The sequence below is a fragment of the Cupressus sempervirens genome, chromosome 5 (assembly GCF_028749045.1).
Source record: "Cupressus sempervirens isolate cs-2001-9-10 chromosome 5, ASM2874904v1, whole genome shotgun sequence".
Lineage (NCBI taxonomy): Eukaryota > Viridiplantae > Streptophyta > Pinopsida > Cupressales > Cupressaceae > Cupressus > Cupressus sempervirens.
Window position 1 is genome coordinate 19,982,202 of NC_143122.1, and position 72,089 is coordinate 20,054,290.

At 37.6% G+C, this 72,089-nt stretch overlaps 1 protein-coding gene across 1 annotated transcript; it reads left to right on the forward strand.

Moving 5' to 3' along the window:
- The first annotated feature begins 24,078 nt into the window (after positions 1-24,078).
- On the forward strand, positions 24,079-35,182 carry LOC149554393 (uncharacterized). The gene is made up of 6 exons (XM_089828468.1): positions 24,079-24,467; positions 25,643-25,803; positions 26,214-26,478; positions 26,627-27,276; positions 28,832-28,903; positions 32,409-35,182. Exons 4-6 carry the CDS (start codon positions 27,267-27,269, stop codon positions 34,583-34,585), a joined length of 2,259 nt encoding a protein of 752 aa, XP_089684594.1. The 5' UTR covers positions 24,079-24,467; positions 25,643-25,803; positions 26,214-26,478; positions 26,627-27,266; the 3' UTR covers positions 34,586-35,182.
- The last annotated feature ends 36,907 nt before the right edge of the window (positions 35,183-72,089 follow it).

A 72,089-nucleotide genomic window follows, 5' to 3' on the forward strand; every position in this document is an offset into this window, starting at 1 on the left:
CGTCACTTCATGAAGGATTTCTCATGAGTAGCTCATCCCATCACTTCTCTCCAGTGAAAAGGGAAGAAGTTTGTTTGGTCAAACTAGTGTGAGGCAATGTTTAATGCTTTTAAGGAGTGTTTGACCAGTGCACTAGTCCTTGTAGTGCCTAATCCTATAGGTGATTTCATGGTTTGCACAGATGCTTTGCTAGAAGGTGTGGGTACAATGTTGATGTAGGATGGTCAAGTGATTGCATATGAGTCTAGGAAACTCAAGGACCATGAACTTAACTACCCCACTCATGATTTGGAACTCATAGTCATGGTGCATGCCCTTGTCTATTGGAGGCATTTTCTTTTGGGACATAGGTTTGAGTTGCATAGTGATCATAGGAGCTTGTGATATATCTTTACTTAGCCAAACCTGAATGCATGATAGCGTCACTGGATGGAGTTCTTGTGCAAGTATGAATTTGATGTTCATTACATTAAAAGGAAGGAGAATGTCATCACAGATGCTTTGAGTAGAAGGTGACATGAGGTATTAGTGATGTCATCAGGAGTGGATTTGTGAGGTCGTATCTTGGATGCCTTGCCTAGTGACACTTGGTATCAAGAGGTAAGGGCAGAGATCGATTCTAGACATACACTTGAGGGGAGATTTTCAAGTTATACGCTTGAGTTTGATGGACTACTACAACACATGGGATGTATCTAAGTACCCATGTCAGGTGATCTTTATACCTTGGCTTTGTCAAAAGTGCATCGTGTACCATATTCTACACATCCTGGTGTTAAGAAGATGCATGCTGATCTCAAACAATTGTACTTCTAGGTACGGATGAGATGCGATGTTGCTAACTCTTTTGCTAGATGTCTTGAGTGCCAGAGAGTGAAGGCAAAGCATTAGCATCTAGCAAGACTTTTATAACCACATACCATTCTAGAGTGGAAGTGGGATATGATATCTATAGATTTTATCATAGGGTTGCCTATGTCATCATGGAGACATGATTGTATTATGGTAACAGTAGACAAGTTGTCCTCACCCATGAGAGCATCCTACACAACTTCTTCTATAGTGCATGTTTTCTTGAAGGATATTGTTCATTTGCATGGGATCCCTCATCAGATTATTTCAAATAGAGATCTAATGTTTACTTCTGCACTGTGGATGTATCTCTAGCATGCTTTGGGTGTGCAGCTCAATTTTAGTTCAGCTTATCACCCAAAGACTAATGGTCAGACTGAGAGAGTGAATCAGGTTCTAGAGGATATACTTCACATGTATGTTATGGATAGGTAGGTGAAGTGGGAGTACTATTTGTACCTTGTTGAGTTTTCATACAACAACAGGTATCATAATTCTCTTGGCATGTCATCTTTTCATGCCTTGTACGGTAGACCATGTCGTACCCCTTTGAGTTGGAATCGCTTAGAGGACCAAATTCTCTTGGGTCCAAAGATGTTTCAAGATATAGAGTAGTAGGTTGTTCACATTAGGGAGAATTTGGTTACTGCTCGGGATAGGAAGAAGAAGTATGTAGATGCCCATAGGTTGGACCATCACTTTTCTGTTGGTGACAGGGTATTTTTGTGAGTGTAGCCAAGGAAGAGCCCCATCTATTATGCAAAAGGCTCTAAGTTGGTGTTGTAAGGAAACTCAGGTGTAGAAATAGCTTCCTAAACTAATCCCTTAAGGAAAGTATTGTGCAAATTATTTCAAATCCTTACAATTTCATATTTGATACTATGTAAGCAATAATATTGTAGTCAACCATGAATATAGAAAACAGATAGAGAAATAATAACACATAAACACAAAGATATGTCAGTGGGGAAAAACCTTTTGGTAAAACAACCCCACCCCTCCAAAACCTACACAATGTATTATCTTCAACTCAAAGGTTACAACACACTTGTAGTGCAAGCTCTTTTAGGACATAGAAGACTTATCTGGTAGCTACTAAGAATACACTATTCACACTTTTTTATCTATAGTCCTAAAAGTGCTTATATAATATGCTTTCCATTTTTTAGGGAAACTTCCAAAAATAGCTCTTACATGTCATAGGAATCCATCATAACTTTTTTAGTCATGATTTCCTTATACACAATTAATTCTTCCAAAGATAGCTCTTACGCATCATAGGAATTTGTCATAACCATTTCAATCATGATTTCCTTACACACAATTCAAGATGCCGACACATGCAAGTGGATTGACACATCAACATGCCAACTAGACATATATACTCACACTTAATTACATTATTTGGAAAAAATACATTTACAAAGAAAATAATAAGAATAGCAATTATCCAAGGTTGAGACACCTTATTCCTACTATTCTCCCACTTTTCAAACACCTTGTAAGAGAAACAGGAACATAACAGGAACTAACCGCTATATTTCGAAAGGCCCATAGACTCTGAACACCATCTAAACTTCTTTGTGCCCACTGGTTTCATCAACACATCTGCAACATTCTTTATAGTATCTACCTTCTCTAAATTTACCTTTTCGTCTTCCACCATATCTCTCACAAAGTGAAATTGCACATCAATGTGCTTCATTCTGGCATGGAAAGTTGGATTCTTTGCAAGGCAAATAACACTCTAACTATTGCAACAAATAGTAATCTGTCCTACATCAACACAAATATTAGAGCACAATCTCCTAAGCCAAATGGCTTCCTTACAAGCATGAGTAGTAGCCATATACTTAGCTTCTGTAGTGGACAAAGCAACCACGGGTTGTCACTTACTCATCCAACTAATGGCACCACCAAACATAGTGAACACATAAGCACTAGTGGATCTCCTACTATCAATATCACCTACCCAATCTAAATCCACAAACCCATGAATACAAACTAAATGCAAAGCTCTAGAAGAGTTACCATGATAAAAAATTGAGTAATCTTATGTACTCCTCAAATATCTGAATACTTGCTTAATTGCATCCCAATGTACCCATCCAGCATTAGCCATCAATCAGCTCAGATTTCCCACTACTTGGGCAATGTCTGGTCTAGTACAGACCATAGCATACATAAGACTACCAACTGTACTAGCATGAGGTAGTCTACTCATGTCCTCCACCTCACTAGGAGATTTTGGACAATCGTCTATAGATAACTTTGTTCCCATAGAAACAGGAACACACAATGGTCTACAATCTGCCATGTTGAACCTTTCCAACATAGACTTCACATACTTACTCTAACTCAACCAAAGTTTTGTGTTACATTTATCTCTATTGATTTCCATACCCAAGATGTACCTTGTTGCCCTAAGATCTTTCATCTCAAACGGTGTTGACAACTGAGATTTAAAATCAGAAATCATACCCTTACCCTTCCCAAATAGCAACATATCATCAACATATAATGCAACAAGAAGAAGGTGATCATTTCCAACTCTGAAGTAAACACAATGATCTTATTTCAATCTCACAAATCCAATTGAAAACATAAAGGCATCAAACTTAAGGTAACACATCTAAGGAGATTGTTTCAAACCATACCAAGACTTCTTTAATCTACAAACCAAAGATTCTTTACCTTTAACAATGTAGTGCTTAGGCTGTGACATATAAATCTCTTCCTACAAATCACAATGAAGGAAAATTGTCTTTGCATCCATCTATTCCATCTCTAACTCATATGATGTAGCAAGAGATAACAAAAATCTAATGGATGCCAACTTTACAATAGGAGAGAATATTTCACCATAATCTATTCCCTCTACCTATGAATACCCTTTCACAACCAATCTAGCTTTGTACCTTTTAACACTGCCATCTGCACAAAATTTCTTCTTGAACACACATTTGCTACCAACAGGTTTTCGTCCTTTAGGTAAAGGTACAAGGTCCCAAGTTTTGTTTTTTCCAATGAAGCCATCTCATCATCCATGGTCACAATCTAGGAACTCTCATGGATCTCCTCAAGGGCTAAGGTTGAGGTTGTTCTTCCTCTTCTTCTGAACTATCAAAGCAACTAGAGCTCTCCTTATCATTAGACCCAACATGGTCTTTTTGTTCAGTCTTCTCAAGGGTAGGAGGCAACTGAACAATATCTTCTTTCTTCTCTTTTTCATCTGGTTGTAGCACAATAGGAGAAGATGTTATCTCTCTAAAAATAACATTTCTACTATACAACACCTTACTAGTCATAGGGACCCAAAGCTTGTATCCTTTCATACCAACACTATATCTAATGAAAATACATTTGACAATTTTGTTTTACAACTTAGAACTTTTCTTCTTTGGAACATGTGCATAAGCTTCACAACCAAAAACATGAAGATGTCTAATTGAAGGCTTCTTACCAAACCACACCTCCATGGGTGTCTTACAACATGAACTAATTTAGGAGATCTGTTAACTAGATAGCAAGCAATGGCCACAGCTTTAGCCCAAAAATTGTGTTCAAGACCAGTTCCACTAAGCATACTCCTAGCCTTCTCCACTAGTATCATGTTCATTCTTTCTACAACTCCATTTCCTTGTGGGGTATAAGGAGTTGTCTTATGCCTCTCGATACTATGTTCTTTATAGAATTGTTCAAACTTTGCCGAGCAAAACTCACCACCATTGTCAGTTCTCACACACTTAATCTTCTTACTAGTTTGATTCTCTACAAGGGCTTTAAATTCCTTAAACCAACTAAAGACTTGTGTCTTACTTTTTAGGAAATAAATCCATGTCCTTTTACTATAATCATCTATGAAAGATACAAAAAATATAGACTTGGAGATTGAAGGAACTTTTATAGGACAAAATACATTGGGATGAATAAGATCCAAAACATCAGAAGATTTGTGAGAACTAGAGTAAAATTAAACATGATTTTTTTTACCATAGACACAATTTTTGTAGAAGTCAAACTCGAGATTACAATCATTTAACCCCTCAACAAGGTTCTTGTTTTTCAAGGTTCTAAGACCCTTCTCACCAATGTGGTCAAATCTCATATGCCACAATATTGTCTTTTTTGCAGGAAGCTTTCCTTCCAATGTGTTTTCACCTTTAGGTACACATGCTACACTACCATTGGAACCAATAACAACAGTCCTCTTTACTGCTCATTCAAATGGCGGGGATGAAGTGATAGCTACTCTCTTCTTTGAAATAGAAGAACTATTGCATTGACAAATGCATGCATCAAGCTGAAACAAAGTACCTCTCCTAGTACCCTTAGCAAACACCATAGCTCCTCTCATCATCTTACATCCATCTTTAGAAAAAACAACTTGCACACCTACATCATTCAACATACTTAAAGATAATAGGTTTCATGCCAAACCAAGGATGTACATTACCCTATTGATCCCCTTTACTCATCCATCAGGGAATCTGATAGTGACTCGTCCTTGTCCAACTATCTTTAGGTGAGAAACATCACCCAAGTACACCTTTCCACAATCAAAATTTTCATACTTTGAGAACCATCTTCGATGAGAGGTCATGTGAAAAGAAGCACCCAAGTCTATCAATCACACATCATCAAATGCATGTGCTACCAAGGCTACAATGATAGCATCACCATCTTCTTGAGATTTTTTTGAAGCTGAATCTGAGGCCTTCTTCTTCTTCTTTGGCTCTTTATAGTCTTTACAAAAGTGCCTAGACTTATCATAGTTCTAGCATTTTGCCTTGGACTTTTCAAGAGTCTTTGATTTTCCATGGGATTTGGATCTACCCATTCCAGACTTGTTGTCATTTTGCTTCCCTCTGTCATTGGATCTATCGAGAATAGCAAGAGCTTCCTTAGCTAAATCTAAAGACTTTCTCCACATCTCCTTAGATAATAGCAAAGACACCACATCATCCATTCTAAAAGTGACTAAAGTACTTCCAAGAGCCATCACAAGATGGTCCCATGAATCCAACAAGGAACATAATAGGGTTATACATCAATCCTCCTCCTCTATCTTTACACCAAATGATGTCAACTGTGCAATCAGCAAACTAAAAGCATTTTGATGATCTATAACAGATCCTCCTTCCTCCATTCTTAGAGAATACAACTTATTCCTCATGAACAACTTTCCCACCAGAGATTTGGCCTGATACATAGACCCAAGCCATGTCCACAAACTGTTTGCAGTCTTCTTATCAAGAACATTCAGGAGAACTAAATCAACTAGACAAAGTCTAATGAAACCCTTAGCTTTTTGATCCTTGAGATCCCAATCTACTTGAGATATTTTTGTGGGTCTCACATCAAGTGAAGTAACCTCCCATAGATCATGATCTTCAAGCAAGTCTTCCATCTTGATTTTCCACAACTCAAAATTATTGCCATTAAATTTCTCCACCTCCATTTTTTCATATGTGAACTAGCCATCTCAATCTACAAATAATATTTAGAATGCTCTACACAAAACTCCCACTCAAACTCAAGATTAGCTCAAAAAACCTATCCAACAACTAGGATCAAAAGTTGATCAATCTCTGATACCACTTGTAAGGAAACTCGGGTGCAAAAACAACTTCCTACACTAATCCCTTAAGGAAAGTGTTGTGTAAATTCTTTTAAACCCTTATAATTTTACATTTGATATTATGTAAACAATATTATTTCAATCAACCATGAATACAGAAAATAGATAGAGAAATAATAACACATAAACACAAAGATATGTCGGTGGGGAAAAACCTTTCAGTAAAACAACCCCACCCCTACAAAACCTACACAATGTATTATCTTCAACTCAAAGGTTACAACACACTTGCAGTGTGAGCTCTTTCAGGACACAGAAGACTTATCTAGTAGCTACCAAGAATACACTATTCACACTTTTTTATCTACAGTCCTAAAAGTGCTTATATAATGAGCTTTCCATTTTTTAGGGAAACTGCCAAAAATAGCTCTTACACATCATAGGAATCTATCATAACCATTTTGGTCATGATTTCCTTACACACAATTAAATCTTCCAAAGATAGTTCTTACACGTCATAGGGATTTGTCATAACCGTTTCAATCATGATTTCCTTACACACAATTAAATCTTCCAAAGATAGCTCTTACATGTCATTGGAATCTGTCATAACCATTTTAGTCATGATTTCCTTACACACAATTCAAGATGCTGACACATGCAAGTGGAGTGACACATCAACATGCCAACTAGACATGTACACTCACACTTAATTACATTATTTTCAAAAAATACATTTACAAAAAAAATAATAAGAATAGGAATTATCCAAGGTTAAGACATCTTATTCATAATAGGTACCACGTGATGTCAGACTATTTGAGATCCTCAAGAGGATTGGTCTTGTTTCTTATCAACTAGCATTGCCACCTAGCCTATCGTGCATCCACAATGTCTTTCATATTTTTTTTTTTGAGGCCGTATATTCTAGATGTGACCCATGTTCTTAATTGGGATGCTTTGTAGGTAGCGGATGGGTAGATTACTTTGGAGCCCATTTGTATCCTACAATAGTGGAGGTTGATCTTGTGAGGTTGGGACATCGAGCAAGTAAGGGTCTAATGGGACCCGAGTGATGAGACCTCTATGACTTGGGAGGATGCTACACGACTAAGGGGATTGTACCCCTATCTTTTTGTTGGTTTCTAGGAGTAAGCCTATGCTAGTGGGGGAGGATGTAGTGCTTCTCATGTTTGCGGTTTGTACCTTATCTATTTTGATTTGAGAGATACTTGATACTCTTTTTATATGTACTTTGAGATGACCTGAGGGTCAAATGTTATACTTTAATTTAGTGCCATAGATGTTTAACTATTATGTTGTTCAGTTTATCATATTTGCATGTTGATGCCATTTTGAGATGACAGTAGATCTATGATGATATCTAATTATCTAGTATTTGGACATACTTTATGATTATGTTATGTGATGGATTTTATGCTATGGTGATTTACGTCATTCTTGTCTCTTTATGCTTTATGCAAATGTGAGTGATGTAAATGGATTAATTAGGTATTTAATACATTATTGCTTCGGGTATGATATTATATTCAATTGCACTTGATTGTGTGTTTTAGTGTGTAGGAATTATATCTCTAGCAGTAGCACACGAAGTTAGTGATTTAGCTATTCATATTTTACCAATGTCATCCCTGTATGGTTGACATATCCTTATTTTAATTGTTTAAATTAAAACTTTTCAGTGATTATTAAATTTGAACTCATCTACATTATGTAATTAGACCAGTGAATGTGTCTATGCATTTAGAAGTTCACATTATCACAAAATTTGTTTAGTGATTTCTGTGATTTTGGGTTTTAAGGCTTTAAATCTTCTTGAATTTAATTTCTGGTAGCTTTTCCTTAGGTGAATTCCCATTACGAGGAACAACCTATTTTCGTTTCGGTTGATTTAGAGTCTAGCTAGTCTAAATGGCTATTTACCCTAATTGACTATTTACTCAAAAAGTGAATAAGTATTTAAAAAGGGATTTTATTATTCACTTCTCACTTTTTGAAAATAGAAATTTGAGAGCTTTTTTGAGAATCCTCTTCTAGAGGATCACGTTTCTATTTGTTCTGAGAGCTATGAGTGTGGAATCTTTGCAATGTCAGTCTATTGCATTTGGCTCAGGTAGACCTTGCTTTGCCATGATTTCTATCAGTTTTAGTGGGCATTTTATTTTATTGGGCTATTTTTGATTTCTGCCCCTTTTTCTATCAGTTAGGGCTTTTCTATTTTATTGTTTCTACTTCGTTTTAGCTTCTGTTTCTTGTAGCACTTTGTTCGAGGGCTAAGAACTAGTGTTCCCCTCCATTTTTGTTTGTTGGTTCTACCTGGTTGGTTAGGTGTGAAAATTTTCCAGTTTTTGGGATGAGGGTTTGGGGTTTCGTACCGTTATGTTGGTCATTTTTGCATATGATGTCCAAACCCAAATATTATTAGATTTTTGGGGTTTTTGTACCCAAAGGTCAAATGGGTTTTAATTTTGGAATTTTCTAGTTTTCAGGGTTTTTACCTCATTTTGTGTGCTACCCTATTTTCTAAGGTATTCTTGGCATGAGTTGGGTCGTGGACCTAGATTATCCATTTGGATGTCAATCAGACCTTTATTGTACTTTTATGTTGCTTTGGGATGCATGTTGCATCCATCCTCCTGAGTCTGTTTTCAGTTGAGTAACTTTCTACTTTGTGTTCTCATCTAATCCTTATGTTTGATCTTCGTGATGGTGGTGTACCACACACGAGTATGTTTGCATACATCTATTGGTGACTTGCGAGGCCCGATATGAAGTTATGATCATTGGGGTTGGGTTGGGAATCTGCATGCCTACGAGCACTAATTGTTGGATGAGCATGGGCAGTGTAGGGTACCATGTGGAGGGGGCTTCTATCTTGCAACCTAGTGATCATGGTGCTATAGGTTGGCAGAGGGAGCTTTATATAAGTGATAACTAAATAAAACACTAGGTGGTAATAAAACTTAAGATAAAGAAAAATGTTTTGTGCTTTAGCCTTCCATTGAGGGAGTTAAATCTACATGATCCAAGCTTGGGCTTGTCAATGCCAAGCAACTCTCTATGATGTTAGCCCCTACTTAGTATCCCATTGAGTGTTTGACCAAGACCTATAGTTATGCATTGTTTATGTCTTAGTTTCAGTCGTCATATTGCCTGGTGTGAGTGTTATCCATGGACATTGTGCTTTATGTGTGTTTTTGGTTGGATCATTATCTCCATCAACATGGCAAGAGTGGACCTATGAGTGCTACGTGGTTGGGAGGCATAGCTACCTATGTCATTGCTAGGGACCGATGTATAAATATGGTCTATTATTCTAACTCGATCATGGCTAGATGTTTTCACTTGGTACTTCAAGTTTGAGTGTGCTTTCTTGTGATTTATGCTTTCATTAGGATGCTCGTATTTCATGTTTAGATGATGTTAGTTACTATCACATTTCCTTATTATGGTGATTAGCATATAATAGTTGATGTTACTCATATTTGTAGGATTATCTTATGCATTACTTCTAGCATGCTAGATTTCCTTATGCCTAGGTTGTAGCATGTTTTAGTAGTGACATCCCTTTTATGATAGTACCGACGATCTATTTGGTAGCTTGGGATGTTATGCGTAGGGGATGGCTAGGGCCCATGATGGTCTTATGATTCTATTATGGTTGGAAGGAATCATGTACTTAGCTTGGTTGTATTGTTCATTGCGATGTTACTATTACTGCGATGTTGCTTTAGTACACTATAGTGTTTCCTTTTGTACTTTCCCTTCACTGTTTGTTTAGATGGTTAGATGTAGTTTACATCTTTTAGTAGTGTGCTCGAGTGTTCACACCTTGAATTGTGGATCCAGTAGTCCCCAGTGTGGAGGTTTTGAACCTTGTTCATCTCTTTAGTTGTCCTTAGGAGTTTTTCTTACATTTCCTAGGCGACCATGTGTTAGCATCGAGCAATACAATATTGTGTCGCACGCCCATTTGAATTTTGTTGTGTGTTCCCTGATTATGTCACACACCTCTTGGAGTTATGTCATGTGATAATTTCTAATATCGCACCCCTATTTAAGAAGTGGCACACGATACTTGTAAAGTATTGCATGCCCTTGAGAGAAATGTTGCCCAAAACTTGAAAGTGTCGCAAACCTTCTTGAGAAAGGTCACATGATACTGGAAAGTATCACCTAACGCTAATTTAAAGTATCATCTAGTTTTTGTAAAAACTTGTCCGGGCAAACATCGAGCACTTTTCAATAAGACCTGAACTTTTTGGGAAGTGTTTTGGGTACCCTCTTAGGTGCTCTTCAATCCTTTGGTGTTGCATTTTGATTTCAAAATGTTTCAATTCGGATTCAATTATGCATCTTTCATTGTCAATCATTTTGGTCAATAGTAGCATTTGGAGATCTGTTGGTGTTAGGATGTTTGGTTAGTCTTCCATTGCGATCACTATGATCCTCATATGTTGTATGTCGTATGCATTCATACTTGTTCAAAAAAAAAAATCTTGGATTGTATTTATCCTTGTTTCCAAGGATCTCCAAGCGAGTTATTACAAAATTTTTAGCAATAACCTACAAATGTTTGATTGAATTCTTAAAGTGTTTCAAAATTTATATTAACTAGCTATGTATATGTGTGTGTGTATTTTATTCAAATTTTTGGGCTTGACAGATGTGTCTTTATGATGTATCTATGTTTGTGAAAAGGAATATGAATGTTTGAGTGAGTTACAATAGTTTTATAGAAGATTGGTTGCACGCCAATCTATAGGGAACATAGTACTAGTAATTGAGTTGTATTTATCCAACGAGCTTGAAGCTTGTGCAATAGGCTTGAATTTTAGTTGAAGATATTTTTGTGGTGATATGTTTGATGTAGAAAAATTGTTTAATGATTATGTGGTGGTTGTTGAAGTATAACATGTCATATGTTCACTGTCAAACCGACTAGGTGCTGAATTTTTTTTTGGATGAATAAATGTAATGTGTGTGTGATGTAATTTATTAGTGAGGTACTATGTTTTTTTTTAACATTGGGGAAGCCTCAAGACCAACTCAATTGGTTGTTTTATGACTTGTTTTAAAGGAAAGATGTTTTCCTTGGTTGTAATTATCTTACTTTGTGTAATTGTGCAAGAATGAAAACTTTGGATGCAAATTTTATGAGATTGGAGTAGAGGATGATGTTGATGGTGTGTTAACAACTTCAAAAGGGATGTATTGGCAAGATAAGTTTTATTTTAGAATACCCTTGGATATGTTATCCTAAGAATTTTTATGTGAAGACAATTATGAAGCAATTTGGACAGTGAGTATACTTGATTTCATATCATCTCCTAACAAGGCTAAAGAAACTCCTAATAGGGTTGGAGTTTTCTAGCAGGGATTCAAAGTCTCCTAATAGAGACTACATGTACTGATTGTAGGTGATTGGCTCCTAATAGATCTTATCCTTTTACAAGGAACTTTTATATTTGTACATCATTTTGTGGGGATCATTCCCCTCAATTTTTCTCTTTGATCAAGGGTTTACTTAGTTAACAAATCATGTATCATTGTGCATGGTTGTTATCTTATGGTTGTTGCATTTATTGATCATGTGTTTTAAATTCTATAAAGTTTATTTAAGTTGTTTAAAGTGCACAATCGACCCGCTGCCCCACACCCCCCACCCCTTCCCCTCAATTGTATTGGGGACTTACTTTCTAACAAGTACTTTATCATTCATTTCACTTTTTAGTATAGACCTATTTCCATATCTTAATTGGGTTGATTGCATTTATTTAGAACCTATATCTATCTTACTCTTTTCATTAAATCAATTAGCTCAATTTCATATTTACATTTATACACCTTTAATCAAATCAATATTGCATGGAAGAGGACTTGCTTGTAGGCTTCCTTTATATAATTTGGATTTACCATTAGTATCCCTTATTCCTTTGGGTTTTTCTAATCTAACTTGGATTATATTGAAAGTTATGTTTAAAATCCCTTCTTTCTCTTATGTTGAATGGCTTAGTGTCAAAGTGGTTAGTTAATGAATTTATCTCATCTAATTGACATTGTTAAATTTATTGCTTCCATTTCTCCCCTAACATAGTTGTCTAGGAGAAAGCTTAAAATATTTGTATACAAAGCAATTTATACTAATGCATCAACAATTGATGTCTACATCATGTAAACTTTAACCATTTCCAATAAAGATCTATATTTTCAAATTTTATTTTAGCATCTTTGAATATAGTTGGGGCTAGTATGCAAAGAAACTTTAGTTGAAGTTCTAGACAAATAGGTTGAATTATGCTTTAATTTGTTATCCATTTATACCTAGCCAATGTTAGATAGTACAACTTGGATATGCTTGTACAAGAAGCAAAGAAGTAGATAATTTAAAAGATACATCTTTTTATCTCTAGTGTTAATTGGGGAATAAATATTAGTTTAGATATAATTTTGATCCCAATATTGATAGTGATCAGACACATGGCAGATTTGGGCCCCTACATTTCACAATAGAATTTGATTCAATAATCCTATGGGAAAACCTAGACCTAACTATTATTTTCATGAAATTTGCACTTCCCAATAGGGAATTTAGCTCCCTCCAACAGAAAACATCCCCATAACCTTCATACAACCCACAAATGTGTGTTCCCCACATTGCAATCTCCATTAAACATATTCCATTTGACACTTGTTTCATATTTCGTGTCTCTATATCAAAATAAAAAAGTTGTAGGCAATTCTTTGTTAGCCCACAAACACGGTCATTTCCTTTGGAGATTCCATAAAACTTGCACCCTAAGAAAAAAAACATTTTTCTATACCGAATTCCAACACACGATATTGCCATTGGAGAGCGAAATTATGTGAAAATACAAGAAAATCAACATTGGTTGTCACTCCACTAACCAAGAAAATGTCTCATTGATCACTTTGGGGTCAACTTGAATTGTCCATGAGAGGTCGTCAATGGACGAAAATCAAAGTCAAGTTGTTGATGACCACATATAAAATTATAAAAATTTATTTATGAGAACTCAAATATTATAAATTTTGATTTACCCCCAAATTCCCATTTAAGTGGAATTCGGATTGATTTTCTGATTCCAACTATTTAGATGGAAGTTTCAAATGTTGGCTTTCACGTTAAACGAGGATTAACAAATCCCTATTCCAATTTCATGTTTTGAACACAAACATCAAAAATGTAAATTCCAAGATTGACAATCTTAATTCCAGTTTAATTACAACAAAGAAATGGGCCCTTAGATCGTGACCTAAGATTAGGGTTGCTTCACAAATTTTAACTTATAAGATTTCTTGAGCGACCTTAACCTAGGACTGAGAACATGAGAAAACAAGAGTAAACTCCCAACTATTGAGGAATCAAACTTGAATCTAGTTCAAATTTAAAATAAATTTCAAAGTCTTATATGAAAATATGTTATTTGGCACTAAATTATTCATAGAAACATGTCACTCAAAGACTAGACTATTGCCTTAGAATTAATAAAATAAATAAATAATCAAAACAAATAATAAAAACCATATGAATGCCATTAATTTTGTTATATTAATATTTGATATTCAAACTTTTAATATTAAAGATATAAAAGAAAAATGTTTTTAAATTATTATTACTTAATTGAAGGAAATCGCATTACATATGAAAAATAAGATAACGTCACTCATATGAAAATCAATTTTGTTTAATAAAGGGAACAACTTTCCACATCAAAATATGAAAAGAAAATCAAATTTGTTATAAAACTTTAATAAAAGGGGCAAGTGTAGGTGTGTCCAATCTTGTAACATTACATTAGGATTTTAAAAGAGAGCCTCATATCCCTTATCTTAGTTGGAAAGGAGAATATTTCATACCCAAGCATAATGTGATAACTACACATTGATTCCTCAATGCTTTCCTTACCTAACTTGCAACTATTTTAAGTTTCCAATACACGCGGTTAAGGGCAAAGGTACAAACATGGGTGGCCAAAATATGATTCCTAAATAATTATTACTATTTTTTATATTGGACAAAGGATTACAGTATAAATTATGGTTAGCATGAAAAGGCTTTTAAATGCACTCAATGAAAGGGAGTGGTTGATGTAATCATATGTGGGGTTGCGTAGCCAGAACGCATGTCTATCACAACAATCATAAATGACACCACGCCTACGTGTACTCCACTTTGTCGTTTTCCCTTTTGCCCATTTTTTATCTCCTTTTTTACTCTTTTTATTAACTTAAAATGCGAATAATTATTTTCGGAACAGAATAAGTGCTAGAAATTATTATTCACCCGCCATTTGGCTTCTATAAATATCTTTGGTTTTTCTTGGTTATTTGTTTACAAAGGAAAAAGTGTTTTTTAATTATTGATGCACAAGCAACTTTATTCGATGAATTGACCGGGGCGAAAGACCCGGTTTCTTAACTGCGTGATTAGAGGGTTTAATGTTTGGTACACCGGCTTTCTTTGCTTTTAATCAAACATATATTTTAGTGATATTATTAAAATATAGGATTTTATTTTTAAACTTAAGAACTCTAGATGTTTCAATAATAATTATAATGCATCTTTGAACTCTTACTTCTTCATTAAAAGAGCAGTCTATAGAATCTTAGCCAAAGAATTTGCAAATAATAATGATTGGTATAGAGTGCTCAATGACATACCAACAATGTTTTTAGCCATGGTGTGTATTTTAGAGACTGACAAATCTAGTATTTTGACCTTATGTAAATGGCTTTTCAAGCATACATATATTGGTTATATTGACAAAGTGGCACATCTACATCTACAGACTGTGTCATTATGATGTTCCTATCGATCACCGACAACTCATCCCATTGTATCCTCTAGTTTCATCTCTTGACCCCATTAGATTGATTAGTTGGTTCCCTATTGTTAAAACAAATCTCGCCTTTTTATTCATTTTTTTCCCACATTCGACCAGTTAAGTACAACAACTAGATAGGGTTATATCTGGCCGAGGAGGAAATAGAAGTTTGGGATGGTAATTCTCCCCTAGATGTTAGTATGCTTGAGTTACCAATCCAAAATAGGGAGGAAGGAACTTAGGATAATGATTCTATCTCCCTTCACATTTTCCCTGACTCTTTACTAGTATTCTATAGGAGTTAAATGTTAAGGCAGATTGAAAGGATCAATAAAAGGGAGATGGTTGGAAAGATAGAATGTTATCTATTTCAAAACATATATTCAAAAGAAAGAAACTTTAAAACTCGTCTCTAATTATTATTATTGCTAATAACCACAGGAAGTTATCATAAATCGTATTCCTCTAATAACAAAAATCTTCTTCTATTAGTATTTAATAATGTTTAGCACTAAAGACAAACTAGAATAAGACAATATAATAGATATGGAAAATGCATAATAACTCTACTTCTTAATCATTCTCATTGAAATATTCAGTTTAGTTTCATTTAGTTTACTTTTATTTTAATTTGTTAACAAATGAAATAATAGTATTATCTTAAATTGTGTTATCCTAGATTATAGATTGGTGGGTGAACAAAAATAGAAGGAAAAAATATTTTAAAAATGAAAAATGGAAAATGGAGAGAAAATGATTTTTTCATTTACCAAGGTGCCTGGGTGGAAATAAAATAAAAATAAGAAAAACAGTTGTCATTTCATTTATCAAGGTGTGTAGGTGACATCTTAGAAGTTTGTGGAAAGTTCCTTAAATCATGCATTTAATATTTGTTGTAATCCATAAAGGAAATGCAATTTTTTTAATTGGCCACATCGTGGTGCGTAGTTGTACTTGGTGGGAATTTAATATTTGTTGTAAGGTAGTTGCATTTACCTTTTATCCCACAATGGTTTTGTTTGTAATATCTTGGATTGTAAGTGCCTATATAAGCAAGGCATATGAGCATTTGTAATCAAGCTCTCATGGTGTAATCTCTTGTAAGCAAGCTTTGGAGGTGAAAGATCTTAGTTGGAAAGCTCTTCTTAGTGAAGCTCTTTGAGTTCAAGCTCTTTGGTTGTAAGCTCTTCTTTGTGGAAGATCTCTTGGTGGAAGTTCTTAGTTTGGAAGTTCTTATTTGGGAGTTCTATCATTTTGAATAATCTGTAAGCTTCTTTTGGAAGAAGTCATATCTATGATATCATCTTGTTGATGTTGTAAGGATTTTCAAGTTTAATAAAAGAATGCTTTGTGAAGCATTTTGTCTTCTCTTGGTCTCCATGTAGTTGAGTGTTTTTGTTATGAGTTAGTAAGGTTGGTTTGGCCCTACTTCATGTGGTTTGTGGTAAATTGCTTTACTTTACCATTAGTTGTATTCGTGAGCTATTATTATCGAGTCTTTCTAAGGAATGCATATGTGAACCATGAAATGGAATGTGTGAATTTATGCTTGGAGACATTGATGATACATGTTAGAGGGTCAATGTTTTAGAAGTATTCATTGTAATTATATAAGTGTTATGTATTTATTCATTCCTATGTTATATGTGGAACTTATAGATGCTTTCGATATTTGGTTTTTATCATATGAAGGGTTTCCTAGGGTATATCTTGTATTACACCATGGCTTCTCTATTTGATCTTAGCATAATGGTTATTCTATAAACTTGTATGCATTTTTGTCTCTGATGGATTATGCAGAAAATAGATTAAATGTAATTGGGCATGAAGCATTATTTCTTGATATTTTGATCAAAGCACAACCTTTTATGATAGTAATATAATAGTTAAAATCTTGTTAACTGAAAGGTAGTCTTAATTAGGTGAATACCCTTCATATCAAAAATAAATTTTGTACTAATTTTCTTTTCATAAAATTATTAAATACTATAGAGCTTTTATGTCAACCCTAAAGGTTAAGTTAAGCCCCCCATACCACAAAGTTGTGCAAACCCTTATCTCTTTAGGCAATCAACATGTAAATGCACTGTGAGATTGTCATAGCATGTTTTTCTTGCATTAATGTGAATTACTTCATTTGAGTTGGACTATGCACTCCAATGTCCTTACATGATCCACAAAAGTAAGAACACACATATATAGATAGTACATTGCATGACCATTAAAATGAATCAATTATGTTTTAAAAATACCTTTAGTAGTTTCTCATATTTACTTACTTGATTTGATCAATCACTTTGATATGCTCTAATATTTCTTTCATTGTCTATTTGGTAAAATTGTCTTGTCCAAGCTAGTGACCATCTACTTCCTTTATGTAAACCATTCAAAAGAAAACGTACTAATTTTTAGAAAATAATTTAGGGCTTTCTTGACTTATGGAATCTTTTCAATCTTCAACTAATGTCATGATAACACCTTTGATCATAAATTTAAAATGGTTTCTTACTAATTTAATGTTCCCATCATTAACATCACATGTTGTACCACATTTTTTTCATAAACCAAGTATCCACCTTTTTCCCTTGTAATTTTCTAAAGGGTCATAAGAAGAAAAATGGTTGTTGGTTCACTTTATTTATGCTCCAATTGATATAAAAAGCCATGTCAAAATTCAATTTAAGAAAATAAACCAAATCAATTTACACAATACCGCTTGGAGTCATAAGGAGTACCAATAAGATACAATCTACAACATGAGACACATCTAGTAATAGTGTTAATACCTTAGTACTAGAAATGTAATCAACACAGGGATGGGGTCCCTCAATGTGACCCCACTAGTTCATAGCTGGAGTAAAAAGAATTCACTGACCAAAAATAAAAATAAAAATTTACATGATAATACTAATGCAAGAACGTCTAAGGTGTAAGAGAAATTGTTCATCATCCAAAAATTTCAATAATCATACTAGGTGTCATTTAATAATATGGATCTTCCATTTAAGATTTGTACCAGGGTAGTATATCTACTCTCTCTAAACTTTACCCCGCATTGATTGTTATTGTAATCTCTTGGGTGGTAAGTGCCTAACTAGAATTTTAAAGGAGATTTCGTCTTCAAGAAATTTTAATGATCTCATATTGGAAGAGGTTGTAATGGTCTCATGTAAGAAGTTGTAATGATGTCTTTCTCAAAAAATTATAAGGATCACATCCTTTATCAACTACTCATTTCCAATTAAAAAATGGATAAAACATAATACCTCCATTTGATAGGATTTAAAGTTAAATCTAGAGCCCATATCACTTCTTATAAATAATTCCACGTTAAACTACATATATAGGTAATTACATTTTTGCTTCATATTTGACCTTTTTTTGATGCCATGTGCAAGAAGCGGGAATCATTCCAACATTTGTTCTAGTTTCACCCATTAGCTCATAAAGCTTGGAAAGTTATCTTTTTAATTCTCCATGTTTTCTTTTCTTTTAATCTTACTTAGGAGTCTCCAATCCTTAATATGTTTTAGAATTAAAAGCAACCAAAACTAAGGGGATGACCCTTTAAACAGTCAAATTGGTGAACTATTAGAAGATTACCATAAACCAAAACTACCCCCTACCACTTAAAACACAAAAAACATAGTTCGAAAACTTAACTAAAAGAGTTTCAACAGGCATGACATAAATACTACCTGTATTAGAACTAAAAAAGCTATGGAAATATAAAAACAGGGGCTTAATTTCCTTAAACCCAACAAAGTTCAACAACCAACATAAAGAAAACATGAAAAACCAAAAGGAGAGAGCCCTTAAGGCTTCTTAGCCTCCTCCCTCCCTAGGACGATATTAGCCCAATCTTTTGCAAGGAAGTCAAACAACATTTTGGAGTCTTCCTTTGGTAGACCACCCTCCTGATCTTTAAGTAGGTGAAGCATGGTAGAAGTTGCATGTGTCACCTTGACAATACTTTTTGTTAAAAGGAACATTCTTTCTTCCAGCGCATGAATTCTTTTCTACACATCATTGCTAGTTGTCTTCTTGATCTCCACGGTGACCTCCTGCCTGTCGCAAGGATAGTCGTCTGCCTACACCATAGTAACATCCTGCACAATCAGGGGGTTAGCATTATCCTTGGAAGAAACCCTAACAAGAGAGGAAATTGTTATAGGGGAGGGCAATCTATCCACAGTTTCAGGGAACTTAAGTCTACACACCCCAACCCAATGGTGGCTGAAACATGTGTCATCTCCTTCTTCTCCTTAATCCCATCTCTCGAGCCAGATCGTGAGAATATGAAACCACCTCTTCCTCCTCCTCCATTTTCCCCTTACTGAAATGTGATGCCTTCTCTTTCATCCTTTGTTTAGGATGGTCCATGTCCTCTGAATCTGACTCCTCCTCTTACGAGGCCCTAGCTCTTAGTGTCCTTTTAGCATTGGATTTCATAATCCTTCTCGACTTCCTCCTACCCCCTCTCCCCTCGTCCTTCGACTCCTCCAATTCGTTCTCTTTCCCTTTATCCAGCCTCCCTTTTTTTCTCATGGGGGTGGGCTTCAACTCAATAGGGGACCCGTTAGGTGAAGGCCAAGCAATAGGGACTTTGGGATTTGTGATCCTAATGGGGACCTGTTGAGGCCAGGGGTTGGGCTTGATGCAAAATGGTAAAATTAACACCCTTCCTCATTTTTTTCCTTTACATCAATAACCTATCCTCTTTATCATGCAACACAAAGAATGAAATGGAAATAAAGTCACGGTGGTGAAAATGGTTTAGGAGAGGAAAGTGATAGTAATAATAGATACCATACCTCCCTTCCAAAGTTAGGTGCTTCATCAACATTAGGCAGACCTCATTCCATGGCTCAGGGAGCTTCTCCCTCATAAATCCTCCTCTGTATTGAATAGGTTCCTCCCCATCCAAGAAGAAGCATTGCAAACTCACTTTGTCGACCACCCTTGTCACCTTTTTCCATTTCCTTCCCCTCATAGCCAGACCCGTTGCTAGAGAGACGACTTCCTCAAAGATATGAAACGAAATGCCATTAATCATGACTCTTCGATCCTCTTAGGAATTAACAAATTGCAGGGAACAATTTTCATTGTACCCATTTAACGCCTCCATAAATAGAATGAAACCACCTTCCTTGGGCATGTACCACACTAGTGACTTCCTAACATTCTCCTCTATCATGGAAGGCTCAATTCCCAAAAGGTTGCCACCCATCTTTGCAATTTTCCCTGAAACTCTCTTCTCCTTCCAAACCTAGAAGCACTTACTAAGAATGAATTCACACTTAGGTAGAAAAATAATAGCCCTTTAGCGAACATAAAGGCCGTTATTGTTAATAATAGCAGTGTCCCTTGTAGAAATCAATGTCACATGTCAATTGCCTCTATCCCTTCCCCAATCTTTTTCATCATTCCCAATACTCTCAAACCATTTAAAATTTGAACTTTTTCTCATCCCAGCATACAAGAACACGCATAGAAAAATCATTAAAAAACCTTTCATCTCGAACTTCAAAATTCTTTCTTTTTCGGGCCATGCAAATTTATTATCAAAAGTACCTTTTCCTTCACTTGTTGCCATCTATCCATCTTAACTCTGTCCTATCTACCTACTTGGAAAAAGGTTACACAAATTTAAAATAATTCTCTAGCTAGGATTCATCATGCTTGATCTCTTTGTTCACTAAATCTCTTACCAAATTTGGCAACACATTAAATTTCCTCCAACATCTCAGTCCCTTCACATTTAGCCTAACATGACCATTACATTTTCCACCCTATTTTCCTCCCAAAAAATATGATTCAAATCAAACTTGTTTAAAATAACTAATAAGTGTATGATGTCTTCTATCACACGTTTAATAGCCCATCCTTCATGTTACCTTTAACAGTTTCTATAATGATTTTTGAATCACCTTCAATCTCTACATTTATCCATTCCACACTTATCACCAATTTTAGATCAAATTAAAGAGCCATAACTTCTGCTATATTGTTAGACACTATCCCCAATTGTCTAGAATATGCCAATAGCATCCTACCCTTGCTAGCTCTAACTATACCTCCTCCTGTCGAACCCTCCTTTCAAGCAATGCCATCAAAATTGAGCTTAACCCTATTCTTAGGCAAGGGTTTCCATCATGTCCTTTTCCTTGCCAACAGATTGGAATTATTAGTCTATATTATCCCCTCCTCCAAATTGTAGCCCTTGGCCACTCTAACATATAACTAATTAGGGGGGAACACTAATTTTCTCCACTTGTTGCATCTCATATTCTTGACCATAAGTTTGCAGATATTGTCCACAATAACGTCCTCACTTCTTTCTTCATTCCTAAACACCCTATTATTCTCTCCTTTCGAATATCCCAACAGACATGGGTGGTGGGGATAACCTTCCACGTACTGACAAGGAGCGGGTGGGTAAAAGAGCCTTGCCAACTCACCACAAATTGCTCCAATCCCTTGTTAAACACTTAGGTCACCTCCAACTTCTATAATAGCCTCCCCCAAACATTAGAAGCATAACTACAATGAAGGAACAAATGGGTAATATTCTCCTCCACTTTCTTACACAAATAACATCTATTGGATAATTAAAAACCCCTTTTCATAAGGTTATCAATAGTGAGTATTTTCCCATGAATGGTGGTCCACCAGAATATATTAATCTTTGGAATTAAATGATTAAACCATATATTCCTCTAGTAATTAGGTTCCAAGGTTTTATCAAACATTAATCTGTAGGCGGATTTAACAAAGAACTCCCCTGTTGAAGTGACCTTCCAAATGAACTCATCATTCTGATCCATTCCCAGGATTCTGTACCCTTCAAGCAAATCATTTAGCTCTTCTATCGGCTCCCCTCCATCTAGTGCATTCTATTGCAAGTCAACCTTTTTTCAGTTCCTCCCCAGGCCAATAAAATCAACAACCTTACTATTGGTTTGCCACAATCTAGTTGCCCTAAGATATTGCTATACTATAGTCAAATGTATTTATAAGTTGAAATGAGTAGGTTTTTTTGTGATCTAATATGTTTGCTAAGTGTTAGGTTCTATTTACTTTATTGTATCATTTTCTTCAAGTGAAACTTTTTTCCCACATTTTATATGACTCCCTCTAGGCTAGTATATAAGCTATCTAAACCACATTTCTAGTAATTGGACTTAAACAACTGGTAAGGAATTAATTAGAAGCTTCGTGAAATTATTATTGAAAATATAAATCTAGATCCTAAATAGGCATTTCCCTCCATAATAATTAAATCTTAAAACAACTACTTATAGATACATTTGCAAAATCCACCATGCACCATGCATTAGATGAGAAATTTGATAGACATCAGTTTAATCACTATTATTGAAGTTTGAATGATGGACACTATGATTGCTACCATGCCATGCAAAGTGTATTTCCTTTATTGTTCTTTATTTCCTTGGCTATTATTTGCTTTTCTTTGATGCAATCAAATTGTTCAATTTGACCTTTGAATTTTCGTGGATAATCTTCTTTCAAAAAATATTGAACAAAAGCAAATAACACATGTGAACTCCTTGATGCTTGCCTTTTTCCCCAATAAATGAGTTATATGTATACTTTATCAATGTTGGAAAAAAAACATGATTTGCAAGACCAATCTATAAAACCATATCCATTACTAATTGTGACTCTTATGGGGTATATATGAGAGTGAAGTATTATAAATATATGAATTGTTATATAACATTGTTATTATATTGAAATTAGGAGATATTTTTCCACCACATGTCAAATTGTGATATTGCTTTCACAATTTAAGAGTGTAGTTTCCGAGTCAAACTCATCGACCCAAAAACTACACAATTAAACATGGGTCAATGAGTTTGACTCAAAAACTACAAAGTTAAATCTTGACAGCAATATCACAATTGTTATTTTTTGATAGGTAATATAACAATTGCTATTATATGTTATGTAAGGTATACAATATCTAGTAATTTGTCATTTTTTAAAAGAAGATTCTTAATATTGCGTGTTCAAAGATAATAGACATAGAGTTAACCTCCCAAAAATCATAATAATAAATCCAAATGCCATTCTAAATCCACATTTATGACAATTGACATGGTATCTACTATTATATTATAAAAATATACATTCTTATTGTCCCTTCTTCATTTAAAAACGTTCATAATATAATACATCCTTTCTCCATTTACATTTTCAACTCTATAAATCTTTAACTTAAATACTTTATATAAAACAATAAAAGATAAATAAAATAAAATAAAAGAGCCTCTCGTTCCACAATTACTCCCTTCATAATTTTCATTTTCCAGCCTAAAACCTGGCCCAACCAATGCGAATGTGTTTGTTTGTCCCCTCAAATCTGAACTTTGAATAAAGGTAAAACATGCTTCCATTTAAAAACTCTATAAACTACCCATCCTCATAAATGCAAATGCCACCCAACAGTGATTTTATTTTTCCCTCCAAACTCTTGGGTCAAGATTTGTCAAATTTTCATTGTCAATTTCAAGGTCAATGGTCAAAACCAAAGTGACTTTAGTTCGAATATAAATAAATTTAAAAAAATAAAAAAAAAAAAACAAAAAAAAAAACTCTGCGTACAACCTGAAAGCTTATAAATAACTATTAAATAAGAGTATAAGTACACTAAATATTTGCTTAAACCGCAACTACCAATACCTACCATTGTTTTTCAAGGGCACGAATGAAGAACTAAAATAAATACAATTCAACGACAATACATTAGCGGGACTTTTGTCGACGAAATTTATTTTTATCCGAATAATAATTATTTTTCGTCCTAAAAGTTACGCCTGTTTTTTTCCTGTCCTGTCATAATAACAAACTGTTGGGCAGAGTTCCGGTGCATTCTTTAATGGTACTCAAAGGATTCGAACCGACGACCTGTAGCTTGAATTTTGCTCCCTTATTTTCTGCGAGCGCTCGTTAATATCTTTGAAAGCTGAAAAGAAGCTGCTTTAAGTACCCTTTTGGTCGGCTCAGCAACTTTTCAAGCTTGCAGCGCGACAATTGTTCAGAAAGTCGTTTTTTTCTTTCTTTCAAAACGTCGATTTGTGGTGATTTTTAGAGGTGCTCAGGATTCCTTTCGCTTCAAGGCTGTCAAAGTTTCTGCAGAGGTATGCGAGTTTGAAATTCTTTGATATCGTCTCAAAATTTGGGCTCAGTCTGAATAAAATCCTTTTGCTAATGTTTTCGAAGAGTAATAGATTGTAGATTTGTTGAACTGTAAAGTTTTGTGACGATTTTGAGAGATTATCCGTGAACAGAGGCTATAGATGCCTGCAAATGCTTCATTATAAACCCGTGTCTAAGTTCCTATGTGTGAAGCCATTAAGCTCAATTAATGATTTGATTTCTTCACCAAATCCGGCTTAATACGAACTAATTCCTTCGCTAGTCTTTCTATGATTGAGAATTACTTTATTTCTTTATCAATCTGGAAACAATTGGATACTTTCGATGTACTGTCTGTAAATAGAAGGGATGTAAGTCTTGAATGTGCGAATCTTTATTTTTAGATGCGCGTCTAACAAGTTCATGTATGCGAAATCTTTAAGCCTGGTTAATAATCTTAATTCACCACAGAAAATCGTCATTGGCACGAAGAACTCCATTCGCTAGTCTTTTCGATGGCGAAATCCTAGTTTCCTTGTAAAATGGGAAAGTGTTGACGATTACTAGTAAATAAAGGCATAAGCGAGGCGATTAATCTTTTGCTATAAATGTGCCTTGAGCGAGGCGATCATTAATTTCTCTCTGCATACCTGTTTCGGACATTAGTAGAGGCAGATATTAAATCTGCAAATATTATACTACTTGGACTCGCCTTAAGGGCTTGTCTTTAATTTCTCCCTTAAAATCAGGTGCAGACACCGGTTGTTTAATTTTTGTGTAATTATAGAATAAATGTGATTGTTTTCGTTTTTCTTCTTTCAAGTGTAGAAATCGCATCCGGCTTTGTGGCGAAAGAGGCATTTAAAGATCCAGAGAAATTAAGTCGGTAAATAATGATTTTGAGAGAAATCTGTCGTAGAGGCCGAAACCAATAATTCTTTAGAGGAAAATAGCTTTTGTCTTGTAATGCATTTCGAGATTCGAGTAGCAATCGCTCGGGGATAACGTGTCGTTAATTATCTTACATAATACTAGTCCTAGGCTATGAAAGCTCTATTTTTGTGCTAGTAAGTCGCTCTTTATGTTTATTCTTAAGAATTTGTTTTAGAAATGACAATCTTTTTATCTGTTAATTTCTGTTGGAGGGATTCTTGAATTTGACGTTTTTGTTTTGCAGGCGAAGCTGCATTGGTTGTGGAGATCAGTTGGTAGAAATATACTTCCTCATGAAAAAGATGCAAAGGAGGTGGCATTGAAATTTCTGTACTCCATTAAAATTCTGCTTAAATTGGATTATACCGAGAATTGTCTTTGAAGAATAATCTGTTAGTTTGAAAGGTAATTTTTAGGTTTCATGTATAAAGTCATTATAATTGAGAGATCTTTTATCGTAGTACAAATTGGTTTTGGGATTAAATTGTATATGAAATATTTAGATCATCGTTTGTTATCGGGAAAACAAAGCTCTAAAATAAAAATATAATAGAGTTCAATTCTAAAAATATTTTGCATTACAATCTATGAACTCTGGAAACATAATACCTTAAAAACTGTCTTCTTTTTGGGCTGAAGTCCGTTTCGGCAAATGAAATTCATGCATTTGCAGCTTAGATCGGGCTGGAAGAGATAGTGCAAGGTTTGAAAGTAATATGGTGTCCGACAAGAGATTTAGAAATTTTATCCATGTTTCTGACTTATAGAAGGGCTTCAATTGTTTTATTGAGAAATCATACAATTATGTTATACAGGAATCAATATATACTTAAAACAACCAGAGTGGTAGTATATCGGGAGCCAAGCAAGGTTGCGAAAACAGACAGAACCAACATGTATATTGAGCCACAAGCAAGGAAGCAAATAATTCTATCCTGGTAGAATCAAGGGAACTCTTTTGCATATCAATTCCTGTAAAAGTGCTCCCGCTGAAAGCTGTGTCAAAGCCCAAAGGTTTCAATCGTTTGTGGAGTTTTTGAGAGATACTGGCAGGATTACAAATTTTGTTCTAGTGTGCAGGTAAGGTGTATGTGTTACAATTGGATAATTCAATTGACAATTAGATTTGTTGTATTTATGATTTGAATTCAATGGAAATTTTCATTGGAGATATAGAGGAGTACTGCCAAAAAGTTCTTGGCTTTCTAATATGACTTTTTATGTTTAGAGGCCAAAATATCCAGAGTTACTCCTGTCAATCAGATTGCGTGGGAGTCTGGGACTATGAATGAGAACATGGGTGCAGCAAAGACATAGACTGAAGTGAAACAAAGCAGCCACAAATGACAACCTAGAATCCATTGGTTTGCAGATGTGTACAAAAGATCATATAGCAGAAATATGAATGACTTGTGGCCTATATCAGAATCGTCATAGAAAAACAGAATAGGGTAATCTCCGATGGACTTTCCCACTGATATTGAACAATGTGCGAAAGGGGTAATTTTTTAATAAAAATTGTACATGGAATCTGTAAGACTCCCATGCTGCAATCTTGAATTTGTTGGATATCATGTCTTTAGTAAGACACGAAGAGGCAGTTCTTCAGACAAACAGCAGTACCTTCTAGCTAAGGAGCAGAAAATTCAGGTTTTATGGGTAGCCATAAAGATAAAGCAAAGGCCCAAGTGATGATTAGAATATGTGCCTTGATTTTGAGTTGTAGGGAACTAGCAAAGGTCAAGGCAGTTGGCAAAGGTTTTTGGTCGCAATACTATTTGGAGCTCTCTTCAACATATTTCACCATTTACTCGAGCCAAAGTGTGGTAACAGTGACAAATCAGAAGCGATAATATTAGACTCTCACCATGAAATTGGGTAAGTGTAACTATTAACAAAGCTTTTGTTGTGTCAAAAAAACATTGAGAGCAATGTATCTTATTTAAATTTGATTGCTATTTCATTTTATGTATCTTATTTAAATTTGATTGCTATTTTATTTTCTTTGGTAAAACATGAATTATTTTGTGTTCTCTCCTCCATACCTCCCCTCGCCTTGGTTGAACTAGATAATAAAGCGAAGCAAGCATAATGTCACAGTTCATGCTTGATGTGCATATTACATAAAAGAACTTGGAAGACAAAATTCCTTGTAGAGCATAAATTCAATTCATATTAAGAATAATTTTAAAATAAATTAGAGGACTCCATGGAGAGCAGAAAATGATTTGTATTAAAAGTATTTTATAGGATGGGGTACATTTATCCATTCTCAAGTCAGAGCCTCATTGTGAACTTTTATCCAAGGTCCTCACATGGTTTATATTTATAAGTAACTTTCATATTTAACGAGCTAGTTACTGATTTTGTCAGAGAAAGGTGTGAAGACAGGGTAGTTAAAACCATGTGACATCAGCTAAACTTCACATGGATAATTTCTCTAGACCATATCAACAAGTATACAATGAATTCACTAGAGAAGTGTCTGAGTACAGCATCCAGAAATTAAAAGAATCAGGAAGAGCTTGCTAATGTCTAAAAACCTGATAAAAGTGATCATAATGCTTGACGAAGTGGGAAATGTAAAATTTGAGTAAATCTTTTCATGAAATGAAAGAATATACTGAAGTAGAGATTAAACCGGACAGTGGTTCTCAAAAGAGCATCCTCTCCTCGAAACTTCATCATCGCCTTATTCAATCATGAATTTCTTGGAAATCTGCTCAGAAACCTTGGTAGCAGACAAGTAGAGTTCAGTGAACTCACAAATGTATCTTGTGCTATCTCTCTTCACATAGAAAAGAGATCTAGGGATACATTTATGTTTATCTGAAATTTTGTTTAGTGTCCCTTTAAGTGATGCACTGGCTTTGATTAATCTTTTAAAAATTAAAAGAGTGGCAACCAATTTGTTCAAACTTGCAGAAGTATATTTATGGTCTTTCAAGTTAGTAATTTAAACTGTTTGATTTAAACTATGTACAGCAAATATAGTTCTTGAGGTTTCTACTGCCTGTTGTAATGAAGAGCCAGAAATGATTAAAAAAATGCAAAAGATCTAAAACTTGAGTTACTTCCTTGACCTGACTAAATTTGTGATAATCAATTCTATATGAACCTTAATCATATCATTGTATCCGTAGAGGTTTTGTAGCAAAACTGTATGAAGAAATAATGCTAGTTTGCTATCGCATCCCTTTGTACTGTTGGAAGCCAGGTCTTGTTGTCAATGATTTTGCTAGAGATCGAAAACATAGATATAGGGGTAACTAGATAAAAAGCTTACTGACCAAATATGGCATATTGTAAATTTTCCATCTGTGATTAGAATGTACAAAATCGCCTGAATACTTCAAAACAGAATATTTTTTTACTTCAATGGAATGTTATATACAATGTTGCGAGCTTATTGGTTATCTAAATTTGATTGCAGGTCATCATCAAAATGTTCTAGAGTCACCTCGGGCACTTAGTAGAGACGGAAGCTTTAGGAGGAGTGGTTCTGGTAAGTATCAATGTTAAATATACATGATATATGTTCAGAATTAATTGAAAATATTCTTATTTAAGTTCAATTTTGTGTTTTTTCTTGGATTCTCCTTATTAACTCACATAATATGTATACGTTCTTGCCTCAAGTCCTTGTTACCAATAGAATTAGGCAAGTATAATGTTGATGATAACAGAGTGATAGATCAACACTTAATTATATTTTTTCCACTTAAAAGTCTTGTGATTACCTAATAAATCCTGAGGTAGGGGTATTGTGAAGAATCTATGGACAAATCTTCTGTAAAATCCTTCAGGTGTCATTTTTTTTGAAGTTTATTTCTACCCTTAGGTTTGGTTGATCTCATTAAGCCTTTCTTTTCACAGGGTCCATTTTAATCCCTTTGTTTCAGATTATATGTTCTAAATCCTAAATTGCTTTCTTGAAGAATTCACGTTTAGATAACTTAGCATCTAATTTATGTTCTGTAAGAAGTTCCAATGGTATTTAAAATGTTAATGGGATTCTTGTAATCCATGCTACAGAGTAACATGTTGTCCAAGAATACAATAATGAAACTTTGCTTGGTTTGAGCAAAGGATATTGTTCAACATGCTCATTAAAGTTATCATTGCTTTGAAGTCGAAAACAAACCCACAAATGTTGTCTTTAACAACATGATTCACTTGCTTGACCACATGTATGGAACATATTCCAGATCAAGGGGACAGTTTGAGAATGAAAGGAATCATTAGAAGGTAAGTGCAATTATCTAATTGCTATTTTGTATTGGTTAAAGGATTTCTAACCAAGCTAGATCAAAATTTAAGATTCATATTTTAAGCCCTGGTTCAAAGATATCATAGCTTTTTAAAGGAAATTCCTCTATAATCGTCAATTTGGATTTTACCTATTGTCAATTTGGATTTCCTCCATAAGCGAGTTCTCTTTTTCACTCACTAATGCAAAAATTGCATATAAACCATTCTTTTTGGCCTTTTTAGTGGTCACTTTTAGGGTTGGAAGGTTGAATAAACCAAATTAGTCAAATACATTCTTTTAAAATGTCAAAATATTGTTTTGAGACATAATTTCTTGGTTGCCGATTCATGAAACCAGTCCAATTTGGGCACGTGAATTGGTTTTGTGGATTCAGGATTTTTTTTCCCAATTATGATTCGTGTGTGTATATCACACACACACACACACACACACACACAGATACTAAAAAACTACAAACTAGCAACTATGAAGAGAGCAAATGTGAAAGGAAATGAACTTGTATCACGAATAAAAGGGTTGTATTTAGGGTTTGAAGCAAAAAAAAACATAAAAAATTTAACTTGGGCCCACCGTTTTATGTTTTTGTGCCTTGTATTGCCGTGTATCCGCACTGGATCCTCGGGCTTTGGCTTGAATCCTTCTTGAGGATCCATGCAGGATCATTGATTCTGCCTGTGGATCCGTTGGGATCCCTTGTCTGCAGATCTTGATGGATTGATAGGCAAAATCAAGAATCCTGCCCAGATCCTAAAGGATCCAGATCGTATCCAAATCTGGATCCGGTCTGTCTACGACAAATCCGGCAACTAGGCCTAATTTGGCTCAGGCTTGGTCGGTGGGCAGCAAATTCTGCCAAGTTCTCTCCATATTCTGATCAGGTTTGTATGACAGAATTTTGTGGCTCTGCAGGTGAATCTGGGGCAAATTTGACAAGGACTGGACTTTGTACCAAATCGAACCACACTTTGTATGGAATCCAACCAGACTTTGAAGGTTGCTGGAGCAAATGTGGTAACTTAGGTTGAAGGTGGTGGTGAAAGTCTTTCAGTATAGAGCAACAAGAAAATGAGTCAAGAGATAAAAGAAGACAACTTTATCACCATGATATCATCTGCACATTTATACATATCTTATCATTTATTGTGTTGTCATCGTAAGGGTCAAGCTAAAATTAATCTGTCAAAGGTTATTTTGTTGTCTCAATCCACGTGGAATTTTTGAACTATCCATATGTAGCCGTTACTGAGTGGGCCAATTGACATGCATCATAATTGGTTGACATGAACTAATTAGTAATAATAAGTGAATTGATGATCCATTTTTTATGAATACATTAAGATTTTAAGTCCTAGCACAACAATTTGAGAAAGAAGAGGTTCAGAAGTACAATTGACCAACAAAGTGACTAACTGTTGTACATACAACATCTGGCTATTCTATTGATTGGGAGTTTGACAGACTCGCTGTTTTGTTAAGGCTGACTTGAGTTGAATGAGACTGCTATTGTAGATGTCAAGTATTTGGCCACTCTTGATTAGCTAGGTTCAGTTGTTGGTGTGGAGGTTACTAGTGTCCTATCAAGGATATTTTTTTTAACTCGCTGGATTTTTATGATGTATCTATTTGAAGGCTTATATATATAAACTTATATTCATAGTGCAAATTCAACTTGTTGGTCAGGAAAATTATTTTCAATCTGCAAGGTGAGTTTTCTGGAGGATTTTTAGATGTCTTATTTGGTTTTCAATTGATGTGGAATTCAGAAAACTAAGCAAAGAAAACAGTGAATATAGGTTGCCTTTTTCCACCGTAAGTGAAAGAGCTTGGGATGATCAAAGAAAGGATGTTTACTCTAAAACAGCTTGGGATGATCAAAGATAGAGTGTTTATACACTGAAAATGTGTTGATGAAGAAATCTGTATGTTAGGCTTATCTTTTTAAGTTCTTTGGTTTTCGTTTTATAATTGAATACCTCAGCAAACATTAGCAGCAAAAGAAGGCAAACTGGTGATTTGTGTGGGTCACACAAAGAACCTCCAAGGCAGAAAGATGAAGTGAAAAAAAAATTAAAAGCTTACTTAGAAGTTTTAAAATACACAAAAAAAAAAACAAAATTCTTGAAGCAAATAAACACAAAATTATTCTCTTCTTTCATTCTGTATCCTTGTTTCTGTAGGCTTGAGAGGAAGCAATTGGTATTTGTCTATATGTCTGAAAATGTTATTTTTGTTTCTTACAAAAAAATAGCTGTTTTCTGAGGGTTTTGAAGGCATGTTTTCGGTGGTGTTCCAGTCTGAGACACCATATCCGTTGTCAAGTTTTGTCAGCTAGTATCAATTTTATTTCCTTTAAAGTGATGTTCTTTGAACAGATGGTCAGATGATACTTCTGGGTGTGGATTGTGCATTTTATGTTCATAACTTTTAAGTAGTTTTACAATGCTGTTGACTCCCAAAAAACTTATCTTTGATGTAGATCATACACTTTTCACCTTTGAATATGTATACCTTAAAAGTTATCAAACGTTCCACTAACTTGCCTTGATAATGGTTTTTGTCATTTACTTCCATACTATTGTGTGGCTGAAGTTGCAGTTTCCATTGTGTAGTTTTCTTGAACTGAGGAAGAATTATAGAAGAAGAACGTGCTGAATTTGATTTTTTCCTTTATCTAGTTGTATAATGTATGTACAGTTGTGTATCTTTAGGCAACTTGATTCCAACCAACATTTTGCAGGTTTCTCCACTGACAGAAGATCAGATGAGTCAGCGGGGAGCAAATTAGGCAGTTCCCCTCGAAGCAGGACTGGACGATTGCTACCTAAAGGACTGAAAGACTTTGCAAAGAAGTTTGTTGACAAAGAAGCATTTACAATCAAACTTCAAGACTGGCTCTTAGGAAAAATAGACAAGTCTGTAGATGGCAGACTTCTTTTCGAGTCTCCATTTCAGCTAGAAGAACTTCGGAAGTTTGATTATGCTTTGGAAGGTGTTGTTTTTCAACAATTGCTTCGAATGCCTTGTGCATCCTATGCACCATCTTCTCATGGTGGTGATAAAGCAGATGCATATCTTGCAGTTGAAGACTTTCTTCATACGAGTGCAGAGTGTCTGTGGAAAACATTTTGGCGTAAGGATGGATCAATGCCTTTTTCTGTCAGTTGTCCATATGGTGTGAGATCCAAATTCCACACTGCAGAAAAGGCAATAGTAAGGGGAAAAGTAGGAGATCTATGCGGAGCTGCTTTGTTAGTAAAAGATGATACAAATTCACATGCGCGGTGGGACCATGTTGCAGAGCTTGCCTTATTTAGGCATTCTGTTGGACATCATTCTCAAGGAAAGGAGCCATTTCTATCAGTAGCCACTGTTGGAGATGCTTTATTTTATGGATTTCATATTATGTTGTCAAGAAGATTAAGGAATTCCCATCTACTAGTTAACAATGACTGTGTATATGTGTTGGTGGTAGATTGTGAGTATGGGGGAATAGTAAAGATTAGCGGAGATTTGGGTAAATTAGATTCAAACACAACTAGGGTACATGATTGTGCTGCGGACTGGATTAAACATGCAGAAGTTAAAGTCTCACCAGTGGATCGAATTTGGAATAAGATGGGGAATGCTAACTGGGGGGATTTTGGTACATTGCATCTTCTATTGGCCACATTTTACTCTATTGTACAATGTAAAGGTCCCCCTACAAAATCCATTTCTGAGTTGGCTGCAAATCATAGTATGCGACTCCAAAAGAGGAGGATTGAGAGCCGTCTCAGTGAAACGCATGGCAATGGAAGTAATTCATTTGACTACCATCGAAATAACCGGACGTATGGAGAGATTCTTGAAATTGAGGATGAATTAGAATCTATTATTTCAAAGGAAAAGGAGCGGATGAAACTTGAGGTAGGCACTGTTATATGGTTGGAAGATTCACAGGGACAAATGGGCTTTCAGATACATGATATATCCAGAGATGGAAGGAATTTCTTGTACAGTGCAACTTCTCTGGAAGACCCAAGCATGCTGTTGGCTGTTTATGTAGGTGCTCATCCCTCCCAGCTCGCACCTTCATGGGAAGATATGAGTATGTGGTATCAAGTACAGAGACAAACAAAAGTTTTGAATGTCCTAAAACAGAGGGGCATATCTAGCATGTATCTACCTCAGCTGGTTGCTTCTGGAAAGGTGATGCACCCTGGTTCATGCTTCAAACAGAGTCCTGGTGGACGCTGTAACCATCCCTGGTGTGGAACTCCGGTATTAGTATATTCTCCTGTTGGAGAGCCTCTATCAAGCATAATTGCAAGAGATGGCGCTTTTACTTCAGACGAAGCTCTACAGTGTTGTCATGATATCTTGTCTGCATTGCAAAATGCAGGATCAGCTTCTATTCAGCATGGAGACATCTGTCCTCAACATGTAATACGTGTGATGGATGCAGAGAGAGGCTCATTTTATGTCCTTGTTGATTGGGGGCATGCAGTACTGGAGGATAGGGACAGCCCTGCCATCAATCTTCAGTTCTCTTCCACTTATGCTTTGCAAGAAGGAAAGCTCTGTCCAGCATCTGATGCAGAAAGCCTCGTTTACCTCCTCTACTATTTATGCAGCGGAGCTCCTCAACAACTAGACTCAATAGAAGCTGCTTTGCAATGGAGAGAAAGGTCTTGGGCACAAAGATACATACAACAACAGCTAGGAGAAATATCTGCTCTCTTGAAAGCATTTGCCGACTATGTTGACAGCCTATGTGGTACTCCTTATCCTGTAGATTATGAAATTTGGATAAGAAGGTTAAGCAGAGCAATGCAGGGAAATAATCATGGAAAGTCAATAGATTACAGTGCAAGCTCTGTCAGGAGTGACGAGGTGGCAGAATCATCAGGGACATCCGCAGCATCCTTAACCTGAAAACAGATACTCTGAATTGGTCTCTTATTACATTAGTGTGTTAGATCGTCAAGCTTGAGTAAATATTCAAATTTGTTGCCATAGATTATGCATGTGAAAAGATTTCCTTTTGGATTCGGGTACTTGATGTTCCAAGACTTTAGATTTTCGAATTGTTTTATCATCTCAGCTGGATTTTCTTGTATCATTTTTGTTCTTTTCGGAGTGCGTGTATCCCCAGTTTGGGCGATTTCCATGCATTTACCCATGTTGTATCAGTCTTAACGCCAAAGCCCAAGGTGTAGGAGGAAGTTTAGTTTGTCCCTATAATGGTGGACGAAGAATCAGTAAGGAGGTTCAGAATTACTGGGGTCCAAATAAGTTTTCAGAAGTTGACTAACATATTGATGTAGCTAATGGTTTGGTTTTGCGTCCGTTAGTAGATTTCTTAACATGCTTGGACTGGATTCTTTATATCATTGAACACGTTGTAGTGTTTATCTTCTGGGTCTTATTCTCACCTATTATTCTTCTTCGGTGACTATTTTGCCAGTCTTGTATTATTAGTGAGGTATTTCAATAATTGATTAATATACCTGTCTGCATTTCCTGAACAAATTCTGTGATTAGAACACGGAAATGTTGCAAATACAGTGAATTTTTGTTTTACAGCTGACATATGGATATTGATTTTAAACATCATGCTTTGTTTTCCAGCCTCAGTTGATTCTTGACACGATAAAAAACAGGGGTATTATTCTGCTGGATACCAACAAAGTGTAGGCATGTACAAAGATCACTCATGTATATATGCACACGACATTTCCCAGCTGGCCTGCTTTCTGTGCTTTAAAATCAGCATTTGGTGAGCTAAATTACTTTTGTGATACATCTTGTTTTGAGTGCAGTAACTTCATATGCCAATTTGTGAATTTTCTTCCTCATGTTACAAGAACTTGTATATATATTATAATGCCTTTCAGAACTAATTCTTAGAGGAGATTTTGTTTTGCAAGTTAAAATGAAAAAGTGCATGCTTTAAAATGAAGATCATTATTAGGTGAACTGCACAATTTTCAAAATAGGGGGTATCTTAGAAAAGAATAAATGAAACCATTTCAAGTTTGAATCAAAATGTCAGATCTGTCATATGAATCATTTTGCAATTGTTTACTAAAAATATGCTCTTCTGTTATCACATTGACCATGCAAGTGGGATCAACAGGGGTACCACATGAGGGAATATCATCAACCTAAGCAACAATGTATAGAGGACCATTAGAAGTTTTAATTGCTTCAACACGATCAAAGGTACTAGAAGTTTGAACGAGGAAGTTGAGGTTTAGGTTTAAAATGCTCAAGTTGATTAACAACATGGTTGACTTTGTCGACTTTATTATTGTAATTAATGTTTGTAGGAGAAGAGGGTTTCACATTTGTTTTGGTTGAATGAGATGGAAAATAATTGGTATATCTTTGCAAATTTTTTATGAATAGACTTTTTTCATTAATTAAAATTTAAAGATACATATTCACAAAAAAAGGGGCTAGGGGATACAAGATCACCCTACGAGTTCAAACGGCCCAAGGTTCGAAACCAACTATTCATCAAAAAACATATATAAGCAAAAACATAAAACTTCAGGTTGCAAGAGAAGTGCTAGTCGAAGGAGGGTGTTTGTCATCAGAATCCTAGAAATCCTTGGGGATATTGGTTGGCTTAGGAGGAGTCCAATTGTCAATAGCAACATCTTTATCAACATCTTTATCTTTATCTTCCTCAATCTTGGGAGGAGAAATGGCTAAATCCAATGGAAGGAAAGCCCACTTGGGGTCACGGTGAGCAGACGACCAACATGCATTAGCGGTAGTAGGGGGAACCATCGGAGACCAACCTAAGCCTAGCCTCCGAGGAGGCAAGGCCGAGCGCGATGACCACGAAAGCCACCACTAAGAGAGTGGTGATGAGGTTGCAACCTGGGTCTGCGAGCGACTAGCAGAATTGCTCTGGCCTCGTTGGAGATTGCGAGTACATTCACTAGATATAGCATTCAGAGGCACTTGGGCAATCGTACAAGGGACATTTCCCTAGTGAGCAAGTAGCTCTTGCAGATGAGCCACTTCTAGCATGACTTTGTCAGTTTGTACTTGTATCTGCATCATGACATTATTACATATACGTGCTTTAGAGTACATAGCAACATGAATATCAAGAAAGTTGTGAGAAAATAAAATAACATTGCGATCTTTCCATATTGTAAACAATATCTCCATTTTGAAAGCATGCCAAATCTGAGCATATCTAAAAGAGAGTTTGAGAGCATCACACAGAACCACCATATGCCAAGTGAAGGCCTCTAGATGAAAAGCCCTGAAAAAATCATAAATCTAGAGCCAATAATTTTGAGCTTGTTTGCAGAACCAAAAAATATGTAGAAAGCTTTCAGTTTGATTACAAAAAAGGCATTTAGGATTTGAAACTCCTAGATGCCGGAGTTGAGGACCCAAAGGCAAGCCTTGGAAAAGGAGACACCAAGTGAAGTGAGCAATCTTTGGCTTTGTGATGGTATGCCAGACAGTGACAAATCTAAGACTCCAAGTCTTATGTGAAGAATGCAAATGCCAACGTTGGTTGAGAGTATCAACCATCAGAAGATGGGGCATCGACCATCGATACCTCAACCTGGGTTTGTAACTAGTCATTGGAGTGGCAGGATACCACTTTTAATCTTTCCACCAAGGGCGGGACAAGTGAATTCCAAGCTTATGTAACAAATTGGGAGGGACCACAGTTAAGCTTATACTGCACTTGCAGATCCTCCCATGAGCGAAGGCTCATAGTAACCTTGGAGAATAAATCTTTGAATGTTTTAATACCCCTATGAAATAAATGCAAAACATTGGCTTCTTGAATCTTGGCTAAAAGCACACCTTGAGTGGTAAACAAGGGAGACCACCAAAGGTTTTGTTGGTTCATTGAAAGCCCATCTCTGAACTCATTACCAGCCCAACGAAGCCATGGCTTGATGCCTTCCTAGGATTTCCAAATGCTCTTAGCAACAAAAGTGCCATGAATTTGAATAGGTTCAAAAGTCACAAGAAGGGTTTGAAAGCCAATCCCCTTCCAGGTTGGCTGGTTAATAGGAAAGCTTGAAGAAATGTAGTGCCGTAACAAAATTTTCCAAGCCTCATCGCCAGTGAGAGCTCGTATGACCCACTTAGCACAGAGGGCTATCCCCTGCTTGCAGGTGGAAAGCAATCCAAGGCCACCAGAATCTTTGGGCAAACAATAGAAGTTCCAGGCAACTCTGTGAAAGCCATGATGCACAGCATCTGAGGCCCAGAGAAAGTCCTGGAGAAGATGGTCAAGCTTAAGGTATGAGGCTTTCAAGGGAGCCCAACAAGAAGAATAGTACACATGCATTGTAGCAAGCACTTTGGAGCATATTTGAAACTTTCCTGCAAGTGAAAGGGGCTTAGTGATCCAATATTCCAACTTTTTCTCAATTCGAGCAAGCACAACATTCCACGACTCCATAGGAGATGCTTGAAAAGCAAAGGGAATACCCCAAAATTAAAAAATTTCACCATGTTGGACCCATTTCCACCCATATTGCTGCAACTAGTGAGGGCCTGGCAAAAATGATTGTCGGTAGCAAAGAGTTTTGTGCCATTGGATAGCAGACCCTAAAGCAAGGCAAAAAGTATCCAAACATTGCAAGGCATTGGCAATGCTATCCTTATCCTCAATCAAAGTGAGGAAAGAATCATCTACAAAATGATCATTAACCAGTTGAGTGGTAGACTCAGGTAAAGATATGCCACGCACCAGACCTTGTAAAATGGCATTGGCAAGAAGATAGCCAAAGCCCTCAATTGCCAAAACATAGAGAGAAGGTGCAAGAGGACAACCTTGACGGATAGATCTGAAGAGCCCAAAAGCTTTAGACTGATGACCATTGATGGTGATGCAAGCAGAGACATACCCAAAAAGCATATGCACCAACAATTGAAAGACTGGGCAGAAACCTAAAGCTTGAAGCATAGCTAGAATAAAAGGCCATTCAATTCGGTCATATGCTTTGGCGAAATCAATCTTTAGGAATAGGTCTGCTGTTTGGATTGCTTGGCCCATTCCATACCTTCCCAGACAACAATTATGTTGTCCAAGATATAATGAGACTTGATAAAACTAGTTTGTTGTGGTTGAACAATCTGAGGGAGCAAATGTTGAATTTTAAGAGAGAGGGCTTTGACAATGATCTTGTAGGAGACATTCAACAAATGATGGGCCTCTAGTTGCAAATTTCTTCAGGATTACCAGCTTTAGGTATGAATTTAATATTCCCTTTGTTAATGATGCTGCCCAATGAATTAGAATTGTATGCTTCATGATAAACATGAAGCAAATCAAGGCCAATGTTATCCCAAAGCACTTTGTAGAATTCATAAGGGAAGCCATCACATCCAGGGGCTTTGCCATCAGCCATGGAAATGATAGCTTCCTTTAAGTCTGCAAGTGTTAGCTTTTGCTCACAAAAGACATATTGTTTAGGAGCAAGCCTATTAGGAGTAACATCAAGGCAGGCTTGTAATGCTTGATATGATGCACAAAAGCCTGGAGAATATTCGACAGGTCGGCGAAAACCTGTTGATATTTTCGAATGCGTTAAATACCCACCGTAGAGTGACGAGCCCTCAACACACTAAAAAATTCCTTGGAAGCTTAATCACCGACCTCCAACTAATGGAGATGGGCCTTGATTTGAGTTCCCTGAGCAACATAGCTATCTGCAACCTATTTTTGGCGTTGAAGGTTGGCAAGCCGAACCTAGAGATGCATATCAAATAGATTCATGACAAGAACCTCTAAGGCCATACACAGATCAAGAGTAGTGGCTTCATAAGATCTCCCAAGGTACATAGCTAGCTATCTACTGTAAATACGAAGAAATCTCGTAGTACAGAGGATAGCGTCATTCCACCATTGAATCCATCTAAAATGAGTGTGGGGCCGAGGCTCAAGATTCTAGATATGCAGGATGTGAGCAATAGTTAGCGGATGGGACACATAAGTATTGAGTTAAAACTAGGTTTTACTCGTGCGAGGCTGAGCTGTTTGCCAGGTGATAGAAAAGAGAATGGGGGAGTGATATGACAATGTCACATCAGGTTGGGGAGTGATAGGCATGCATGCTTTTGAGAAAAGGAAAAAAAAAGATTGTGCAAAAATCATAGCCCTGTCAAGTCTCTTGAAAACTCTGTTAGACCCAGCTTGAAAGTTGGACCAAGTATGCCAAATCCCATCTAGGTGATGGTGACTAGCATTAGGATAAAAAAGGCCTAACTTGTTTGACATGTAAAACTAGGCCTCCCATTCACCAACTGCCCATCTAAAGGGCAGAAGGTCTTCCTTGTCAAAGGCCAGCTCAACCATGTTAAATTCCCCACAAAAAACCCATGTCACAGGTTGAAAATGATCCACCAACCAACACCACAGGTGTGAACAATCAACAACATCATTGGGAGCATTCTGAAAAGACAACCAAAAGAATGATTCTGAAAAGACAACCAAAATTCAAACCACCCTATGCAAAGGGTCAGAACCATGTGAACCAATAGAGGAAATTAAATGAGGGGAGAGAAGAGTAACAACACCATCTTGACCAACTTCATGCTGAGAAGCAAAAATGATACTATCTGGCCAAATAACACAAGTTGAGGTAAGAAGAAACCCAACAACTTTAACTTCCTAGAGACAAAGCACATCAAGATCAAACTGACACTTGGTATCATGAACAAAATATTATCTAGGGAGATCTGACAACCCTTGCACATTCTATGAGAGGCAATTCATAGTAACCCAGCTTGCATGTCATCCTTGTCCCCAGAGAGGAGAAGTTGTGTAAAAATGAGGGAGTCTCAAAAGAGTGGTCATCAAGAGCAATGACCCTCCAAAGTTTCTCCCCATTGTCAAAAAATCATCGTGACCATCTACGCTGTGAGACCGGTGTAGTGTTTGTTGGACAATCATTGATGCCACTTGCGATGCTCGAGTCCAAAGAGGGCACAGATCCGGGGTGGGAACACCCACTACCCCTAGCCTCTAGGGTTTAAAATAGGAGGCAGAGGGAGCAATGGAATTGAGGATTCTATGGGTATCTGACTTGAGCTAGATTTACCATGATCCATAGGCAAAGAGCTTGCCTTAGCCACAGTCGAACCCTTCCCTTTTTTCACCATCATAGTTCATTCATCTTTCTTGGCGGCCATAGCAGGCTTGGCTTTCGAAGCAAAGGGACAGTTACAGTCCAACAAGGGACAATCCCCAATCTTATGCTTAGCTAATTGGCACTAATAGTAGGTATTCAGAAGGTTAATGTAAAGCACCTTCTAAGTAAAGGTGGTACCGCCTATTTGGATTTCCACTATATCCTTGAGGTCCCTAGATAGGTCGACCTTAACACAAACCCTATGTTGGGGATGAGCGTTGAAGAACTTGTCCGGTTCAAGGCACACTACTTTGCCGATGGTTTACGCAATAGTGGGTAAAAAGACCAGCAAGGAATGAGAAGCCCAAGGAACTCTACACAAATGGGTACCTTAAGCTTCCAATCATCTGAAACAACAAAATCTTGTGACCAGCATTGAAAAACCAAGAGGGAGGACCCGACAGTCTAGGGGCCTCGCACAAAAACATGTTTAGCTTGGTCCGCATTGCCTAAGCAAGAAAGAAAAAGCCTTTGGTAAGGATTTGAACACCTTCCAAGAAAACACCTAGAGGTGTCCAAACCTTGGAAACCCATTCCCACAACATGCTTCTAGAAGGAGTACAACCCACAAAGTACCCAATGAGGGTTTGTTGTTCTAGCCATGTACATGCACTATCAAACTCCTTGACATTCAAAATAATATTAGGAGAGGAATTACCTCATGAAACACCTTGGGAACAAACTTGTGCGCGTGTTTAGTCAAAGGGTCCATTCTCTCTAGTAGCAACAACAAATCCAACACCAGCATCAAGTGCTGGTTCGGAGAAGACTGAATTCATTATAAATAAAGTTTAATTCCTGCAGTAAATGTGGTATGACAAACTGTGGAAACTAGCAAGGATTCAGACATAGGCCTTACAAACCCTAGGAGAGCTCATCCTTCATCTTTTTAAATTTTGATTAGGTAGTTCAATTGATTTGTTTTCATGATTAATATCAACATCTATAGATATCACATTAGAATCAATAAGGTCTTGAACCATATTTTGCAAGGAAATACATTTTTTAATATCATGGCTGAGTTGATGATTAAATTGATAGACAATTTTTGCATCAAAGAATATATATGGTGATTTGGATGGGTCAACATGTTTAATGGGAGGAACTTTAATCATGTTTGCATTCATTAACTTAAACATTGTGCAAAGATTTAAAAAGTGGAGTAAAAGAAGAGATCCCACTGATGCCTGATAAATTCCAGATAGATTTAGATCTAGCACAACAAATCTTGATAAATCTGGAAGATTTTCTTCCCTGAAAGGTGTATCCTTAGCACAACAAATCTTGATGAATCTTGATGAATAGATTTAGGATACACCTTTCAGGGAAGAAAATGGAAAAATATTCAATGGTAGATGTTTCACATCCAATGAGTTTGGTCATAAGGCCTACTACATTTTTTGGATATTGTTTCACATGTTGGTAGTGTGGACATAAAATTAATGATTGTAGATCTAAGACTAGATGTAACAAAGATGGAGGCAACCCACCTTTAAATGCAACAACTTTGGTCATGTTGCAAATAATTCTAGATCAAGGATTAATCAACCATGTCAGAGCTATGTAAATCAGAATGTTATTCATTATAATTGTGATAATTATGGATATATATCTAAGGATTGCAGATATAACTATGTTGGAATGAGAATGAATGGCTTCTTAGGAAGAATAATGTAAAAAATAATAGTAAGGGGAAATAGTTGCTACTAATGAGGTCAAAAAGGAGATGAACAAAACTTGAGTGATGAAAGAGCAAAATTGATGCATTTGGACAAATTGCTCTGGCTTCTAGTGTGGATCCCTCAGCACTAACTAATTAGTTCATAGGACCAAAAGATGAGTTTTCATCAAATAATCTTATGTTACCCTAAAAGTTGTATCAATCGAAGATGTGATTGTTACATGAGCTAGAGAATTTTATTTCTAATCTATGTTTGGAATCGTAGACAATTTCATAACTATATGATGGATCACAAGAAAAATGTAATTAACTAGTTATAGCAACTTTATGAATGCTAGGGTACAAATGACATACATATACATCCTAAGATCGTGTGGCTAGTTGAGCAAAATGAGATTTAATAAAGAATCAAGCATATGTTTGGATTTCACAAAAAAACCCTAAAATGACGATAAAAGTATTTATCTTTGTAGATTAGAGCATAATGGATACACCATGTATTGATAGTGCACTAGATAATCCTAGGTATGAATTCAAGAAACATCCATTTAAATATATGGAAGAGGATCTGAAAGGCACATTTTTTCATGTGCCCCACACAGTTTTACATGTAGAAGATATTTGTGCATCCATTCATTGTAAACTTGAGGAATCAGGGGATTATGAAACTTGTAAGCAATATGAATCACTGTGCATGGATGGAGCTTTAAAGGATGAGTTCATTAAAGTTGATCATATTAACCTAGCAAAATATATAGACTTTTATGCCTTGGACGAACCATAATGGATTAGAATTATGTTGAGCAGAATCCGTGATTGGTTTTTCTAGATTAGAAACCAACTAGTAAATAACTTGAAAGAGTTAATTCATGTAGTCACTAAATTTAATGCATTCGGTGAAGTACCAACACTAATATCATCAAAAATATATTGTAGGGAAGCTTACTAAATCTAAATGGCATTAGAGAGCCATACCAATAAATGTCACTGAACAACTCGATGCAAAATTTTCTCCAATGATCCTTGGATACAAAGTTTATCAAAACAAACTAATCAGCTCTATTTTTTGCTACCATCTTTCATAGTGCATATAGGATGTTGAAGGAAGGTGCACATGCAAATGTATGTGAAATATAAGAGAGCAACTGATGAAAAATCTTCAGAACATCAAGAAGGGCTTGACACAAATATCCAAATATGGATAACTGATCATCCCTATGTTCTTTTACATAATGAGACATTTCCTTGATATAGAGGTGTTAGAAATAGATAATACTGATAGGGGGTGGGGGAGGGGGTGTGTGAATCAGTATTCTACAAACTTTTTTCCACAATTGAATATTGTTAATTACTTTATAAATTACATATGAAAGTAAAAAAATAATGCTGAATAGTAAATATAACCATGCATAAAGAGAACTCATAACACCATTATTTGTTAGTGAGGGAAACCCTGGCTAAGGGAAAACCCCGATGGGGATGGTACCCATAAGATGATTCACTAAACAAAAGAATCATGTTAAGGATATTGACCCTGTTATGAGTCTGTGAAATACATATAGTGTCTCAAGTCCTTGTTAGAGGACTAGGCCTTGTTAAAAGCCTCAACCTTGTTAGGAGTTGGTAGAACAAATACAATGTATGCAAGAAGAGCCCACTAGCCTAACATGCAATATACAATTAAGTTTCTTCACAAGAGTAGGTATACATACAATACTGTCTTACTAATGTATCTCACACTTGATTTGATCATACATCAAATTTCATGTCACATAAGATTCATGTATCATATAAGCTTTCTTCTCAATCGTTCGCATCACATTCACTTCACACTTTATCTATGCAAGATTTGATCTTTACTTATATCTCACAAACTAATGAATCTCTACTTAGTCAACCTTAATGATTTTACATGCTTGACCAAATATAAAAATGACTTTGGGTAAACATCTAAGATGCCAACCCATCATGACTTAATAATTATTTTATCACTAAAATAATTCCTTAAGTCATACAATCCAATTCTCTGATATGCTTAGTTATGTTCTTTTAAATACTTGAACTGGTAGCTTGACTATAACTTGTGCTGTACCATCCATATAGGTCTACACACTAACATATGTTATCACCACATTGTCATCTATTGATCCTTAACTGGGCATGCCCTAATTTGAACTCAGTTGTCTGTACTTGCTGTATCTATCTCTATAATGTTGCAATTTGTATACCACTTAGACAATTTCCTAAATATGATTGCATAAATAAAAAACTAAATACATGTTGCCATAAATGACAATACTTCAGATATCTAACTAGCCATATTGCCAAAAATCTCCCCCTTTGGTATTGATGGCAACATTTGGGAAAGTTGGATAGGTCCCAAAATGATGTCATACAAAAACGAATACAAAAGATTATTGAATCATCTTAAAATGGAAGCACTTCCATATTAAGATTATTTAGCCCTCTAAGTGAGTGGTCAGTGGTCATGTCAATCACCTTAAATAGGTCTTTGCATGAATCTAGCTATTTCCCCTTTGTTATGTTTCTCTCTCTATTTACAGCCTATTTCTAACAAATTTCTTTGTGAAACTAAGGACTTTGACTTTCTGGGTCAAGGATGACATGAAAAGGGTCAAGGTTGACCTCGACCCTGACCTAGGTCAAGGATGACCTTGACCCTGATCTATGGCAGGGTCAACCTTGTCCCTTACCCTAGGTCCAATTTTAGAGTTCTAGAAATTTTGGGATATTGGGCTTTAGAAAGTTCCATTCTACCATTTTTGGGTCGGCTGTATCGGGTTTTAGAGTGGTAGACTCTTAAATTGCATTTAATCTATGTCCATTTCTAGGGGTTAAGGTTAATTATGATTTAATGCTCCCATATGATTTAATGCTCCCATGTAGGCCTTCTCTAGAAGTTTGTGCCCTAGATCTCTATATAATAAAGCCTTCTTCCCTCATTTTGACATCCACGATCCACCATCCACTTACTATGAGAGCATACACATTTGAAGAACTATTATCATGCACATCCGTTATTCTATGAAGTGAAGATCTACTATCCATCAAGCATTCAAGCATTCTATTGGTGTAAATAAGTATTTACTTATTACACTTACTTTAAGTTTACTTAGGCTTATGCATTATTTATTTATTTTGCATTGTTTTATTTGTGAGACACTTAGGAGTTTGTACACTCTTGTGAGTTGTCATGATGACATCACAGGGGTCCGCAACTCTTTTAAGCACATGTTGTCTACAACACAGGAATTGTATCACTTATTTTAGTAGAGTAACATGAACACTAATGTATACAAAGCATTTTCAATACTAAAAACAAGTAAACACTTATGATAGGACCGATTTGTTATCATCAAAAATGGAGGCAAACCAAGAATGGTAAGCTCCAAATGGTATAACACAATGATGCAATCGATTTGTCCTTGATTTTAGGAATGTATGCTCACAAGTTATGCTTTAAGCTTAGATGGATGGATGGAGTGAGTGAGGCAAGGTTTCAACAATGGAGTCATGGAGTGATTCCAACATTATAATGGCATTTTGGTAGTTTATGAGCTCTAAAAATTGCATTATAACTTTGCATGGAGGATGATTATTTTAGTGAAGGAGGGAGGTTCAATTTATAGGCCAAGGGTTGGAGGAATAGAGGGCCAAGATGCAAGGATGGCAAGATGGTGAGGGAGGGCTAGGATGCACTCAAAGGGGAACACATGGATTGTGCTTGTTTAGCACCAATCAGGGAGTGAAACATGTCACAAGGTCATTGGGTGGAGGAAAGGGAAAAGATGAGTCAACAAAGGAGGCTCAAGGCCTTAAATGGCCCTCATAATGGCTTGTAAGAGCTTTCAAGAGCATGTAAGAACATTGAAGGCTTTGTGGTTGGGATAAAGTTTTATGGTTGGGATAATTTGAGGGAGGAGACTTTGTTTTGATTTAGGAAAGTCTTAAGCTCACTTAGGGAATGTGACAAGGTTAGGGGGGGGATTAGGCTTGGGTTAGGATTAGATTAAGGATGTTAGAGATGTGCAAGTGGATGGCATTCATGAGGGTGGGTGAGTTAGTGGCTAAGCTAGGTTAGTATGGGTGGATGGGGTGGATTAGGCTAAATGTAGGATTAAGGATAGGTTAGGGGCTATTAGATTTGAGGGTTTTATTTATTAAAGTGATTTGTTATAACAAAAAATGGAGGCAAACCAAGAATGGTAAGCTCCAAATGGTATAACACAATGATGCAATGGATTTGTCTTTGATTTTAGGAATGTATGCTCACAAGTTATGCTTTAAGCTTAGATGGATGGATGGAGTGAGTGAGGCAAGGTTTCAACAATGGAGTCATGGAGTGATTCCAACATTATAATGGTATTTTGGTAGTTTATGAGCTCTCAAAATAGCATTATAACTTTGCATGGAGGATGATTATTTTAGTGAAGGAGGGAGGTTCAATTTATAGTCCAAGGGTTAGAGGAATGGAGGGCCAAGATGCAAGGATGGCAAGATGGTGAGGGAGGGCTAGGATGCACTCAAAGGGGAACACATGGATTGTGCTTGTTTAGCACCAATCAGGGAGTGACACATGTCACAGGGTCATTGGGTTGAGGAAAGGGAAAATATGAGTCAACAAAGGAGGCTCAAGGCCTTAAATGGCCCTCATAATGGCTTGTAAGAGCTTTTAAGAGCATGTAAGAGCATTGAAGGCGTGGTTGGGATAAATTTTTATGGTTGGGATATTTTGAGGGAGGAGACTTTGGTTTGGTTTAGGAAAGTCTTAAGGTCACTTAGGGAATGTGACAAGGTTAGGGGGGGGATTAGGCTTGGGTTAGGATTAGATTAAGGATGTTAGAGATGTGCAAGTGGATGGCATCATGAGGGTGGGTGAGTTAGTGGTTAAACTAGGTTAGTATGGGTGGATGGGGTGGATTAGGTGAAATGGAGGATTAAGGATAGGTTAGGGGCTATTAGATTTGAGGGTTTTATTTCTTAAAGTGATTTTAATAAATTTGGGATTTGGAATTAGATAGGAGAATAGGATTAATTGATAAATAATGAGTTATTTGTTTTATCAATCAGGACTATAGATGATTAATTGAATTAATTAGCTAGGGGATGGCAAAGGATTAATTAAATAGGAATTTAATTAATGATGCCTTTAGAGATAGCTAAATAAGATTACCAAAGTGGTGTAATCAAATTTAGGTGTCTACATTTTTCCTTGCTTTGACATAGTGTTGAGACAACACTATTTCAATGAAGTTCGAATGGAGATGACATGAGGAAGATGCTTTAGCAACAAGGTTGCCCTAGTCTCGGATAAGAAGAGGAGAGACTAGACTTAGAGATGCCCCCTCCAGAAGATGGCAGGGAGAGAAGACGAGGCTCGGCGGTTTCTTGAAAAGCACAAGAATCCAAGATAAGCAAGGAGACTCAGATTGGAAAACAGAAGGTGCTAAATTAGCTCAGACTCTCACGATGGGAGAATGATAAAGGAGAATCAGATGCACAAGAGCAGGCAAGCTTAAGGCTTTCCAGGATTGGGGGGGAGGAGGGGGGTGAAGGGGTGGAGCGCGATAAAAAAGAATCCAAGATAGGGAGAAGGATGAGGGGATTATAAAGCTGAGGCAATAGGATTTCAAAGAGTCAAATTGGCGGAAGATGGGTTTTGAAGATCCCTAGGACTAGGATTGTGGATGTTGAAAGATGAGGCTTGGTGGATTGATTGGATTGGTGGATCCCTAAGACTAGGATTGTGGATCCCTAAAGCTAAAAGTGAAGATTGATTCAAAGAGATACTGATGCATAAACTAGGGTAGGAGAGATAGATGATGGATATGGATGGGGGATAATGTAGATGAAGGGAATTCATTAAAGCTTTTTGAGCAGGGGGATACTTCAAAGAGAAGTACCACCATGTAGTTGAGCACTAGATTTGCTATAGGAATGTTGGTTAATTGCCAAGGTTACCAAGAACATCAAGGCCATGTCACCAACCATCCAGAGGACTAATGAATTGACTCAAAAAAATACGCAAGGATTGCCTCAACATCACACATGAGTCTTGGAAGAATCAGAGTGGAACTGACACTAGGTAACCCACAAGCAGAAAAGAAAATCAAACAAAAGACTTGATCAAGACCTTACGCTCAGATTGCCCCATTCACAGTATACCATGATATGGAAGATCGTGGCAACCTTGAGGAGGGAAAAAAAAGATTGCTTGGAAAAGATACTTCAAGACCCAAAGGGAAGATTCCAAATCAAAAGAAAGCAAAAATCCAAAAGAGAACCGTTTGCCAACAAGATGGGTAGGATGAGGTACTAGCAGACCAAGATCAGACATGAGGAAAGCTATATCCTACAAGGATCTATCAGAGAGCACCTAAGCTAATGGATCTGGATGAGTGATGCATCTAGCAAGCTAAACTAAGAGGATAACACTTTGGTGATAGGAGATCTAGCTAAAGGATGCATTGGAATAGCTAACCAAGGGTTGTGTGATGTGTGCAAGATGCTGATCAAGGATGAACTGACATGAAAGCTGGATAGATACAATGGTACTAAGCTAAAGAGGATGTACAAGCTGATGGACCAAGATATGGTACAAATGTACAAGGTTGTTCATGTTTTGATTTTTGTGAGATGGAAATGTTTTAGAGTGCGTTGGATGGATAGTTGGAGTTGATAGGCAGATAGGTAGATGGTTTGCGAAAAGCTTAAGTGAAAATGGGATTCTTTGTGTGCACGTGATAGGATACAAGCTTTGGCATATAATACAAGTTGGAATATGGTACAAGTTGTGGACAAGATTTGGATATACAAGCTATGATACAAGGGATGATACAAGATTTACAAGCTGGGGTACAAGATTTACAAGCTGAGGTACAAGATTTACAAGCTGTACAGGAGGTATTTACAAGCTTGATTAGATTTTGGATATTTGATTGGAACACCAAGAGAACAAGCAGGTGTTTTATGGGATGGTGAGTGAATGGATGAGGGATAGGATAGTGATAGATAATGGATTAGTTTTAGTACACAAGGCACCTATCCAAGGAGCTTGAATTGCCAAGTTTTCACCATTGGACGCTTATTTCTCTTTACTATTTTTTTATATTTTTCAAAAGATGGGTATACCAAGGATCTTCAAGCATAAAACTTCTTGAGATGAATGATGATAGTAGGATCATTCAAGAGTTCTCCTTCTAGTGTAGATAGCTGATAGGCTTCGGAGCCAAAGGATGCAGTGACAACATAAGGACCAAGCCAAGTAGGTTCAAACTTGCCTTTCTTTTCTCGATCTACTTGGACTTTCATGTTTTCTTTGAGGACCATGTCGCCTGGCTGAAAGTGTTGTGGAAGCACCTTCTTGTTGAAATTCCTTTTGAGATGAGTATGATAGACTGTGAGATGATCATAAGCTTGTTGTTGCTTCTTGTCTAAGAGATCTAGTTGGGTGAGTTTGGCTACTCTGTATTCTTCATCTGATATTTGCCCTCACAAAGACATGCACAAGGAGGGAAGTTTAACCTCTATGGGTAGTACCGCTTGGACACCATAGACTAGGGAGTATGGAGTTGTTCCTGTGGATGTACGAAAGGAGGTTTGATAGGCCCATAGGGCTGGATTTATTTGTAGGTGCTAATTGCCGCCGAAATCATTGACAACTTTCTTTAGGATTTTGAGGAGGGTTTTGTTAGTTGCTTCTGCCTGGCCATTACCTTGTGGGAAATATGGGCTAGAAAAGTGGTGATGGATGCAGAGGGAAGTGCATAATTCTTCCATGTTGAGATTTTCAAAGTTACCTCCGTGGTCAGTGAAGATGGTGGATGGGATGCTGAAGCGGCAAACAATGTGGTACAAGATAAACTTGGAGACCTGAACTCCTGTACCTGAGACTAGGGGAACTGCATCTACCCACTTAGTGAAATAGTCTGTAGCTATTATTATCCATTTATGTCCATTAGATGAGAGAGGTGTGATAGTTCCAACTAGATCAAGGCCCCAACAAGCCAGAGGCCAAGGTGGTGCAATAGGCTGTAGATCTTATACTAGAGCGCGCACAAGATTTGCGTGCTACTAACATGGGAGACACTTTCTGACAAAGTCATAGGAGTTTTCTTCAATGGTAGGCCAATAGTAGCCTTCTCTAAGGGTTTTTTGTGCTAGGACAATACCACTCGTGTGGGCACCACAAAGTTCAGAGTGTACTTCTTTTAACACCATCACGGCTTCATTTTCATCTAAACATTGAGAGAGAGTATCGTGATAACCCCAATGATATAGGGTATTGGCTATGATAACATAGTAGAATAATTTTTGGATGAGGTTCTGGTGTTGGGTACGTGTGAGATGAGGGGATATGATACCATCGTTAAGGTAAGCGTGAATCTCATGGTACCAAGGGGATTGGGGACCAACCAAGATACAAACACGATTTGAATCCCCATTCGCATAGGCGGGTGTGAGGAGCTGTTCGACTAAAAAATCATACTACGTAGCTACTTGGGGAATTTCCAAGAGCGAGCCGATAGTAGCCATAGCATCCACTGCCTTGTTCTGCATTCGAGGCACTTGTGTAAACTGAAGTTTTGTAAAATGCTGCGTTAGCTGATCAACTAGCTCTTTGCAGGTTAAGAGCTTTTCGTCTTTGGTTTGATATTTATTGAGGACTTGCTTGATGATGAGTTGAGAATCACCAAAGATTTGTAACTCAGTAATGTTCCATTCTGCGGCTATCTTTAATCCTGCTATGAGAGCCTCATATTTAGCTATATTGTTGGTGCTAGAGAACTGTAGTTTAAAAGCCTTTGGAATGTAATCTCCTTGAGGTGTGACCAACAATATTCCTGCCCTTGATCCATGAGATGTATATGAGCCATCAAAATAAAGTTTCCATGGGGGTTGTTCTTCAATTAGGCAGATATGTTCATCTGGAAATTCTATGATCAAAGGATATGCATCTATTAGAGGTGCATCAGCTAGGTGATCTGCTATAGCTTGCCCTTTGATTTCCTTTCTGTCCATATACTGGATGTCAAATTCGCTAAGGAGCATAACCCATTTGGCCAAATGGCCTGTAAGTGCTGTTCTAGAGAGCATATACTTGAGAGGGTCTATCTTGGAGACTAGTTGGATGGTATGACTTAGCATGTAGTGGCGAAGCTTTTGAGTTGAGAAGACAATTTCCAAACAAGCTTTTTCCATAGGAGTATAATTGAGTTCATAACCAACTAGGGTTCTACTAATGTAGTAGATGGCTCTTTCTCTGTTGTAGTCATCAAGTTGTGCTAGCAGTGCCCCTAGAGTAGTAGGCATTGCTGATATGTACAAGATCAAGGGATGATCAGGAATTGGTGGAACCAAGATAGGGGGATTGGCAAGATACTGCTTGAACTGATTGAAGCTGCATTGACATAAAGGATCCCACTTGAAGTTTTCATCCTTCTTTAATAAATGTGCAAATGACATACACTTATCTGCAAGCTGGGAGATGAAGCGTCAGATGGATTGAAGCTTTCCTTGAAGAGTGCAAAGTTGTCGTAGTGTCTGGGTAGGAGGCATGTCTAAGATAGCCTTGACCTTCTTGGGGTTGATCTCTATACCTCATTTAGAAACTATAAAGCCTAGAAGCTTGCCAGATGTGACCCCAAACACACACTTCTTGGGATTTAACACGAGATGATACTTGGCTAACCTATCAAAGACTTTCTCCAGGTCAGCAAGATGATCCATGAAGGTATGAGATTTGACCAAGATATCATCCACATAATCCTCCAAAATTCTATGAATGAGATCATGAAAAATGGATGTCATAGCTCTTTGATAGGTAGCCCCAACATTCTTTAGGCCAAAAGGCATCATGTTGTAACAAAAGGTTCCCCAAGGGGTAGTGAATGCTGTCTTATGCTGATCCTCTTCTGCAATCTTGATTTGATTGTACCTAAAAAATCCATCCATGAGGAACAAAATTTCATGTCCAGCTGTAAGATCTACAATCATATCTATGTTGGGCAAGGGAAAATCATCTTTTGGACAAGATTTGTTAAGATCTTTGAAATCAGTGTAGATTCTGATGTCATCGGAAGGTTTAGTAATGGGAATCATGTTGGAGATCCACTTTGAGTAGTTGATAGGCCGGATAACCTTAGCAGCTAACATTCTTTCTAATTCAGCTTTGACTAGTAATGCTACCTTGGGGTACATTTTTCTAAGCTTTTCTCTGACGGGCTTGATCTTTGGATTGACGACAAGATGATGAACTACAAGCTTTGGATCTAGCCCTGGCATGTCTTGATATGACCATGCAAATCGACCAATGTTCTCTCGTAAGATCTCAAAGAGGAGATCAGCTTGGTCTTGCGATAGGGATGCATCAATGTGAACAAGTCTAGGGATCTCTGAAGAACTGATGTTGACTTCTCTAGTATCCTTAATTAGAATAGAAGACACCTTTGGTTGATTATCTTGAGGAGGCAATGCTAAATCCTCATGTTCTACTTGTGTCTCTAGATTTTCTTGCTGAGGGATTCTCTTCACTGCCTTGGCTAGTCTCGGATTCACCTTAGTTCCAGTTTTGGGTGTATCAGAACTAAGTTGGGGATTTTTGCCAAAATACCCCTCAGGATCTAGCTTATAGATATAGGCAGAATCTGACTTTGTTTGCTTGTGAGGAGTTTCAGCTCCCATGAATCTCAGAAGTGCTTCCTTTGATGTGAACTCATTAATGTGTATGCTGCTTGGAGAACAGTGTCTCTAAGGAAGATTTGGTTTGGGATATTATCCTAGGCTCTCTTTTCAACTTCCTCAGGAATGTCTTCGATTTTGACAAGGTGGTGGTTGATGTTTGAAAAAGCATGACCGTTCTCATTGGTGCCCCCAGTTGTGGGTATGCCAAAGCCAAGACCTGACTTCGATTCCCACTTGTGTTCATCAATGGGGCACTGCATGCCTCTTTCTTTTGGTCCTAGACCACCACCTTGATAGTTCCATTTGTCAGTGATGAGCTTATGTTCTTGGGGATACTTCTGGCTGAAGTGATCAAGGCATGCTTGATTTCTTGGAGGTGCATCTTTATGTAACCAATTGTTGATACCTGGAGTGAGCTCCTCATGAAGAGGGATTTTTGAGGATACAAAGGTTGTTGGGCCAAACTGTTTATATCAAGGAGGTGGAATCTCCTTAGCTTTGTGATATGTCGATCGTCCATGGGTGTGTGGATCAAGTGGAAGTGCCCTGACAACAAATGCATCTGACAGAGTATACTCTCCACAACCTTTGTTATTGATCTGCACGGTAGATAGGGTGGAGGTGAGGATGGTTTTTGGGTCATTACAAGTGTGGGATGAATTGACGATGGCTGTGCCGATATCAATTCCAGGGCAATGGTTTGCATATGAAACTTCAACTGCATTGTAGTAAGCAAAGGGTTCTGGATCGGCATGGATGGTTACCTCAGTACCCTGATGCAAAAATTTGACGCACTGATGGTAAGTGGATGGAACGACTTTCATGGCATGGATCCATGGGCGACCGAGGAGGATGTTAAATGGTAGGTTTAGATCAATAATGTGGCAGAGTGTTTCTTGGATGACTAGCCCAACCTTGATTGGCAGAAAAATAGTTCCTTCTGTGGTTCTTTCCAAGTTGTCATAAGCTTTGATGGTGATAACCTCATTGATGATATCTGCCTCAGTATATGCAGCTTGTTTTATAAATTTTAGAGTACAAATATTCAAGGCTGATCCATTATCTATCATTACTCTTTTTACAGAAAAATTGGATACCATGATGGCTATGTGAAGCAGAAGGGTGTGATCTGGCTTGACCACGGGTATGTCAGTGGGTTTGAATGATTGGGCACATGAGGAGGATAGGTGTCCAATGAGATTATGAAAATTAGTAGCATTGATATCTGAAGGGACATGGGATTCTATGAGAGCACTGTCAAGGATATTTTTGTATACAGGACTAGTGCGGAGAAGGTCTAAAATGGAGATTTGGGCTGGCATGTTCTTGAGGTGTTCCAAGATATTGTATTGGTTTTTGGACGGAGCTGATGATACTACTACGGTTGATAGTGCTGATGGGACTGATGGGGCTGCGATGTTCAATTGCGCTCTTCGAGTGGTGACTATACACTTATTGTTTGGGCCTTGGATATTGATAGCATTGACAGAAGGCTCTTTTTCAAATATACAATCGATAAGGCTACCATAGTCTATGTAGGATGAAGTGTGGTCATTGTTCTTCCCATGCTATTGGTTTGGCTAGCAGTTATTCATATTGTTGTTGTTGGTTTGGATAGGTGCTTTTCCAAGATTTTGGTTGTTGTGAGGAGGAAAAGCATTTTGATAGATCTGTAACCCTGCATTGGGAGAGGTTTGGGCACCAACGGTGATTTCTTTCCGATCAATGAGGTCCTGCACATAATCTTTCAATTTCATGCATCTGAGGGTGGTGTGATCTTTTACCCTATGAAATTTGCAGTACTCATTGTCTTTGTACCATGTAGCTTTGGATTGGCCTGGGTCAATTTGCTGGGTAGGAGGAAATTTGATGAGGTTTTCCTTAGTCAATTTCTCAAAAATGACATCCAATGGCTCACCAAGGGGTGTATATTTTCTAGGTGTAGGTTGGAACTTAGGCTTTGGTCTTGTAGCTACATTGATGGTATTAGCTTGATTGCTAGACCCTTGAAAGTTGGGTCTTGGATTGTGGCTTTGATAGATTTGGTGATTCTACTATTGGTGGTTGATAGCTTGTTGATTTTTTGGTTGATACGGTGGGTTGGACTGATTTTGGGAAGGATCAACAATATTCACATGTCTCCTATCGGTAACCCCATCTGTTGCAATGTGCTTGTTTTTGTTCCAATACCTAGACTTGTCATTGGAATGTGATTGATTTTGGTTGGCCTCCTTGTAAATCTTGACCACACCATATTTAATGAGTCCTTGCTCAAGGATCATTCCTTTTTCTTTGATATCTTTGTAGGTCTGCAAACAGTTCATGGTCATGTGGTGAACCAAGCTAGGATGGTCATTATCAATAAACATTTTCACCAAATGGTGCTCTGGCAAGGTGCAAGATATGTAGGTGGTAAGGGTTTGCCATCTTTGTAGATATTCAAGAAGGCTTTCTCCACCTTTTTTCTTAGTGTGGACAAGATCAACTACTGATAGCTCTATTTCAACAAGATGGGCATATTGGGCTACAAATGCCTCAGACAATTCAGAAAACTTTTTAATTGTGCCATATGGGATTCTATAAAACCATTCAAGAGCCGGTTTAGCCAAGCTTTTGGGAAAAAGATGCAAGAGGAAGACGTCATCGTATGCCAATTCTTGGTAGTGCATGTAATATTCTTTGATATGTGTGATAGGGTCTCCTTTTCCTCTGAATTTGTCAAACTTGGGTATCTCAAAGTATTTGGGAAATGGTGTCATGGTAATGGCTCTGTCAAATGGGCAAGGACACACATTCTCAAACTTGAAGGTTTTTAGATCATTTCCCTCCTGGATGTTCTTCAAAGTTGTCTTCATGGCTTCCCATTCTAAATTGATAGGTGATGGCTAGGGTGCCCCCAATGTAGGAATGCCCTGAGGTAGGTATGTGCTAGATGGGGCAATGGAGCATGGATGGCTTTGAGGTATGGGTTGGTAGGGATTGTACATTTGTTGGGCAACTGAATGGTGAATGGTGGGTTGCTAAGGTGGAGGTGGCACATATTGTTGCATGTGTTGTGAGGCTTGTTGCTGGTGTGGGATTTGGGATAGGGATTGAGGGATGTAGGCTAGCTATGGGATAAATGGATTTCTTTGTGGAGGTAAGGTATAAGATGGTTGTGAAGCTTGGGGAAAGGATCAGGCAGCTTGTGGAACTTGACTTTGGATTTGAGGAGTTTGACCAATATATGTGGGTTGTGCCCCCATTTGGGAAGGTATCTGCATGGCAAAAGAGGCCAAGTAATTGGTGCTTGGTGGTGGTGGATTTCCTCCTAGAAGTGGCTAGCAATAGGAGGTAATGGATTAGTTAGTGGTGGAGGAGGTGGTAATTGAAAGCTTGGAAATAGAACTGATGGGGTTTGATAGCTTGGTGGCTAGATTTGAAAGCTTGGTAGAGTGGTGGCAGGAGCTTGGGTCACTTGAGAGCTTGGCAGAACATTGGTAGTAGCTTGTGGGGTTTGATAGCTTTGTGGAGTGAGGGTAGTAGCTTGTGGATTTGTGGCTGATGGCACTGAGCTCCAAGGACCTAGTGGAAATGATGGAATTGTGCTCTGAGCTGAGGTAAACAAGCTGGGGGTGATGAAAGGTTGATTACTTGGCCCCATGGGTGGAATCTTGGTTGTATATTGCTGAGGTTGGCCAAAGATACTAGCACTGATTTGGGAGATGGGTGGATTTGGAAGGCTGGGTTGGAGAGTAGCAACAACAATAGTGAAGGGAGTGAATGATGAGGTGTTTTGGGTGAAGGGGGTTTGGGATGGAGTGGTATGGACCAATGGTGGAGTGGTGGTGGTTGGATTGGTTTGCAAAAGGGAGATTTCAACTTGAGTGGAGGCTGGTATGTTTGGGTCTATTGGATCATATGGGATGGGTTGAGGCTCTTCTTTTGGCACATATTGAGGATAATTTGAATCATAAGAGCCTATGGGTGGTGGGAGTTGTACAAACAATGGGTGAGATGGATCTGATAAGGGAGGAGGTCTTCCAAAGTTGAAGGCTCCTATGTTGTCCCTTCGAAAGTTAGCCATGATTGTTTCTTTGTTCTTGTCTATAATGACATTCACCAATACTACATTTCCTGGTTGGTTCATGAAAGCTTCAATGTCAGTAGGTGATGGTATAGTGTTCTCTGGGCTGAAGGATGGTTGAGTGTTCAAGGGGAGTGATGCTGTTTGATTCAAATGATAGGGCTCCATTGTTTCCTTCTTCTTCTTGGCTAAGCGAGTGACGGGTGGCATGAAAATGCAGAATGTTCCTAGGGATGAGATGCAATAATGCTGATGGATGCAAAAGGGGAAGGCTTTTCTATGCAAATGATTTCCTAGGTTGAGGCAAAGCTATATGACAAACTTGAGGAGGATTGCGTTGGGGATTCTAACTTCAAAGATATGTTGTCAAAGCATGAAAGGCCTGCTTTCCTATGTGCAAGCTTGGTGGTGATTGTGTCAACTTTAAGGATAGACTGATAATCCTTTAGGAAAAACATGAGATTGACCACTTGTGGATCCCAACCTTTGGCTCAAGGTGATGAGGGATAACAAGTGACAAAGCTAGATTACCCTAGACAAAGCTCTATCAAAGGGATAACTTTGTGAGGCTGGTGGATTTGCAAAATGGTAGGAATGGAAAACCTTTGGCAAGGTGACAACAATTTTGAAGGCTTGGATGTGAAAATTAGGCTTTTGGGATGCTAGCTAGGTTTGAGGGGATTGGTTTGGTTCTAAGGCAAAGATCTAAATGAGATGGATGAGCTAAAATGCTTAATGGGATAACCTAGAATGGCTGACTTTCCTACAACGATGACTCTAAAGTGAAACTTATGCAAGAAGATGTGGAGAAACAAGGGGGCCTAATCATAGAAATCATGCCTAGTTGGTAAGACATACGTAGGGTTAACTCCTAGATGCTTGCTAAATCTGATAGTGCGATCTAACTGGGAGTCTTGACAAGTTTCATCGACAGCTTTTTCTTTTACTTTGTGGAGTTTGGCAATGCGAGGGCTTGGTGTTACTTCCTTTCTCTTGGCTGAAATTTCTTGGTATACTTGAGAGGGCTTGAGTTTGGCTTTGTGAAACTTCTATTTGAGTTTGGGTTGTTCTAACATAAATTCCTTAATCTGTTTGGCTTTGAGAGATCGTGGTTGTTTTGCTTCAACGTGTTCAACTTTTGAAATAGGCAGTGACTACGCTAAGTGTTCCCTAAGCTAGGATTGACCAAGTTTGGAAAACATTCATTCAACAAGTAGAAGATCAAGCAATAAATAGGAACAACCAGATAGAAGTTTTTGATTCTCAGAATGTGATACTTACGCCATGGAGTGTGTATGTTCTACAAATGTTTCGATCAGTCACTTCAAACACATTAACATCCTAGATGGTTGTCTACAAGGATGACAATTGGTTTAGCTAGGGAGTCCTCGATATACCCAAGGTACATGAGGCCCAAATCCATAGATGAAACCAAAACAATGTCACATAGCCGAGAGGAGCGGTAACCCACTTCTCCTCTTTGACTTCTCAAGAGTATAAAGTTCCTTGAGGCTTAGCCCGAGTGACAAAATCTTGATCTCAAGAGAGGTGTCTTTGGATTCACTTCCCGATCTTTATACTCCACTGGAACACTAGAGTTGAGGTCGTCCCAAGGGGTGATGAAATCCCCAAGCAGGCCTCCTAAAATTTAAACAAAATTTTGGATCCTAATCTCATGCACCCAAGATGGCCTTGAAAGATGACAAGGGGAGAGAAGACTTGGATGATCTTGGGCTAAAAGACAGAGTTCTTTTCCAACTGACGCTTAAGTTTTTTGATCTAGACCTTGCAAGCACTCATGTTTAAGATACAATGTTTATTCCAATTTTGAAGTGTCAACAAAATAAAATGTGATCAAACAATGAAAGCAAAAAGAAGAGTTAGGGTCAACACAAGAAAACTCGCGTGCCCAAAGGCCCTCCACGTCAAGTATCGATTGATTTTCTTTAAGGCATTCAAGATTGAGTGTGAGTTTGTTTTAAGTCCAAAATAAAGATGTGCAAAATATGATTATCAAGCGCGCGCCCGAAGGCCCTCCACGTCAATTGATTTTTGTTCAATTTCAAAGTCCAAATTTGAAGTGTGATCAATCTAATCTAAATTTGTTGACATTCACAAAATCTTATAAGTTTAAGACAAACCCTCAAAAAGTGAATTAAGTAGAATTTGATTATGGAACACTTAACACTCTCTTAGGTGGACCCATCCCCATATATGGCGCTGAGATTGCAACCAATGGTTAGAATGATGGGTGATTAAAGAGGGTAAGTCTAATGAAGAAACTACTCAATTTGATTTTTTTATTGATTTGTTTTTAACTTAACAAATTTTTTAAGTGTTCAAAAATTAACTTTTTCTAAGTTGCATGCAAAAGAGAGATTTGTTTGTTCTTTTTAATGCACCAAAATGAAGTGTTTGATTTTGTAGGGTTGTTAAACATAGAAGTTCATTTTTCCCAAATTCTCAAAGACAAGTGACAATGACTTTACCACAACCAACAAAAATAGATAGCATTTTCGCAGAGAAAATGTAGGAAAACGCATTCCCTAGAGTGTAGCGTTCCCGCAAGCGGGTTCGCAATTCCGCTGAGAATTTCTTTCGTGGGGATGTGTTCTTGCAGGCCTACCAAGGCGCAAGAATTCCAAGAAAATTGGTAAAAATAAAAATAAAAACCAATGAGCTCGTTTTGAACAGAGCAATCTTGCTAGTTTATGATTTTACAACATTCCCGCAACGTGGGACTGACAGTCCTGCGAAAGATTAAGTTAATACAATTTTTTTACAGTAGTTACATAAAAAATGCATTCTCGCAAGCGGGAATGACAATTTTACCTTTCCTGAGCGTGTTTCTGCTGGAGGATTTATCAGCGGGGATGCAGAGAAAGTTTTTTTTAGTCACATGGCAGCTGTCTGGTGATAAACTATGAACTCGCTGTCATGGGTTCACGTTCCCGCCGGCTAATGGCCTCGTTCTCGCGTCGTGGGATCGTGTTCCTGGGGTCGCAGGTTTGCAAAAAAATGCTGATTTTGAGGTCTCAAAAATGGAAAGCGATGAGATGGCTGAGAGCGTGATTTCAAAAAGGTGACCTGCATACCTGCAATAAGATCAGCAAACCTAACACAAAAACCTACAAGCAAACAAGGTTAAACTAGTTAGTAAAAAAAAGGTTAAAACAAGGTTAGATTGACCCAAATGTAGGGTGCCACTAGGTGTGCCAAAAATGTATCACTTATTTAGTAGAGTAACATGAACACTAATGTATAAAAAATATTTTCTATACTAAAAACAAGTAAACACTTCTGATAGGACCGATTTGTTATCACCAAAAATTGAGGCAAACCAAGAATGGTAAGCTCCAAATGGTATAACACAATGATGCAATGGATTTGTCCTTGATTTTAGGAATGTATGCTCACAAGTTATGCTTTAAGCTTAGATGGATGGATGGAGTGAGTGAGGCAAGATTTCAATAATGGATTCATGGAGTGATTTCAACATTATAATGGTATTTTGGTAGTTTATGAGCTCTCAAAATAGCATTATAACTTTGTATGGAGGATGATTATTTTAGTGAAGGAGGGAGGTTCAATTTATAGGCCAAGGGTTGGAGGAATGGAGGGCCAAGATGCAAGGATGGAAAGATGGTGAGGGAGGGCTAGGATGCACTCAAAGGAGAGCACATGGATTGTGCTTGTTTAGCACCAATCAGGGAGTGACACATGTCACAGAGTCATTGGGTGGAGGAAAGGGAAAAGATGAGTCAAAAAAGGAGGCTCAAGGCCTTAAATGGCCCTCATAATAGCTTGTAAGAGCTTTTAAGAGCATGTAAGAGCATTGAAGGCTTTGTGGTTGGGATATTTTGAGGGAGGAGACTTTGGTTTGGTTTAAGAAAGTCTTAAGGTCACTTAGGGAATGTGACAAGGTTAAAGGGGGAATTAGGCTTGGGTTAGGATTAGATTAAGGATGTTAGAGATGTGCAAGTGTATGGCATTCATGAGGGTGGGTGAGTTAGTGGCTAAGCTAGGTTAGTATGGGTGGATGGGGTGGATTAGGCTAAATAGAGGATTAAGGATAGGTTAGGGGCTATTAGATTTGAGGATTTTATTTATTAAAGTGATTTTAATAAATTTGAGATTTGGAATTAGATAGGAGAATAGGACTAATTGATAAATAATGGGTAATTTGATTTATCAATTAGGACTATAGATGATTAATTGAATTAATTAGCTAGGGGATAGCAAAGGATTAATTAAATAGGAATTTAATTAATGATGCCTTTAGAGATAGCTAAATAGGATCACCAAAGCGGTGTAATCAAATTTAGGTGAGTACATTTTGCCCTACTTTGACATAGTGTTGAGACAACACTATTTCAAAGAAGTTCGAACGGAGACGACATGAGAAAGATGCTTTAAGAACAAGGTTGCCCTAGTCTCGGATAAGAAGAGGATAGACTAGACTTAGAGATGCCCCCTCAAGAAGGTGGTGAGGAGAGAAGACGAGGGTTAACGGCTTCTTGAACAAGAATTCAAGATAAGAAAGAAGACTCAGATTGGAAAAGAGAAGGGGCTAAATTAGCTCAAACTCTCATGATGGGAGAATGATAAAGGAGAATCAGATGCACAAGAGGAAGCAAGCTTAAAACTTTCTAGGATTGGGGGGGAGGAGAGGGGTGAAGAGGTGGAGAGTGATAAAAAGGAATCCAGGATAGGGAGAAGGATGAGGGGATTATAATGCTGAGGCAACAGGATTTCAAAGAGTCAGATTGGCAGAAGATGGGTTTTGAAGATCCCTAGGACTAGGATTGTGGATTTCGAAAGATGAGGCTTAGTGGATTGATTGGATTGGTGGATCCCTAAGACTAGGATTGTGGATCCCTAAAGCTAAAAGTGAAGATTGATTCAAAGAGATACTGATGCATAAGCTGGGGTAGGAGAGATAGATGATGGATATGGATGGGGGATAATGGAGATGAAGGGAATCCATTGAAGCTTTTTGAGTAGGGGGATACTTCAAAGAGAAGTACCACCATGTAGTTGAGCACTAAATTTTCTATAGGAATGTTGGTTAATTGCCAAGGTTACCAAGAACATCAAGGCCGTGTCACCAATCGTCTAGAGGACTGACGAATTGACTCAAAACAAATACGCAAGGATTGCCTTAGCATCACACATGAATCTTGGAAGAATTAGAGTGGAATCGACACTGGGTAACCCACAACCGAAAAAGAAAAACAAACAAAAAACTTGATCAAGACTTTACGCTCAAATTGCCCCATTCATAATATACCATGATATGGAAGATCGTGGAAACTTTGAGGAGGGAACAAAAAGATTGCTTGTAAAAGATACTTCAAAACCCAAAGGGAAGATTCCAAATCAAAAGAAAGTGAAAATCCAAAAGAGAATCGCTTGTCAATGAGATGGGTAGGATGAGGTACTAACGGACCAAGATAAGACATGAGGAAAGCTATATCCTACAAGGATCTATCGAAGAGCACCTAAGCTGATGGATCTGGATGAGTGATGCGTCTAGCAAGCTGAACTAAGAGGATAACACTTTGGTGATAGGAGATCTAGCTAAAGGATGCATTGGAATAGCTAACCAAGGGTTGTGCGATGTGTGCAAGATGTTGATCAAGGTTGAAGTGACACGAAAGTTGGATAGATACAATGGTACTAAGCTAAAGAGGATGTACAAGCTGATGGACCAAGATATGGTACAAATGTACAAGGTTGTTCATGTTTTGATTTTTGTGAGATGGAAATATTTTAGAGTGTGTTGGATTGATAGTCAGAGTTGATAGGCAGATAGGTAGATGGTTTGCGAAAAGCTTAAGTGAAAATGGGATTCTTTGTGTGCATGTGATAAGATACAAGCTAGGATACAAGCTTTGGCATATAATATAGATTGGAATATGGTACAAGCTATGGACAAGATTGGGATATACAAGCTATGATACAAGATTTACAAGCTGGGGTACAAGATTTACAAGCTGAGATACAAGATTTACAAGCTGTACAGGAGGTATTTACAAGCTTCATTAAATTTTGGATATTTGGTTGGAACACCAAGAGAACAAACAAGAATTTTATGGGATGGTGAGTGAATGGATGAGGGATAGGATAGTGATAGATAATTGATTAGTCTTAGTACACAAGGTGCCTAAATTACCAAGTTTTCACCAAGGTACCTATCCAAGGTGCTTGAATTGCCAAGTTTTCACCATTGGACGCTTATTTCTGTTTACTATTTTTTTATATTTTTCAAAAGTTGGGTATACCAAGGATCTTCAAGCATAAAACTTCTTGAGATGAATGATGTTTGTAGGATCATTCAAGAGTTCTCCTTCTGGTGTAGATAATTGCTAGGCTCCAGAGCCAAAGGATGCAGTGACAACATAAGGACCAAGCCAGGTAGGTTCAAACTTGCCTTTCTTTTCTCGATCTGCTTGGACTTTCATGTTTTCTTTGAGGACCATGTCGCCTGGCTGAAAGTGTCATGGAAGCACCTTCTTGTTGAAATTCCTTTTGAGATGAGTTTGATAGACTGTGAGATGATCATAGGCTTGTCGCTTCTCATCTAAGAGATCTAGTTGGGTGAGTCTGGCTACTCTGTATTCTTCATCTGATATTTTCCCTCGCAAAGATATGCGCAAGGAGGGAAGTTCAACCTCTATGGTTAGTACCACTTCGACACCATAGACTAGGGAGTATGGTGTTGTTCCTATGGATGTACGGAAGGAGGTTCAATAGGCCGATAGGGTTGGATTTATTTGTAGGTGCCAATCGCGGCCAGAATCATTGACAACTTTATTTAGGATTTTGAGGAGGGTTTTTTTAGTTGCCTCTGCCAAGCCGTTACCTTGACGAAAATATGGGCTAGAAAAGTAGTGATGGATGTGGAGGGAAGTGCATAATTCTTCAATGTTGAGATTTTCAAAGTTACCTCTGTGGTCGGTGAAGATGGTGGATGGAATGCCAAACCGGCTAACAATGTGGTACAAGATGAACTTGGAGACCTGAACTCCTATAGTTGAGACTAGGGGGACTGCTTCCACCCACTTAGTGAAATAGTCTATAGCTGTTATTATCCATTTATGTCCATCAGATGAGAGAGGTGTGATAGTTCCAACTAGATCAAGGCCCCAACAAGCGAAAGACCAAGGTGGTGTAATAGGCTGTAGATCTTGTGCTGGAGCGTGTACAAGATTTGTGTGCTGCTGACATGGGAAACACTTTCTGATAAAGTCACAGGAGTCTTCTTCAATGGTAGGCCAATAGTAACTTGCTCTAAGGATTTGTCGTGCTCAGAAAATACCACTCATGTGGGCACTGCAAAGTCCAGAGTGTACTTCTTTTAGCGCCATCACGACCTCATTTTCATCTAAATATCGAGAGAGAGTATCATGATAACCTTGACGATATAGGGTATTGGCTATGATAACATAGCGAGATGATTTTTGAATGAGGTTCTTGCATTGGGTATGTGTGAGGTGAGGGGATATGATACCATTGTTAAGGTAAGCATGAATCTCATGGTACCAAGGGGATTGCAGACCAACCAAGACACAAACATGGTTTGAATCGCCATTCGCATAGGCGGGTGTGAGGAGTTGTTCGAGTAAAAACTCATACTATGTTTAATCTCCTTTCTGGCAGTCACTGTTTCCTTCTGCCCACTAACTATTCTCCAGCATGCTGCACTTAATTTTAGGCATCGCGATCTGTGTTTTCAGCACCTATTTCCCACCCACACAAACTCTTTTCACCGATCCACATGCGTACAATAGAAAGCTTGGTCACATGTTCTTCCTTTGACACATGTACTTTTCAAATGCCTTCGGGACTGCCACATTACCCATGGAATTAGGCTTGCTTTTTCCATGTTAGTTACCAGTTGGACATGCACACGTCAACATCCGTACATTCTGTACAGTATGAACATTGACTCAACTTGCCATGTGCACACAAGGCGCATAACTTTTGTTGATGTCAGTAGTACACTATGTTAAACTTTCTTAAACTTGACAGACATTTGATTTTAAAAAATAAGCATTTTACAACTATAGTGATGACCATTTGACTGTCAAATTTAGACTCGTAGTTTTTCTTTTAGACCCCTCTCCAGATTGCTTTTCAGTTTGGTAGCCTGACTTTGCGAGCTCCTATCTCAGACGTCCAGACTCTGATTTAGGTGCAATTTTTTTTGAAATTGGGTAAAATTTCCTGAATTTTCTAGTGGTGGTGTTTTTTTTGGTTTTGGTGCACAAATTTTGCATAAATTGCATTTTTTTGCAACTATACTTGCATAGTCTTGCATTTTTCAACTTCAGAAGCTCTGTACGGGCACATTTGATCACTTATTTAGGTTCTATTTTTCTTGAAATTGCATATTTTTTTGTCTACTTTCTAGATCTGAAGTCAGATTCTATGGTTTTGTGGACCAATTTCTCACTTTCAGAATTAGGCCTTCTTTGGCATTGTAAAGCTTTGATTCTTTTTCAAAATTGTTGTAAAACTAAGCTACATTGCTTAAGTGATAGATTTCAGCCTCATAAGGTAGTTGTAAAAGCAAAATTAGAAAGTCCCCTTTGTTCATTTTGACAAGTGGCCCATTGTAAATGCACTACTTGTAAAGTGCCAACAACATCTTTTTTTGGGGGGGCTTTTGATTGAGTGAAAAGTGGGGGGGGGGGGGGGGGGGGGGTGTGTTCTGTGTTTTTTGTGTCTCTCTCTTATGCTCTTTTAATTTTTTGCATCATGGGTTTTAAATGTCCTCCTCTAACTTCACACAACTATTCTACATGGAAAGATATTGCATGAAGTAGATTAATGGAAAAAGGATATAGTCTTTATGTTGATGGTACAATTACCAAACCTACTGATGCTAAAGAACTAATTGATTGGAAAATTCAAGACCAACAGGCTTTAGGAGTAATTAGGAGTTGAGTACATGGGGATCTTCTCTTTCACATTAAAAATTGTTCAAACTCTAAAGAAGCTTGGGACAAACTTGAATAGTTGTATGGTAAGGTGGATGAAGAAAAGGGATTTCAGATTGAGGATGATCTACTTCTCTTGGATCCTAAGAATTATGACACAATTCAAGATTACATCATCAAAGTCAATGAGTATAGGGCACTTTTGAAAGATTGTGAAAATCCCATGAAGGATGACAGGTTGATTCATCATATCCTAAAGTGGCTACCTTCTGAGTATGCCAATTTTGTTTCGAGTTTTAATACTCACAGGTTGACCATGGGATCTGCTTACTAGAAACCTTCCTTTGATGGATTTGCAGACATGTTGATTGCTGAACAATCTCACTTGGTGGATTTTGGACTTCTCAAGTCATCAAAGACCAAAGCCTTGGTGGCTAGTGATGATCACAAATCAAGTCAAGGAGGGAAGCAACAAGAAGAAGAAGCAAAAAACACAATCTAAGACACAACAATCCTCCTCTCAACAAGATGGTTCTTCTTCAAACAAGAAGGGAAGTAATGAAAGGAAGGACAAACTCTTTTGTGCATATTGCAAAAAGCCAAATCATGATGAGTATCATTGCAAGACAAAAAGTTAGAAAATCTACTCAAGAAGAACAATATTCAAGTGCCAGGTACTTCCAAGGATTCAACTCCAACCTCTTCAAAAGGTAAAGGTCAAGCACTTATGGAAAACACAAGTTCTTCTTAAGAATGGATACTTGACTCAGGTGCCTCTTACTACATGGGTTCTTCAAAGGAAAACTTTTCTTCATTGAAGCACTCAAAGGTACCACACATCTTTGTGGGAGATGATACTAAGATGGAAGTTGAAGGGAAAGGACATGTGGAAATGGAAAATGGGGAATTCAAAGATGCTCTCTACGTTCCAAATCTAAGCTCCAATCTCCTATTAGTTTACCAAATCACTCACCTTGGAGATGGTCATAGGGTTGAGTTCCTTCCAGATTCAGTGATGGTGCAAAATCTCAAAGATGATTCATTGGTTGCAGTGGGGAAAGTCAATGATGACAAGAGGGTTTACTCCCTCTCCCACTTTGTGCCTAAGAGTCCTTCCTAAGCCTTGTTAACTCACTCTACTTCACACATCAACTTATGGCATGAGCGGTTTGGTCACCTTGACTTCTACTCTCTTCAACAACTTTGCTCAAAATATATGGTCAAAGGTCTACCCAAAATCAACTTTTCTAAGGGGGAATGTTCATCTTGTTTAGTGGATATGAATCTCAAGGAGAAGTATGATAAAGGGAAGTCTTCTCAAGCTCCAGTTGTTCTTCAGCTAGTTCACATGGTATTAGCAGGGCCCTTTACAGTGACTTTAGTTGGCCAAGGCTGCTACATACTCACATTTGTTGATGACTTTTAAAGGTTCACTTGGGTCTTGTTTCTTCATCATAAGAATGAAGTGGCTCATAAGCTTCAAGACTTCAAGACTCATGTTGAACACAAGTCAAGGAAAGCCATCAAGGTACTAAGGGTGGACAATGAGAATAGATATGTTGATAGAAGACTTAAGAAATTTTGCAAAATTGAGGGGATTCATCTGCAGAACTCACTAGCATTCAGTCAGCACAAGATAGATGTTGCAACTATGAAGATTAGGACTCTCAAGACCATGGAAATTTGCATGATAAAGGCCAAGTTTCTCGATCCTACACTTGAAGTTGAAGCTATTAGCAGTGCTCCTCACATACTTAATAGGTCTCCTCATCTAGCCTTAGATGGCAAGACTCCTTTTGAGGCATGGTGTGGCAGAAAACCAGTTGTGAGTCACCTTAGAGTTTTTTGTTGTCTAGCACGGGCAAACCTTTCTTCCAGGAGTTGCAAGGCACCAACACCTAGGCCTTGTACTTTCATCGGCTATGAAGACAATGTGAAGGCTTACAGACTTATGGATCTAGAGACACATGAGATCTTTGTGGAGAAGGATGTTCATTTTGAGGAAAGTTCTCCCAGCTTGCCCTCTAATCCTCTTCACACATCATACACAGTGGAAACTGATAGTGACACTAGTGATGGTGCTTCAACAAGTTCATACACATGGGGTTCTATCGAGAGTTGCAGTGAGAGGTCACATTAGTCTAGTCCACATGTTTACATTGCCATAGTGAAAGGTCCAACACAACTTGGTACATCTCGTCTTCTAGCTCCAACTTTAGTTGACTTGGGAGACACACTTGAGGACTTACATCTTCTCATTGATGAAGGTGATCCTTCTATAGTTGTTGCGAGGGCTCACTCTAACCCTCATGTCCATTCTCTACATGATCAATCTTCATAGGTTGACATAATTGTGGATCCTTATGAACAACAATTAGTGGAGGTCTCTTTGTTAGTTGAGGAGACAGATGATTTAGTGAAATAGATTCAACAGACATCCTTGCTAGATCTGCATTCGTTCTTTTCAGCACAGTTGGAAGAGGTGAACTTTAACATCAGCACAAGGATACTTGAGCAGGTTTCAGGGCCAACATACATCTTCAGGAGTGTATTGTTGTCACAGAGGTTTGCACCCTTGTCCAAATTCTTACCTAAGGACAACCTTGTGAAACATGGAAATAACCTCCAAGTTGTGGGACTTGAACTATGAGGTTGAATCTCTAGAGAAGGCCGGCTTTCTCTTACTATCAGGGTGCACCTAACTACTCTTGGAGAGGAAAAGGGAGAAGGAATGCATGAAAAGAAAATCTACCTATTCTAACCTAAGGGGGTGATGCACCAAAATAGAGTGTTCAAACCAATCCCTGCCCATATATGCACTATTGAACCATCATGACACCAAGAGATATACACATTCAGACTTGCTTTAATCTAAAAACCACATACAGATCAAAAAATGTAGATGAATGACACAAGGAAAGAGAAGATTCACTTATATATCATTCAGAGGCTAGAAGAGATACAATCATGCAGGTTACAGATCTCTACAAAACATCAATCAGAGGCAAAGGATACTTGCACTTTCACATTAATGGATGAAGGAGATAAGGAAGAATGTCATATAGTTCAGAGGCAAAGGGAATTTACACTAAAAATTGTAGAGCAATATCAGAGAAATCGGAGAAGGTTCAACCTTTACAAAATTTACAAAATCTGCCTTTATAGTTCAAACATAGTTGGGATGTCCTCTTATTGAAGTTATTTCACAACCACCTGCCATTAAGTCCTGTAGAGAACAATCATACAGAAAATATTATTTGAGTATAGATCTAGATGTAATGATATCCGATCTTGGTTGGAATATGGACCTGAGAAGACAGAAATGATGCCATTAAATAGCTCTGACCAAGTAGATGGATCGGATCGAATGTGGTGGAGTGTTAATATTTGTCTTGCATTCACTTGAAAGTGGTTGGAATCGATCATGAGGGTCAGATTCGTGCAAAAAACTCAAATCCCTCTACTTCTAGCCTGTGAATCAGCATGATTAGCAGGTCAACCTAACTTCGGCACCAGGACGAGCCACATGGGCTAATAGTCTCTTTTCATTTCGCCACCCTGCAAAGTCTTCCCAAACTTGACCATGCCTTTTAACTAACTATGCCACCTCCTCAGAATCCTGACCGTGACAGTCACATAACCACCATCATCTAACTATTAATGCCTAGCCGCAACATATCTCTCTAGTCTTGCAAGGACACATGTCGCTAAGGGGTTTTCCCACAATATTTAAAACCCTTGTACTTTCATCAAGTGGGAAAGCGCTAGCCCTTGATCTTTTTTGCATCTACGATGCTCAAAACTCTGTAGAATTTCAAGCCAAGTTAGCTAGACTGACCAATGAGATGCCCCCATTGTACTCTGATTAACCTAATAGATGCCACAAAGGATGAGCTGTCAATACCTCTTTCAGAAGGGTGGGTCCATGATGTCACACCAGCCATGCATTGCAAGGGCACATACCCGCAATACTTAAAATCCTTGCATCTTCATCTTGTGGGCATGCGTCAACCGTGGATCAGATCACATCGAACAGTGGAAAGCACAATTGAGAACATAGGATGCCATGGGACAAGTGTTACAAAGGGGCATGCTTGCATTATTTAATTACCTTGTAACTGCATCTTGCGGGCATGTGCTAGCCATTGATCTGAGAAGATCTAATGGTGCTCGTAACATGTGCATCTAGACCTCTGTGAATACCCACCATGATGTCATCCATACATGTGTCGATAGGGCACTTCCCTACATTTTCAAAAAGTCTAACGAAGCTCAGAGTGTGGTAAAGTGGGCACTAATCAAAACACCAGCTCACCTTGCCACCCTGTGGCCCACAAAAAATGAAAGGACCCACCATCCACACATCATTAAGGGGCTTCCCTACATTACATAAAGGTAGTGCACTTTCAAAATGTGGAGAGGTGCCCATTGTAGATCCAGGCTTGATCTGACAATGCAAAAAGTTGTAGGCTAGTGGAAAACAAAAAGGGGAAATACACTAAGGTTTTAAATGTTTTATTTTTCATATTTCTAACATTTAAGTAATGTCAAATCTAGGAACTAGCCATTGGGCGAGGTTTGCATTTAAATTCCAATTTTTTGGTAGGGGGGCAAAAATAAGCAACATTTCTAGCAACTCATAGGGGATGCGAGCCTACTATGCATATAACCAGTGGCCTAAAGCATCCATTGGGCTACAGAGTCATGGAAAATGTGAATCAGTGCACTAAGAAACCCTAACCATACCTTTGCAATAGAAAAATACTAGAAATTTGGAAAACCTTCTACAAAACACACGTGCTTGTGCACTTCTTCGAAATCTAGAAAAAAATTGAAGGAAACTACTTTGATATGTATAGGAGAATCAAGTTCTCTAAAAAACATGGCTTGAGGTGGATCCTGTTGATTGGGATGGGAAAAACTTCACCATCAGGCCTACTCAATTGAAAATCATTGGCCTGCTTGCAATTGACAATCAGATAGGGACCACTCCATAGTGCATAAAATTTTGAGTGCCTCCTTGGTTTTGCCCTGTCTGCATCCCATTTCAAGACCAAGTCACCTTACCTGAAGGTTTTGACCCTAGCCTTCTTGTCAAAGCTCTTTTTCACCTACTGTTGATGTGTCTCTAGGGTCTGCATGGCCTAATTTCTTTTCTCTTCTAGCTCCATCAGCTTTTCCATTCTTACTGTCATGGCATTAGTTTCAATTAGCTCCAGCTGATGAGCTAGTTCTAGGGATGGGAATTCTAATGAAATTGGAAGCCTTGTTTCTTTGCCATATACCAACATAAATGGTGAATTCCCTAATGACCTCTTAGGTGTTATCCTATTAGCCCATAGAGCTATTCTCAATTTTTTATGCCAACACCTTTGGTTATCTTCTATTTTCCTCTTTATGATCCTAATCAGGTTCTTGTTGGATGACTTAGCTAGGCCATTACCTTGAGGGTAGTAGTTTGAAGACATGCTCAAATAGATATTATGGTCAATTGCCCATGCACAAATCTGAGCTCCTACAAAATACTTTGCATTATCTGAAATGATGGTTGAAGGAGCACCAAACCTAGTCACAATTCCATCAAGGAACTCAACAACTGAAGATTTTGTGGCATCCTTCAATGCAACTACCTCTGTCCATCTAGTGAAGTAATCTGTAGCAGCTAGAATCCACTTGTGACCAAAACTAGAGGGAGGATTGATAGGGCCTATGAAATCCAATCCCCATTGAGAAAAAGGCTGGTCCACCTGAATGGGATGAAGAGGAAGAGATGCAAGCTTTTTTTTACCAGAGAAGAAGGCACATTTCTCACACTTCCTCACATATTTATGACAATCATGAAATAGGGATGGCTAGT

What these genes read in the sequence shown, in the direction of transcription:
- LOC149554393 (XM_089828468.1), top strand. An exon ending in CTTTAGGAGGAGTGGTTCTG is followed by an intron (nt 28,904 to 32,408) that starts GTAAGTATCAAT and finishes AACATTTTGCAG; the next exon opens with GTTTCTCCACTGACAGAAGA.